At 62.9% G+C, this 66,968-nt stretch overlaps 3 protein-coding genes across 4 annotated transcripts in view; 2 read left to right on the top strand and 1 right to left on the bottom strand.

Moving 5' to 3' along the window:
* The window catches only part of MEX3D (mex-3 RNA binding family member D), a 10,918-nt gene extending 5,957 nt beyond the window's left edge, over positions 1–4,961 (top strand). The window contains exon 2 of the mRNA XM_086477613.1: positions 3,697–4,961. Within this exon, the coding sequence (XP_086333739.1) occupies positions 3,697–4,961 (1,265 nt within the window). The remainder of the gene's footprint in view (positions 1–3,696) is intronic.
* A 4,588-nt stretch (positions 4,962–9,549) lies between these two features.
* Positions 9,550–24,058, top strand: LOC104343212 (unconventional myosin-Vb-like). Its single transcript, XM_086477737.1, has 37 exons — positions 9,550–9,792; positions 10,729–10,839; positions 11,289–11,451; positions 11,550–11,694; positions 11,772–11,928; positions 12,115–12,255; positions 12,487–12,568; positions 12,768–12,875; positions 13,133–13,245; positions 13,351–13,616; positions 13,824–13,905; positions 14,211–14,351; positions 14,434–14,556; positions 14,982–15,065; positions 15,617–15,748; positions 15,919–16,016; positions 16,154–16,240; positions 16,331–16,442; positions 16,674–16,885; positions 17,101–17,257; positions 17,355–17,594; positions 18,369–18,578; positions 18,751–18,844; positions 18,977–19,122; positions 19,366–19,557; positions 19,653–19,886; positions 19,963–20,060; positions 20,677–20,863; positions 21,061–21,154; positions 21,355–21,510; positions 21,663–21,814; positions 22,153–22,242; positions 22,451–22,601; positions 23,026–23,296; positions 23,380–23,554; positions 23,725–23,805; positions 23,900–24,058. The coding sequence occupies exons 1-37, from the start codon at positions 9,550–9,552 to the stop codon at positions 24,056–24,058; spliced, it is 5,487 nt and encodes a 1,828-aa protein (XP_086333863.1).
* A 5,882-nt stretch (positions 24,059–29,940) lies between these two features.
* Positions 29,941–64,883, bottom strand: UNC13A (unc-13 homolog A). Of its 2 annotated transcripts, XM_086477655.1 has the most exons (43): positions 64,862–64,883; positions 60,612–60,641; positions 60,131–60,230; positions 59,808–59,925; positions 59,488–59,611; positions 59,262–59,335; positions 59,114–59,168; positions 58,250–58,285; positions 57,481–57,691; positions 54,735–55,352; positions 52,991–53,084; positions 51,857–51,906; positions 50,878–50,956; positions 49,163–49,234; positions 48,635–48,854; positions 48,168–48,395; positions 47,781–47,922; positions 47,223–47,392; positions 46,636–46,751; positions 46,369–46,532; positions 45,971–46,133; positions 43,883–43,951; positions 43,658–43,747; positions 43,365–43,499; positions 42,888–43,021; positions 42,597–42,682; positions 42,213–42,339; positions 42,029–42,125; positions 41,748–41,891; positions 41,107–41,190; positions 40,745–40,822; positions 40,367–40,455; positions 40,059–40,211; positions 39,786–39,909; positions 36,383–36,421; positions 35,280–35,309; positions 33,980–34,036; positions 33,733–33,813; positions 33,452–33,599; positions 32,446–32,502; positions 30,761–30,853; positions 30,524–30,683; positions 29,941–30,229 (listed from the first exon to the last, which is right to left on the bottom strand). In XM_086477655.1, the coding sequence occupies exons 1-43, from the start codon at positions 64,881–64,883 to the stop codon at positions 29,941–29,943; spliced, it is 5,250 nt and encodes a 1,749-aa protein (XP_086333781.1). The 2 variants fall into 2 exon arrangements, with proteins under 2 accessions (XP_086333781.1, XP_086333780.1); XM_086477654.1 differs by lacking the exons at positions 35,280–35,309; positions 36,383–36,421 and adding an exon at positions 56,818–56,943 and having other exon boundaries at positions 45,983–46,133.
* Positions 64,884–66,968: the final 2,085 nt, after the last annotated feature.

The raw sequence follows: 66,968 nt of genomic DNA, 5'->3' as shown, positions 1-66,968 counted from the left end.
ACCTCGCTGCACTGACTTCAGCGGGATGCAGCCACCCGGGATGGCGTTTTCACAGCGTGCTTGGGTGGGGGCTGGTGGAGACTCGTCTGAAAGATCTCATACTGGTGTGGATCGTTCCCCCAGTTGCAGGGTGCTGGTTAAACCGCTTGTCGTGCGGTTCGAGGACGTCTGGCTCTCGAGGGGCTGCGTAGGGTGTCGGCATCTCCCCGAGCGTAGGCAGGAGCAGCGTCGGCTCAGCCACCTCTGCAGAGCGGAGATGTGATGGAGGACAGGGGTCGTACCGCTGTGGGGTTGTGTCTCCTCACCAGTCGCTGGTGGCGCAGACCTGCAGCTCGCTGTGCCCTGTGGGTTGAAATCTTTTGCTGAATCCCAGCACGGGGAGGGCGCCCATCCTCCCTGGTCAGGGCGTTTAGGACTTGCTGCCTGGGAGTCCCCGTGGCCAAGGGGTGGCTTAGGTGGAGTTTGGGAACGGGGGCAGCGGCAGGACAGCTTGGTCCCCAGGTGGGGCCGTGGGGTTGTCCCAGCTCTGCTCCTACCACGTCCCCGATGTGCCCGTCCGGGAGCACTCACCGGTGTGTCACGGTGACAGAGGCGCCAAGTGGTGCCGGCACGTGGCCTCCGGCAAGCGGCTCCCCCGGCCGATGCCTCCTTTTCTGCAAGGTTTCCCCACACAGCTCTGCCAGCGCCCCCGCTGCCCCAGACCTGCTGCCGTCCTCTTTTATGCCAGGATTGGAAAAACCAGCTCCGATCCGTGGGGCATTCGTTTTGCTGTGCCGTGGATGGCCCTGGCACGGCGTGGGCATGGTGGCCCCGGCAGTGTTCGGTAGCCACGGGTCGTGTGTGTTTTTCCTGCCCTGCTTGTTTGAGGAGGGTGGAGCTGGACAAGCCAGGCACCCCTTTAAATTTTAACCCAGGTTTCTGGCTTTGCCCCTAGGAAGGGCTGGCAAGCAGCAGCTGGATAATCTCTTCCTCCATTTTGTGCTGCCGTAGCCTCAGTTCGGTCCCACTGGTGCAGCCGGCGCGGTGGAGCGGGATGAGGCAGAGCCTCGCTGGGCCGTGCCCCCGGCGGGACGTGGCTCCTGAGCAGCTCCTGTTTGCAGCTCCTGGCAGCTGCCGATGCCTTTGGATCCTGAAATTGCCAATTCCTGCTGCGAAGGGCAAATTTTGGACCTTGGGGGTGAGGCTGGTGTCCGTGGGAGGCGTCAGCAGAGGCCCGTGGTGGCTCCCAGCCGCCTTGCCCGCTGCCACCGTGCTCGGCCCAGTTTGCTGAGCAGAGGGAGAGCTTATAGCAGGTACCAGAATAAATCAGGGAGGGAAACAGGGGAGTTGCAGGCACCTTGCTCTGGACAGCCTTGCAGAAGCTGGCACATGCTTAATAAAACTTCACCTTTGATGGTTGCTGGTTCTGCGCTGCCCCAGTGACTGGGCCGTTGCTTTCCCCACCATATGCCCTCAGCCATAAATACACCTTCCAGTTGTTGTCCTAAATTAGGAAAAGCCTGGACAAACCCTTCTCCACCCACATTCCTCCTCCGCTTGTCCCCGCAGCCGCTCAGCAGCCTCCCTGGCTCGGGGGAACGGGTCCCCAGCCCTGCCTCTGCCCAGCTGAGCCTGGCTGGTCGCACAAAGGGTTGAATTTGGGCTTGTCCTGCTGCTCTGGGATGAATCCCTGGGGTGATGCAAGGCAGGAGGAGCACTTGCTTAATTCCAACAAGTGCTTGGAGGTGGCCTTCGAATGCTTTCAGCCTGGTTTGTGTGAAATCCAGGGGGTTTCCCCCCTTAGGAGGGAGTTCTCGGCAGGTTTCCTGCCTTCCCAGCTCCATCTGGCTGCTGATCTGCCTGCTCCCTTCCCAAACTCTCCTCCTGTTGCCATCCTGGGACCTTTGCAGGCAGCAGGTAGGGCATGTGTAGAGCTGCCAGCACCCCAAGGCAGCCTGGAGCTGGGCAGGGGCTGCGCTGGCTGGTGCAAGCAGCTTTTGAAGTCGAAAGTGTCCAGAGAGGCCGGTGCCATCACCCATCAGCTCCCTGAAGGTAGCTATTAGGGGGGTTAGTGCTGCCAAAAAGCCTGACTGTGACGCCCAGGACAGCTGCTGCTCACTTATTTTGACAGGTTTTGGGGTTTTTTTTACTTGTTATCTGCGATGCTTAATGCCCCGGTAAATGCACCACACTCAGGTCTCCGTGAATAGCAGGTTGATTTGCCTGAACTTCCTGCGCCAGCCCCGGCTGAGTCCCTTCAACCTTCCAGGGCTTCTCCCTTCTCCAGCCTTGGAGCTGAAAGAGCAGCCCTGCCCTTCCTCAGGGAGCGTCTGGGAAGAGGAGGAGGAGGAGGAGGAGTGCCCCGAGCGAGCCGTTTGCGGAGGAGCCAGCCAGGCGCTTGCGGCTGCCTTGGCCGTGTCTGCGAGAGTCGAGCTCTCCCCGCCAGCGCGCGGCTCTTTGGCGATGCGGAGCTGCAGCAGCAGCGTTTGCCGTGGCCGGGGACAGTCTCGGGGCTCTGAGCGGGCAACTTGCATCCCTGCGGGCTCCCGGCTTCGCTTTGGGCGCCCTGCAGAGCTCAGGGCTTGCGTTGGAGGTGGGAGACGGGTGGTCACTTGCCCCTCATGTGCCGGGAGTGGAGGGTGGCCAGTTGGGCTGAGCTCCCGGTGCGCCTGGCTCATGTGAATTTAATTAAGCGCGTGCACTGGAGCGCAGGCAGAGCGGATGCAATTAGCAGGGCCGGGGTTGCAGGGAGCGGTGCTGCGCTTGCGGCCGCAGGCGGCTCCTCGGCGAGAGCAGCAGCCGCCGGTCCCGCAGGAGAGCGGGAGCTTTGCGCCGGACAAGTGCTGCGGGGACCCGCAGCCGCGAAGCCCAGCTCGCCCACGGGAGGAAAGGGGCAGGGATTTGCCCTCGGGGTTGTGCGAGGCGAAGGCAGAGCTGGCAGCAAAGCCCCGGTCTCCTGCCTCCCAGCCTGGGCTCTGCCTGCTGAATCATGTTCCTCGTGCGGGGGAAGCAGGTCTTTCCAGAACGGGGAGAGCCGGTGCCCCGGGAGCACCCCTGCCTCCCAGCCTGCGAGGGTGCAGCCCTCCTGCCCTGGGCTTTCCTCCCATAGGGCAGGCAGAGGGAAGCGGGGGGTCCCTCTGCCACTTGTCCCTTTGGGGCCTTTGCTGCTGTCATTGGGGTGCGGCTGGGGCTGTGTTGGTTTAGCTGCAGGAGCCAAACAAGCCTTTTCCTTCCCTTCCATCTTTGGTATCTTCTTTTTTTTTTTTTTTCCTTGCACCTTCTTAAACACCTTTTGGGTAACCCCAGCTTCCCAGCCCCTCATCAGCCCAGAAAGTGCCGCCGTGGCTGCCTGCCCCGGCCCCTCTCTGCCCACACCTTGTCCCAGCCCTCGGGAGCCGGGCTGTGGGCTGCGTCCCGCGGGTCCTCGATCCCCACTGCAGCTCAGAGGAGGTGGTGGCAGAGAGTCAGGCCAGTGCCAGGAGCCTGGTGTGTCTCGCAGCCCCCCCCCAGCACCAAGCCGTGAGCCCCTGGCTGCCTTTGAGGCAGGAGGGACCCCTCTCTCCAAGGGTGTCTGTGCTGCTGCAGGTGCAGAACCAAAGGGACCTGCTGGTTCCTGCTGCTCCTGCATCTCCCCATCCTGGGTGGGCAGAGCGTCCCTGCGAGGTCTCAGCTTTGATGTGTTTTTCTTTTTTTCCTCCCCTTCTCCTTGCCCTGCAGGCTGCAAAATCAAAGCCCTACGCGCCAAGACCAACACGTACATCAAGACGCCGGTCAGGGGCGAGGAGCCCGTTTTCATCGTGACTGGGAGGAAGGAGGACGTGGAGATGGCGAAAAGGGAGATCCTCTCAGCCGCCGAGCACTTCTCCATGATCCGGGCGACACGCAACAAAGTGAACGGGCTGACGGGAGCGATGCAGGGGCCTCCCAACCTGCCGGGACAGACCACCATCCAGGTGAGGGTCCCGTACCGTGTGGTGGGGCTGGTGGTGGGACCCAAGGGAGCCACCATCAAGCGGATCCAGCAGCAGACGCACACCTACATCGTGACGCCCAGCCGGGACAAGGAGCCCGTCTTCGAGGTGACGGGCATGCCCGAGAACGTGGACCGGGCTCGGGAGGAGATCGAGGCGCACATCACCATGCGGACAGGCTCCTTCATCGACGTCAATGCCGACAACGACTTCCACTCCAACGGCACCGACGTCTGCCTCGACCTGCAGGGCAGCACGGCCAGCCTGTGGGCCAAGGCCCCCCACCCCACCCGCCGCCCCTCGGCCGCCCTCCGCAACGACAGCCTCAGCTCCCTGGGCAGCGCCTCCACCGAGTCCTACTACAGCGCGCGGGTGGCCGACGCCAGCCCCACCAGCCCCTACAGCACCAGCAGCGGCTTCACCTTCAGCGAGCCCCCGGCCCCGCTGGGCTCCGAGGAGTGCGACTTCGGCTTCGACTTCTTGGCCCTCGACCTCACGACGCCCACCACCATCTGGTCGCCCTTCGAGCGCTCGGGCAACCCCTTGCAAGCCTTCAGCAGCTGCTCCTCCATCAACGGCTCGCAGAGACGCAACAGCGGCACGGCCACGCCGCGCCACTCGCCCACCCTCCCCGAGAGCGGCGGCGTGGCCCTGGACCACCCCTTAGCGCGCCGCATCCAGAGCGACCCCGTCAGCACCTTGTCCTGGCTGCCCACTCAAGGCTCGCTGTCCTCCTTCTCCAACAGCACCGGCTACTCCTCCTCCTCCTCCCTGCCCGGCAGCATCTCCGCCGCCTCGGGCTCGCCCACCGACTCCAGCAGCTCCGACGGGCACCGCAAGAGCTCCCGCGAGTGCATGGTGTGTTTCGAGAGCGAGGTGATCGCTGCCTTGGTGCCCTGCGGCCACAACCTCTTCTGCATGGAGTGTGCCATGCGCATCTGCGGCAAAGCCGAGCCCGAGTGTCCCGCTTGCCACACTCCCGCCACGCAAGCCATCCACATCTTCTCCTAGCCGGGTCCGGCTCGCTGGGGCGGCCAGCCCTCCCCTCCACCCCCACACAGCTTTTTAAGGACTTTAAACTGTTTAAAATCAACCTTTTATTTAATAACGGATCCGATGGGCGCACGGGGTAGGGGGGGGAGGAGAAGCTGCTGCTTTCTGGCTGGCGAGGCGGAGAGGGCAGGACGGCGGGGCGGGAGGGTGGCCGAAATCCAGGGGGTCGGGAGGGGTGGGGAAGAAGGGGCCGACGAAGAAGACAACGCGAGGAAGAAGGGTGTGAAACTGCAGAGAGGAGGCAACTCCGATGTTTACAGAATAGCTTTAACTCTTCACCCGGCTGTGGCGGCTGGGAGGAGGAAGCCCAGCTGTTCTTCAACAGTCCTTCCCAAATAACAGTATTCAGTTTGCAAAGTGAAATAAACAGAAAGAAAAGGTCCGGTTGCACTTTTTATTTTAGGACACGCAAGGGTTGTCTTTTATTTTTTTAAAATCATTCTATTATTATTATAATTTTTTTGTCGTCGTTCTTTTTGTATGTAGTTATTTTTTTGGATGATTCTTGACGGTTCTATAAATGTATATATATATAATTTTTTTTTTTTGTAACGCAGGTCTATCTTCTATTTTGCCAATGTGAAAACTGCCCAAAAACGTGTGACGAGAGGTCAGGGGCCGTGGCTGGAGGGGCCAGGCCGGGCGGGGGAGCTCGCGGGACAGAGGGGAGAACAGTTAACACGCCATGTCACAGAAACCAGACAGATTTCTATCTCCTTTTTATTTTGTGGTTGGTTTGGTTTTTTTTTTTAGTTTTATTTTTTTATTTTTTACCTCTTTATGTATATGTAGGGAATTTATAGGAAAATATGTACTTTATTGAATAAATTTTAAAAACTAAAATATATTTTATTTTAAAAAGAAAATAACGGACCTTTAACCTTACATGGCTAAAGTACTGATTATATATTTGCTGAGCTGACTTGACGGTTATGAAAATTGTATCAAGAGTTTTATTTTTTGACTTCAAAGCCTTCTTAATAAAGACTTTTTACTATATATGAATTCACGTGCTACCTACGGTGTCTCACTGCCTGCCGCCTCTCGGCGCCCATCCCAGGCCCTCGGGGGTGGCCGCCCCGCTCTGGTTTTGGCTTCCACGTCCCAGTCCGTACGTCTGCCGGGGGTTTGCTTTTCGGTAGCGTTTACCCTCCGCTTCCCACGTGCCAGGGGCACGGACCCTCCTGCGAGCCCCGCGGCCGAGCCGTGACTCCCTGGGGCCGCCAGGGCTCGATGTTGGGGTGACGGGGACCACGCAGCCCTCCAGCACCCCGGGGCCTCGCTGCTGCCCTGGGTGCCAACCAGCACCGGGCGACGGCAGCGTGGTTTTGCCGCCTCGCCGCGCTGGGGCTGCCGCAGCTCTCCCCGGCCGTGCTGGGGCTCTCGGAAAGTGCCCTCGGCCCCTTTGGGGAGCGGTAGCTGCCGAAAGGCTGCCTGGGTACCTCTTTTCTCCCCGGCTGAAAGCTCAGCTATTAATGGAGCTCCAGTCTGTGTCTGCCCGCCTACGTGATTCGTTAATGAGCCACATGCTGCTGACAGCCCTCGGGCAATTAGGGGTTCGTTACTTTTTTCATCAGAAAATGGCTTTGTGTGTTCCCTAGTGCAGAATGTGCTCGCTTTTTTTTTTTTTTTTGGGGGGGGGGGAGTGGAGGAAGGGCAATTTTCATCGCCCCGCTTGCCGTGTTGTGCTAATCCGCTCAAGTGCGCTGGGTCAGCGGAGCTGGCACCCTCTGGGGTGGCTTTGGCACCTGCACCAGCTCCGGGGTGGCACGGCAGGGCTGCTGAGGCTCGACAGAGCCAGCTGGGAAAAAAATCGGGTGCCAGCTTGGGTGCTTGGGGCAGGAGCAGGAACTGACGGGGACATCTGCCTCCTCTCGACAGCTGGATTTGTCCTGTCCAGGCCAGGTGACCCTGCTCTGGATCTGGCCTTCTCCTTGTCCCCACGGGGGCTCCTGCTCCCGGCAAGGCGGCGCTGCTCGCTGTCCCCCACTCCTCGCTCTGCTTGGGGGTCCCCTTGTCGCTCTGTCCCCTACTGCCCCCACCAGCAGCCACCTCTGCAGGACTCTATCCTGGCTCTGCGGGGCTGGCCGGGCCACCGCGGGCATGCAGGGACAGCAGGGACCCACAGGCAGCAACACCCGTGGGCAGTGGGGAGCCGTGGGCAGTGGGGAGCCACAGGCAACAGGGACCCCCAGGCAGCAGCACCCATGGAGAGTGGCACCTACAGCCTAGGGACCCACAGACGGTGGCACTCGTGGGCCATGGGGACCCAGAAACAGTGGCACCCGTGGGCAGTGGCACCCACAGATGGTGGCACCCATGGGGACCCGTGGGCAGCAGCACCCACAGGCAGCTGTCGGCACAGTGCCGGTGCCATGGCCACAGGTTTTTATCGTCACCGGGGTTTCTCTGTAACGAGGGGACTGGGGGCCTGTGCCGGGGGGGGGGCGTGGTGGCATGGGGGTGCTTGGAGTGCCCTGTGGTGGCATGGGGGAGCTGGGGTGCGTGTGATCAGGGCCCAGGGTGGCCCAGGGTGCCCTGGATGAGGGCAGTTTTGGGGTGTCCTAGATAGGAGGTGTCTTTGGGTGCCCTCGATGGGCTCTTGGGGTGTCCCAGGCAGGGGGGGGGGAGTTTGGGGTGTCCTGGGCAGGGCGAGGATTCCCAGATAAGGCTTCTCAGGATGTCCCAAGTGGGGTCCTGGGGATTCTCGGGGTGTCCCAAATGAGTTGGTCTAGAGGTGCGCCACACAGAGGGCCCTCGGGGTGCCCAAGCTGGGAGGGATCTTGGGGTGCCGCAGTCCCAGCGCCCCCCCAGGAGCTCCTCTGGCCCAGGGAGGGGCTGTGGGGCGGAACGGGAGGCGGAGCCGGGCGGGGTCCCGTAATCCCCCCCCCCCCCCCCCCTCCAATTAGAGGCAATTAGCGGCCATAAAGGGGCTGCGGGCGGCGGGGGGGGAGTGCTGCCAGCAGCGGGGGGGGGGCGCCATGGCCGCGGGGGACCCCTACGCGCAGGTGAGGCGGCCCGGGGTGCTGCGGGGGGGGAGTCTGGGGGTCCCTGCCCGCGGGTCTGGGGGTCCCTGCCCGCGGGTCTGGGGTGCTCGTTGCAGACCTGGGTGGGGGCTCTGTGCCTCCCCCCGGGGCTCAGCGCCTCCCCCCGGGGCTCAGCACACCGGGTGGCTGCAGGTGCTGTGGCCTGGGTGTCACCCGGGGTCACCTCCCCACCAGCGCCCGCCTTGGTGGTACCTCGTGGGGTGCGGGGTGCCTGGTGGTGCGTCACCCGTGGGTCCAGCCAAGGGGCTGCCCGCCCTGCCTGGGCGCTGCCCCCCAGCCAGGCTGCTCATGGGGCTCCCTGACACGCAGGGGCCCGTGGCCCGGCAAGCCCAGCACCTCGCAGGGGTGCTCGTTGGAGGTGAGAAGGGTTTGGGGCTGCCTGGGCACCCGTCGGTCCTGCTTCTTGCCCAACCAGCCTGGCTGCTTTCACCTCCTGCACCCCCCCTTGGTCCAGCTCTGCCCATCGAGGGCTCTGCTGCTGTGAGCAGGCAGCAGGACAGGCTCTTGCTTCTTACTTTTGCTGCTCCGTATCAAAAATGATCACTGTGGCTGCAGGGCAGACCTAAAATGCGGTCCTTTCTCCCTGGGTGTACGACATGAGGCTGTGGGGCTGGAGGGCACTGATATTTCTGCAGGGGTCAGAGGTGCAGCCTCCACCATCGTGGCGTGTTTGAGGCGCCACCGCGGGCGAAGCGAGGAGGGTTTCTGTGCTTAAGGCCTCTTGTGTTGCCTTGTCCCAAACTGCCAACCGGGTTGGGACCAAAGCGACTGCGCGACCGACTTGGCCAAGTGCCCCGGGGGGGGGAGGGGGGAGGCCCTGAGGTTCCGTCCCAGCTTTCCCAGCTTGTGCCTGCTCCAGCACCGCCCTGGTGTTCCTTGGGAGGCGAGCTGGGCGCGCTAGCAGGGATGCTCTTTTGTCCGGCTGTGATTTCACACTAAAATCCGTTAGTGCCTTGCCGGGAAACTGTGTATCGTGCAATTTTTGCTCCCCCCAGCGGTTACTGCTCATAAAAGATAATGGCTTCCTGCTGCTGCTCCTCTGCTGAGCAGCCCCAGCAACCCGGTCCCCTTCCTTCCCTCTTCACTTCAGCTGTGAAGTCAGACGCTCAGTCTTCTGAGGACTCCTTGGATGTGAACCCGAAGTTCAGCCCCTTCCTGCCCCCCTCCCCAGACTTCCAGCCTGTCCAGCGCTTGTTTGATCAACTTTCGTGATGCATCAACACATGTGCTTTGCACACGGCAGACCTGGAAACCCTCGCTGCAAGCCAAGTTCGCTGGATTTGCAAAATCAGCGAGACCGGGATGGTTTTTCAGGCCCTGGTTTCTAGCAAGAGGCTGGCCCCAGCCCGCTGGGGTGGGAGCGTGATGTGTTCGAGCCCTGTGGCTGCTCTGCAATAGCTCCCGGAGCCGCTGGTGGAAACGGAGACACTCTCCCATCTCAGCCTGAGAGCGAAGCTGCAACCAGTACAGCCCCCCTGCCCCCTTATTGAGCTCGCAATATGGCCTCACCTCTGCCTGCTCAGAGCAGCCAGAAGGCACCGGCCCCCTGGAAGCAGCCCCTGTTCCCCGCAGTCTGGCAGAAGCTGCTGAGACAATGTCTGACAGCTCGGGGCTGCAGGCACCCATGCCAGGAGCGGGGGCAGCAGGAGCTGCTGTTCCCCGGCCTGGAAGCACAGGTCACCCTGTGCCAGCTTGGGGCTGAGTATTCACCCTCTTGCCAGTTGATGGAGTGCCTGCAGCAGGTTTTGAGGGGGTTTTAGCCCAGTTTTTAGATCTTTACTCCCATGATGTTGTGCTGCTTCGCTTGTGCTGAGTGTGGGATCCTGCTCCTTGCAGGGTGGCTCCAAAGAGGCTTTTTCCGAGGCATGAGGGAGGTGTTAACGCTTGGGTCTGGCTGCAGGGGGAAGCCAGGGCTCACCATGCTGCAGAACTGTGCCTTCATCAGCACCTGCTGTCTGCAGAGGGGAAACTGAGGCTGGCAGCAGCCTCCAGCAGAGAGAGAGCACTGGTCCCATGGGTGCCAGCTGGTCCCTTGCACAAATCTGCCTGCTGCAGCCAGGGAGCTGTAAATTTGGGGGGATGAAAAGGGCATGGGGTGATTTTTTTCTTATCTCTTTTCCTGTGCTCTGGCCTGTAGCTGGGTCTGCAGAGCTGGTGACGGCGTCTGGATCCGCTCAGCAGTTAGTGAAGGGTCTGTGCTGCACGTGTCTGCTCTCCAGCCTGGTATCTCTGCCCAGCCAAACCAGCATCATACTGGTGTATGCTGGTGCTCAGCACCTTCTGTAGTTCCAGAAACCTTCCCTGCAGCAGCAGGCGTGATTGCAGCCTCTGGGTGGGGCAGAGACAGGCCCCCTGCCCCATGCCAGGGCAGGACGGGTGCTGACCTTCCTGGGGTGGGCAGAGCTGGGGAGAAGCGGGGCTCCAGCGAAGGCACCTTCCTGCACATCTGGAGAGCAGCTGGGTAGAACCCTGCCTGCAGGAGCCAAGGGGCTGTGGGGGCACCTAGCAGGGTGCTGGGTCCCATGGCTTGCCCCACTACAGTGATGCTGAGCACTGGGGTGACTGTCTGAAGTGAGAGCCATGGGGAGGGCTTTGTTTGGAGGCTGGTGGCCAAGTGCTTTCCCTGTCTCTTGGCCATGGCTCTCTGCAGGGCTCCTCACCCTCCTGTGTCCCCGTAGGGTGCCCGGGTGTGGATCCCTGACTGTGTTGAAGTCTGGAGGGTGGCAGAAATAACCAGAAGCTACAAGGAAGGAGACTCCATTCTCCACCTCCGCCTGGAAAATGGCTCGGTAAGGCTGGAGCTGGGCAGCCCAGCAGGTCCCTCCTGTGCTTGCCACATGGTCGGGCATCCCCAGATGGGAGAGTTCACCTCTGCACCCCCAAACCAGCCTGGGCCTCCTCAGCAGGGTGTGGAGAGGCACAAACATTGCCTGGGTGTGTCCCATCTGGTGTCTGAGCAGGAGCCCAGACCACTCTTGCCGTGTCTGGCTCACCGTGCCCTGTGTCCCCTGACTGCCTGGTGAACTGGTCCTTGCTGCCTGCTCCTGCCTGACTTCCCAGAAGGCCTCCAGCTCAGCTCACTGTGCTGACTGGGCTGTGATTCCTGGTGGCTAACAGCCCGAGCATGGCCTGCAGACAGCATCCCTCTTGCAGCGCTGCTCCCCCCAGACCCATCCCACCTTTGTGGGGCCAGCTGACCCCGCTCAGCACTTGCCCAGCTCCATCTCCATCCCCGCAGGCGCTGGCCTACCCCATCGAGTTGCAGCTGCCGCCTCCCTGCAATCCTGACTGCCTCTCGGGTGCCGATGACCTGGTGGCCCTGAGCTACCTGCACGAGCCGGCTGTGCTGCATTCGCTCCGCCGGCGCTTCCTGGAGGCCAACGCCATCTACACCTACTGCGGTGAGCCCCGCGCACCCCTCCTGCTCCCCAGCCCCTGCCCTGTCCCTGGGACAGGTGCCCCTCCTGCCCCTGCCCTTTGCACAGCCTTCTTCCGCCAGGTATCGTCCTCGTCGCTATCAACCCCTACAAGCCGTTGCCCATCTATGAGGAGGAGGTGATTTACGCCTACAGAGGCCGTGAAATGGGGGACATGGATCCCCACATCTTTGCTCTGGCGGAGGAGGCATACAAGCAGATGGGGAGGTGAGAACATCGCATGGGAGCATCCCCGGGGATGCAGTGGGGAAGGGCTGTCCCCAGCTCACATCCTTCTCCGGCAGGTTTGGGAAGAACCAGTCCCTCATCATCAGTGGTGAGTCAGGCGCGGGGAAGACTGCGTCGGCCAAGTATGCCATGAGATACTTCACCACCGTCGGGGGCTGCCTGTGTGACTCCAGCATGGAGGAGAAGGTGCTGGCCTCCAGCCCCCTCATGGAGGTGGGTCCCCAGGGGGATAGCTGGGGTGTCCTTCCAGGCTCTCTCTCTGCTCCTCATGGCCTGTATCCCTCATGCGATGCCGTGTCTGTTTCCCCGCCCTGTAAAATGGGTGGCAGGGACTGAACTTGTCCATAGCACCTGGAGATCTGGGTGCAGCTGAAACCTCCTGCCCTCCTTCCTCACCAGGCCTTTGGGAATGCAAAGACAACGAGGAATGACAATAGCAGCCGCTTTGGGAAGTACATCGAGATTGGCTTCAGCCAAGTGCATGTCACAGGGGCCACCATCAAAACCTACCTGCTGGAGAAGTCCCGTGTCACCTTCCAGGTGGGTCTCTGGGGTGCCATGGGGATAGGGCTGAGTGGGAGCCCCAGTCTTTGGTGCAGGAGGGTGTTTCTCCTGGGCATCCCCTACAGAAGCAACACCGGTGCTGCAGGGTTGAGCTGGGAGAGGGGAAGGTGTCCCTCATGCCCAAATCTGGGGCTGCAGCACTGCTGCCGGGGAGCAGGGTGGCTCAAGCTGACCTGGCTTCTCGGTGATTTCCTTGCTCACCTACAGGCAAAAGCAGAGAGGAACTACCACATCTTCTACCAGCTCTGTGCCTCTGCCACCCTGCCCGAGCTCCAGGGCTTGGGTCTCTGTGAGTGTCCCCATGTCCCCCCCAGGGCACAGCTTGCTGCCAGCCTGTCCCACGCTGGGCAGTGCCAGGTCTTCCAGCTCTCCCCAGCTGGGTGCTGGGGGGAGGCTCTGCTGCTGCCGGGTTCCCCAGGGGGTGGGAGAAGGGTGGTCCCTGTGGGGCGAGTGGTGCTGGTTCACAGCCTGACACATCTCGCCCACAGGTGGGGCAGAGTCCTTCCACTACACCTGCCAGGGCCAGTGCACTGCTGGCCAGAGCACCGACGATGCAGCCGACTTGGACAGCACGCGCCATGCCTTCTCGCTCCTGGGTACCGTCCTGGGTGGGGAGAGGGTGGGCAGGGCTGGTCCCCAGGGCTGGTTGTCCCACTGCCCTCACCCTGATGCTGGTGTAGGAGTGCTGGTGCCAGACATCCCAGTGCTGGGGAGCTCAGCTGTCTACTGGCTCTTCCCACCCTTCTGGTTTGTGCAATGCTGGGGCGGGGGGGGGGGGGGGGACACGGACACACAGACCAGCATGGTGTGGGGGGAGCCTGCGGAGTCCCTCATGCCTGTGCTGTGCCCGTAGGCATCCCTGAGGCTGAGCAGCTGGAGCTATTCAGCACCCTGGCTGCCATCCTGCACCTGGGCAACATCGTGGTGAGAGGGAGGGACCGCCGTGGGGATGGCTGCTTCGTGGAGGTGGGCGAGAGCTCGCACCCTGCATCCCAAACCGAGCCCTGAGCTGCGCTGGCTGCAGGAGCCACACCTCAGCCACACCAGGTGACAGGGTCTGTCCCTTTGCAGCCTGCTGACCAGGCCCTGGGGCTGTTCTGCGCCCTGCTGGGTGTTGAGGCATCGCAGGTGGCGCGCTGGCTCTGCCACCGCAAGTTGGTCACTGCTGGGGAGACCTACCTGAAGCCCCTCTCCAGGCAGCAGGCGCTTGACTCCCGGGATGCCCTGGCCAAGTATATGTACGGGCAGGTCTTCAGGTGGATGGTGAGCAGGGTCAACCGTGCTCTGAGGTCAGCGGAGGGCCACCGTACCTCCATTGGCATCCTGGACATTTACGGGTAAGAGCAGCTCCCCTTTCCCAGGCTTCCTGGAAGAGCATGGTCCTGCTCCTGCATCAGCTGTGGCTGCGGGTCTGCAGCCACCAACTGCTCCAGCTGGGACAGTTCCCTGCACTGGGGCCAGTTGGGTGGCTGTGCCTGGAGCTGGTGGCTGGCTGGGGTGGCTCTGCCCAGCAGTTCCCTCAGACAGGTCTCTGCTGCCCTCAGGTTTGAGATGTTTGAGCTCAACAGCTTTGAGCAGTTCTGCATCAACTATGCCAATGAGAAGCTGCAGCAGCTCTTCAACCTGGTGGGTATTGCCCAGATGTGTCTCCTTGCTGGGAGCTAGTGAGCGTGGGCCCTGCAGGTCCCTGCTGCGCTGTTGCTTTTGGTGCTCTCCACCTTGCATGTGGCTGGTGCTTCAGTGCCTGCGAACACGGGGCTCTGGGGGGCTGCTGGAGCTGGGCACAGTCCTCTCGTTTCTCCTAAAGTGCTCCTGCTCCTGGAGAAGGGCGGCTTGGGTGTCTTTATGGAAACTGTCTGCAGCCTGCCTGGTGGCTTGGCCACCTTTGTCCTCTCCTGGTTCAGCGCTGCTCTGTTCTCCCTGCCCTTCAGCACGTCTTCAAGCTGGAGCAGGAGGAGTATGTGACCGAGGAGATCCCTTGGGTCTTTGTTGACTTCTGTGACAACCAGCCATGCATTGAGCTCATCGAGGGCCGGCTTGGCATCCTGGACCTACTGAATGAGGAGTGCAAGGTGGGCAAAAGGGGTGCTGGTATCGGCCTGCCATGGCTACCCAGAGCCCCCCTGCTGCCCTTCTGACCCATTTGCCTTTCAGATGCCCCAAGGCAATGATGGGAGCTGGGCCCAGAAGCTTTACCAGACCCACCTCAGCAGCTCTCACTTCCAGAAGCCCAAGAGGCCTGCGGATGCTTTTGTTATCTGCCACTTTGCTGGCAAGGTAGGGAAAGCTGTGGCAGTACAGCCCTGGGCAGGGAGGGCTCAGCAGTGGCTCTGCACCGATGGGCACCCAGCCTGCTGCGTCTAGAGCTGGTGGTGGCAGCTCCTGCAGCCTCCCACTGTCCCCAGTGGCTGTGGCAGCTGTCTGCACCTCCCAGGCTGGGAATTGGGTCCTGCTGGCTCTGCTGCTGCAAAGTGCTGGGCTGCAACTCTTTAACTGAGGGTAAAAATATGGAAACTCTGGCTGTGATGGTTCCCATCAGTAGCCTTGCAGCAGGGCAGGAGCTAGAGCTGGTGGTGGCCACGCTGCCTGACTCCTGCAAGGACTTCTTCCAAAAGCCTTGGACTCTGTCCAAGCAGAGCCCCACACCAAACTGGTCTGGGAAGCTGCAGGCTAATGCCAGTGCTTGCCTTGTCTCCTGCCAGGTGGAATACCAGTGCGATGGCTTTGTGGAGAAGAACAGGGATGCTGTCCCTGAGGAGCTGGTGGGGCTGCTGAGAGCCAGCAAGGTGAGAGCCACCCTGAGCAGGGGCTGTGTAAGGCAGAGCCTGGCCGGCTTGTGGCCCTGGGAGCCTGGGGCTGGGGAGGACTGACAGTGTAAGCTGTAAATCCCTGCCAGCCTGCTGGCACAGCCCTGAGATGTGGGTGTTCTCCACCTCGTTCCCCTGCCTTGGCCTTCCCCATCTTGGGGGACACCTTGGCCATGCCCTGCTGAGAGGGCTGGAGGGTCCTGCTGCTTCCAGGTCTGTAACGCTGTTTCTTCTCTCTTCCACCCTGCATGGCCCTGGCAGAAGGTAAGGGACATCTTGAAGGGCTCTTGAGCACCCCTGGGCAGGTGCCTGTGGCTTGCACCTAGCTTTTCCTGGGGGAAGCAGCAGGCAGGGACACAGCTGGATCTGGCAGATCTGGGCTGTAGCAGGGCAGAGGACCATGCACTGGGCTGGCCTCTGTGGAGCCTGTGGTCTCTTGGGGCTGTGTCTCCTGGTGGTGGTGGCTCTCTGGGTATTGGGTGATGCCCGCTGCAGGGTCTGCCTGGCTCTCACAGCTCTGCTCTCTGCAGTCTGCCCTGCTCGCTGAGCTCTTCCTGGAGGAAGGGGATGGCCGCAGGTCCAGCGGGCCCAGGGTGGCTGGTCGCCTCAGCCGCAGATCGCTGCCCAGTGGCCAAAAGAGCAAGAAGTCCATCTCGAGCCAGGTATGGGGGGTGTGTGTGTGGGGGGGGGGGGGTGGGGAGATGTGTGCTGGCCCTGAACAAGTGGGGTCCAGGTAGCCCCAATGGGGCTGATGTGTGTCCTGGCCTGGGGACTTCCACAAGCCCCAGGATGTGCTTTCTGGCCCTGACCACGCTTGCCTTGTCCTCTGCAGTTCAAAGCCTCCCTGAAGCGGCTGATGGAGGTGCTGAGCAGCACCACACCGCACTACATCCGCTGCATCAAACCCAACGATGACAAGCAGCCCTTTGTGTGAGTGCCTGGCCAGGGAGGCTGGAGGGGCTGGGGACACTGTGGGGCACTACTGTCCCTCTTGCCCTGGCCCCGCATAGCTTGGGGTGTGCTGGTCTGGCTGGGACCCACCCTAGATCAGCCCCTCTTTGCCCCAGGTTTGACTCCAGGCGAGCAGTGGAGCAGCTACGAGCATGCGGGGTCCTGGAGACCATCCGAATCAGTGCTTCAGGCTACCCCTCCAGGTAACCCCCTGTTTCAGCAGCACCCTGGGTGCTCCCCCCCGCCTTCTCCAGCCACAGCACCTCTGATGGGATGGGCTCTGTCCCCCACAGGTGGACATACCAGGAGTTCTTAGAGAGGTACAGGGCTCTGGTGAGCAGAGAGGAGCTGATGGTCACCGATGAGAAGCAGATCTGCAGCCTGGCCCTTGAGAGACTGCTCCAAGTAAGGGTCCTGCTGGGGCTGGGGGTGCAGCTGCGGTACCAGAGTATCCCTCGCAGAGGCTTCTCCCTCTGTGTGGGTGCCCAGTGGGGTACAGAAATGGGTGAGCTGGGGAGGAAGTCGGCCTCTAGGGAGGCTGGATGGGGAGATTGGTGGCATGAGGAGCATCGCTCTTGGGGGAAGCCTGGCTGGGGTGTGCCTTGTCCTTGGGACTGACTCCACCCTTGCACGCAGGACTCCAGCAACTACAAGTGTGGGAAGAGCAAGGTGTTTTTCCGGGCTGGCCAAGTGGCTCACCTGGAGGAGCTGCGGTACCAGCGGCTGCGAGCAGCCTGCACCCTGCTGCAGAGGCACCTGCGGGGCTGGCTGGCACGGAGGCGCTTTGGACGGGCACGTGCTGCGGCAGTCTGCCTGCAGCGCCATGCCCGGGGCATGCTGGCCCGGAGGTGAGCAGGGCGTGGGGCTTGGAGGGGGCTGCGATGAGCTGAGACAGAGCTCAGCCTTTGGCGTGAGCTGGCAGTTGTACGGGCTCTTGCCTGGGCTTTGACCTGGGTGTCCCCGTGGCATGGGCTGGGCTGCCGGCTTTGCCACCCCCTGCCCAGCGCTCTGCTGTCCCCGCCGGCTTTGCCACCCCCTGCCCAGCGCTCTGCCCTCCCCGCAGGTTTGCCAGGATGCTGCGAAGGACCAGGGCTGCTGTGCTGCTGCAGAAGACCCTGAGGATGGTTCTGGCCCGGCGCTCCTACCTCCGCACACGCCAGGCAGCCATCACCATCCAAGCCTTTGCCCGGGGCATGTTTGCCCGGCGTCTTTACCAACAGGTAGGACCCTGGCAGGGCAGCGGGTGTCCTGATCCCACCTCGGGGGAGGGGGGCTGGTGCTGCTGATGGTGCCACTGCCCCCTCTCTCCTTCTGCAGATGGTGTGGCACCAGAAAGCCGTGGTGATCCAGGCTGCTGTCAGGGGTTGGCTGGCCCGGACCCGCTACACCCGCCTGCGTAGGGCCGTCGTCTACCTGCAGTGCTGCCGCCGGCGGGTGCGGGCACGCCGGGAGCTGCGGCGGCTGCGTGTCGAGGCACGCTCGGTGGAGCACTACAAGCAGCTGCACAAGGGCATGGAGATCAAGGTGATCCAGCTGCAGTGCAGGCTGGATGAGCAGGTGGGTGCTGGCTTCAGCCCTCCATGTGTCCCCGGGCACCTGCTTGTTGCTGACCACTTGTCTCCAGTCCCTGTGCAGCCAAAACCGTGCCTGCCCTTGTCTCCAGTCCTCTCCTGGCCCTGGGAGGGGGGAGCTGAACCCTGCCTGACGCGTGTCCCCAGGCAGGAGTCATGCATCTGGGTGTCATTCCTGGATTTTCGATGCTCCCTATGGATGTGGGGCTGGTGGCCCTGGGGACGGGCTTGGCACCCCCTTGGGTGCTTGGTTGGGTGCAGCCTTGCGGCACAGTCGTGTGCTGGGAACAGTTCTGGCATGGCGTGTTGTCCCACCACGCTCCTGCTGGCTGCGTCTGCTGTCACCATCTGGGTGAGTGTCTCTGCTTTGGCTGCCACCACTCCGTTTCTGGGGGTGTCTGTGGAGGGGGAGGGAGGGCTCGTGTGGTGTGATCCCGTCTCTGGAGGTTGGGGGAAGCAGGGCTTGGAAAATCCTGCTGTTGGGGCTGGTCTGGAGGTGAGTAATGGGCTGTAAAGCCGTGGCCAAGCTTGTGCGTGGGTCCATGTGGGATGGCAAGTCACAGAGAGCTGCTCTCCCAGGCCTGAGCTCTGCTTGAGGTGAATGCCGGAGGCTCAGGGCCCCAAAGAGGTGGGTGGAAAATGGGGTATCCAGGTTCACTGCAGAAGGGCAGCCTGAGTATGCACAGGCTTTTACTGATGGGAGACATGTGGGGAATGTGCCTTTTGTTTCTGGCCACCTGTCTGACGTGCTCCAACCAAGGCCCAGGAGAAGCAGCGGCTGGAGGAGCAGCTCTTGGGGCTGAACAGTGCCCACGCTGAAGAGGTGCAGCGGCTGCGGGCTGAGATGCAGCGGCTGCGGGAGGATGCAGCCCGCGATGCCCAGGTCCAGCAGCTGCAGAAACGGCTGGCTGAGCTGGAAAGGCACAGCATGAAGAGCTGCCTGGACCGGGAGGTTGAGGAGCTCAGGCAGGTCAGTTTGTCCGGGGGATGTTCTTGCTCTGCTGGGGCTCCACGGGGCTCTCCAGGGACCTGGCAGCGTGCTGAGCTTCATGCTGTGGGGTAGTCCCTGGAGAAGACCTCTGGCAGCCAGGAGTGGCCTCAGGCAGGGCTGTGGCTGTACCTGCTCCTCTGCTTTCCCACAGCGCTTGGCAGAGGTGGAAGCCATGAAGCTGCAGCTGGGTGAGGAGAGGGATGCACTGGTCCAGCGCATAGTGGAGCAGTCACAGGATCTGGAAGGTAAAAGGGGCCCTCTGAGCCCCTCATCCCATTCCCCTGGGTCCTGCAGGCTTGGTGCGCTCCTGCACGACCCCTCGCAGAGGGGTCCTGGCTTTGTCTGTCCCCCAATCCCTGCTGTGTCTGTCCCCACAGAGCAGCACAAGCGTGCGGCACGGGAGAGCCAGGGGCTTCTGCAGGAGCTGGAGGAGGAGCGGGCCCGCTACCAGAGCCTGGTGCAGGAGTATGCCCGCCTGGAGCAGGGCTATGAGAACCTACAGGATGAAGTGGCCTTCCACAGGGTGAGGGGCTGGCAGGGACACAGGGAGGCTCAGGGCAACCCCTCCTTTGGCTCCTTGTGGGGAGCAGCAGTGCTGGCTGGTCCAGGGCACCCTTTGTGGGAGAACTGGGCTTCCCAGCTCACATGCGTGGGGGATCCCCAAGTCAAGGCATCCTCCTGAGGCTATTGCTGCTCTGCCCCTCCTGATGTGCCAGCAGGTGCTTGGGGTGCAGGGGAACAACTTTGTCCTTCTCTCCCCATCCAGCAAAGCACCTTGAGACGGTCCCCTTCGTCAGAGAGCTTCTTGGGCTCCGAGAGCAGCTACTTGTCCTCCATGTCCACAGCTCCCTCACGAGATGGGTCTGACCAGCAAGCTGAGGCTAGTGGTGACACTGGTGGGGACAGTGGGGTGGGGGTGATGAGTGGATTGTCCCTTCCCCTGGCTGTGGGGACAGCTGTACGCTGGGGCTCCTGGCTGGGAGCTGGTCCCATCGGGGAGGGGTGTCTGCAGGTGTTCCAGTGCTGGTGCCCGAACCTTGTCTCTGCACCCAGGGGCTGGAGGAGCACTGGCAGCCAGTGCCGGAGGGGCCACAGCCCCAGCCCAGCCGTGAGGTGCCACTGAACAGCGGTGTGGGCCAGGATCCCTTCGAGAAGGCATACCTTCTCCTCCTGGGGCGGCTCAAGGCTGTTAACGAGGAGCTGGCCCGGACGAGAGAAGAGCTGCGAAGGTCCAAGGCCCCCGTGGAGCTGGAGGAGAGGAAACCATTGGACTTCCTCAAGTGCAGGGTGAGTCCCACTGCCGTGAGCAGGGCCAGATCCAGGCTGGGGGGGCTGGCCTCACCCTGCTCTCCTCTCCCTGCAGAACATAGCTGAGTTGCTGGGGCTGGGCAGGAGCCCCGAGAAGGTGGCGGTGGATGATGACTTGAAGCATGCGTATGATGCAGTGCAGGTTGCCAATAGGTGAGTGTGATCCCATGGGAGATGGTTCCCAGCTGAGGACAGATTTCCCTGCAATGGGCTGCTGGATCCATGCTGCTCATGGGGCTTTCCCTGGTGTGGTAGCCAGCCATGGCTTGGATTGCAGCTGCCTGGCCTCTGCAGGGTGTGGTGCTAGGCAGCAGCAAATCCTCTTTGAAGCAGCCACCTCCTCGCGTGCTATGGACACTGTAGCCCCAGCTGGGCTGGGAGAGCAAGGGCACTCTGCCCCTCGCTGCCCAGCTGCGTGTGGGGTGGCCCTGGCTCTGCTTCCCTTCTCCCCAGCCCACCCAGCTGTGTTTTCCTAGGGGGACTGGAGCATCCCACCTTGCTCTGAAAACAGGCACCCCCACTGGATGTCCTAGGCTCAACAGGAGCCTCCGAAGAGGGCAGGGCTGGTGCAGCCTGTTCCCCATGTGCAGTTCAAGGGGAGATGCTCTGCCAGCCCAGCTGCTCCGTGCTGGGTGCCGGGACAGGGGGCAAAGGGTTCCCAGCGCTGAGGCTTCAGGGGAGAAATACCTCCTCAGCAGCCTCCCCAGCGGATGGGGTGTGGCAGCTGAAGGAGGTTGGTGCCTCAGTTTCCCCGGGCGTATGTGTGCAGGCTGCTGGCGAGTCAGCTGCGGGAGGAGAAGCAGCAGCATGAGGAGGAGGTAGAAGGGCTGCACCTCAACATCTGCTCACTCAAGCAGCTGAGCCAGCAGCAGGCAGCCCTCATCCAGGACCTGCAGCGGCACCAGGGGCAGGAGGGGCTGCAGCACCATGTCCTGCAGCTCAAGGAGGAGAACTGGGTAAGGCAGGGGGAGAGGGTGGGCAAGCAGGACTGGGCTTGGGGCTGGTTTCCACCCCTTTTGTCCTGCGGCAAGCTGCAGCAATGTGGGATACCTTGCTGCATCCCCCCGCAGCTCTCTTCCCACTTAGTGGGTGCTGGTGGGGGTGTCCAGCTGAGCGAGGCTGGCTGAGCCCTACTGGGGCTGTCCCTGCCCAGGAGCTGGCCCAGAAGCTGGAGAAACAGGAGAGGACCACACTGAAGCTCCAGAAGCAGCTGAGAGCCTATGCAAAGCAGATCCAGGAGCTCACAGGTAAGTGCCTCCTCAGGAGGGAGGCATGGGGCTGGCTGGAGGGTCACCAGCCTGGAGCATCGCCCAGTCCAAACAAGGGGAGCAGAGTCTCCCCAAACAGAGATACTGGGGATCATTGGCTTGGGCTGAGCTGAGGGGACCTGATCTGTGTCCCACAGCCCAGGACACAGCAGGATGTGACCTGTGCTCTTCTCCCCCAGTGACAAGAGAGACTACTGGGCCAGCGCAGGAGTTGGCAGCATCCGCTGTGGTCCTGTCCTGGTCCCCCATGGTCCCATCCCCGGCTGGGTTGTCCCAGGCCATGCTAGCGTGGAGGATGGAGGATGAAGGGCGCATTATCAAGGCCATTATCACAGGTAGGGTTTGGAGAGATGGGGCTCTTTACCCCAGCTTGGTCCCTGCTAGGGTTTCTTGCCAACCTCTGTGTGAGATCATCCTTTCAGTGTTGCTGGCTCAGGACCAGCTTTCCACAGCTGCCTGGAACCCAACTGTCCTGCTTTCCCTGCAGACTACAAACCACAGAGCAGCCCTGGGGCGCTCCCAGACCTGCCAGCCTACATCCTCTTCCTCTGCTTCCGGCATGCGGACCACTGCTGCGATGAGCCACGGGCCCGCTCACTTCTGGATGCAGCCATCAACGCTATCAAAAGGGTCATGAAGGTGCTGGGCTTGGGGGCGTGGGTTGGGCTGAGGAGCAGAAGCTTCACTGGCAAAGGTGAGGGTGGCACTGGGGCTGCAACCTGCCCCCCCACCCTGCCCAGGGCACAGCGTGTGCCCGACTGCAGCGTCCAGCCTGAGCATCTCCTGGGGTGGGGGGTGCCCCTGGGTGCTGCAGGGCTGCTGAGGGAGGGTCTGAGAGCTCGGACACCCCCCCCCCGCCCTCATCAGGCTGTAGCTAGCTCTGTGTGGCTGCCCTGCAGCTCCCGTGGGACGTGAGGGCTTGCCGTTGTCGCAGCCATAACCCTGCTGACCCCAGCGCTCTCTGTGCCCTCCTGCAGAAGCACAGTGGTGACTTTGACATGGTGGCACTCTGGCTTGCCAACACCTGCCGGCTCCTGAACTGCCTGCGCCAGTACAGCCAGGATGAGGTAGGGCTGGGCTGCGGGGGGGTCTGCCACCTCCCTCGGAAGGGTGGGAGCTTAGTGGGGATAGAGTTTGTCCCCACTGGGGCTGTGTCCTCGTTGCCCCCCCACCCAGATAGGTGGGGATGTGCTAGACTGACACTGCTCCATGCTTGCTTGGAGATGTAGCTGTGTCCCCTGGTACAACTGGTTCTGACCCAGCCTCTGCCTGCAGAGCTACTGCCAGGGGAACACGGCGCGGCAGAACGAGCATCGCCTGCAGAACCTGGACCCCCAGAACTCCTGCCGCAGTCTGGGTGCCCTGGCTGTCCAGCTCTACCAGCAGCTCATCCGCACGGCTGAGAAGCACCTCAAACCCATGATTGGTATGGCCTGGGCTTGGGGGGCTTGCAGGGCGCTCATGGGGTACTGGTTCAGGGAGGGAGCGCTGGGCTCAGCTGTGCCAATGGCCTGCTCTGTTACAGAGGCTGTACCCAGAGGGGGAAGGTAGGCTCTGAACTGGGGGGGGGGGGGGGGGGGGGTTGGCCTTCTATGAGAGACCATCTGCTCCTTGGGCATCCTGGCTTGGAGGAGGTGGCTGTAGGTTCAGCACCCTGGGGACTGTGGGGTGAGCTCTATTCCCCCATGCCCCACTTTGCAGCCTCCTGGAGCAGCGCCAGCCCCTGGGCCAGCTGTCCTGGAGGTGCCATCGGCCCAGCTGTGACGCAGGGCCAAGGAGCAGTGTGTTGGCTGCTTGAGGTACAACGCAGGGTCTCTGCCTCGTTATGACGAGCCTTTTCTACCCCTTAGTTGCCGCAATGCTGGAGAGCGAGCCCATACAGGGCTTGTCCTCCTCCTGCCCTCCTGGCCACCGCCGGTCCTCAGCAGCCCCTACCCACACCCTGCCTGAGCTGCTGCAGCAGTTGGGCTCCTTCCGTGCAGTGCTGGACCGTTATGGGCTGGCCCCCAGTGTGGGGCACCAGGCGCTGCGCCAGCTCCTCTTCCTCGTCAGTGGCACCACCCTCAACTACCTGCTGCTGAGAAAGGACACATGCTCCTGGAGCTGCGGCATCCAGCTCAGGTCAGTCCCTGGTGCAGGACTGGGTGGATCTGGGGGAGCTGGGGCATGGCCCGTGCCTCCCCCTGACCCGCTCTCCCTGGCAGGTACAACATCAGTCAGCTGGAGCAGTGGCTGCGGGCAGAAGGGCTGCAGCAGAGTGGGGCCCGCGAGGTGCTGGAGCCCCTGGTCCAGGCTGCCCAGCTGCTGCAGGTGAAGAAGGTGACGGAGGAGGATGCCAGAGCTCTCTGCAGTTTGTGCACGGTGCTCTCACCCCAACAGGTACTGCGGGCGGTTGGGGCTTGCTGCCTGCTGGGCACTCATCCAATCCTGGGGGTCCTTGGCTTCCCTGGGTGCACCAGGGATGCACTGGGGTGGGGACCACGCCATACCTAGAGGTGTCTGGATGTGCCCAGCCCTTCCCTCTTCATGGTCCCCACCGTCTCCTCCAGGTTGTGAAGATCCTCCGAGCTTACACCCCGGCTGTTGGGCTGGAGGAGCGCGTCAGCTCCAGCTTCATCAGCAGTGTTGAGGTAAGTGGGACCTGGCGTGTAGTGCTGGGGGGAACTGTCCCGCATGGGCCCCCTCAGTGGGGCAGCCCTGAATGTGAGCACTGTGTCCCCACAGAAGCAGCTGCAGGACCAGTATGGAGGGGGACCTAACCAGCTCCTGGTGGACACCAGCCACCTCTTCCCTGTGCACCTGCCCTTCACTGCCTCCCCCCTGCACCTGGATGAGCTCCACATCCCTGATGCCCTCAACCTGGCCTTTCTTGTCCGCCTCTGAGACCAGGTCCAACCCCACATCGAGGTGTGTCTGAACCTCCTGAGGTAGGGGAAGGCCAGGAAGGCTGGGGGCACAGCACTTGTGTGCCGTTCTGGGACGTTGCTTATTTATTGGAACTCTGGTGCCTTGTTTGTGGCACAGCCAGGGCCCACGGCAGTCATTGGCTGTGGGTTTTGACCACTTTTTAATCCTTTGAGGCTAATAAAAGTCTTTGCAGATAACTTTGGAGTCCTAGGCTGTCTGGGGTGGGTGTGCTGTTTGCAGAGTGGTGGGAGGGAGTCTGAGGGCTATCACTGGGGCAGTCCTGGGGCTTTTCATGAATTATGGAATGATTTGGGTTGGAGAGGGCTTTGAAAAAAATAATCTAGTTCCAAGCCTCTGCAATGGGAAAGGACATCTTTCACTAGATGGTGTTGTTCAAAGCCCCATCCAACATGACTTTGAACACTTCTAATGATGGGGTTCCCCAAGTTTTCTGGGCAACCTGTGCCAAAGTCTCACCACCTTCTTTAAGATATTTCTTCCTTAGGTCCAACCTAAATCTACTCTCTCTGATTGCTCTAGAAAGGCATCTGGTCCCAGCGAGGGCCCTGGAGTTCTTTGAGGGGTATCAGGGTCACTAATCTGGCAAAGCACTGATGAATTAATCAATTGACTTGGCCTTGCAGGGGCCTTGGTGCACTTTGGGACTAGCTGGCTCTGATTTGGGGCTCAGCAGGACATTTGCACCTCTTGGGTGCCATTTCCTCGTGCCCCCTGTGCTCCCTCCCCCTCCCACACAGGCAGGGAGCCGTTCTGGAGAAGCAGATTTTAATAGGATAAAACAAGACAATCTGTCCCATCAAAGCGACTGGGACCTTCTCAAATACACCCCGTCATCTTGATCACGCTGTGGCTCTAATGCCCCCTGTCCCATGCCTGTGCTGGCTGCCCGAGCCCTGCGCTTGCTGGGGGGCTCTGCTGAGCTGCTCCTCGTCCGCTTCTTCCCCCGCTTCTCTGCAGGGGGAATCTTCTGGGCAGGCTGGGACGGGGGCAGGTCCATCCCCACGTTCCCCCACAGCTCCTGGCTCTCCAGTCCCAGGATGAATTCTTCCAGCTTCAGGAAGTCCTCGCTGGTCTCAGGGATGCTGAGCATCTCATCAGGGCTGAGCAGCTCCTCCAGCAGCGCGAGCGAGGCCAAGTCCTGCTGGGGGCTGCCTGCGCCAGTGGCTTCAGGGTGCTGGGGCATGGAGCTGCTGCTGGCACCATCCTGGCTACATGCCACCATGTCCAGGGGGTAACTGAAGAGTGTTGGGGTGTCTTCGAGAGGCACCAGCTCAGGCACTGCAGTGTCATCGTCCGGGTCCCCAGGGCCTTTGTCGTTGGGGTCAGCAGAGGGGCTGAGAAGGACGTCACTGCCTGGGGGCGTCTTGCTTCCTGGGGATGGCCCCATGGCGGTGACCATGCCTGAGATGTTCACGTGTCCAGGGGGCCCCTCGATGTCCTCAGAGCCAGGCGTGGACTGGGGCAGCTCTTGGGAGGCTGGGGCCACCGCTCTCCCCTCCTTGCTGTTGTCACCAGGGTCCCCAGGCATGAGGCTGCTGCTGGGACCGTTCTGGCTGACCTCCAATGCATCCAGGGAGCAACCAAAGAGCCGTAGGGCCTCTTGGAGAAGCATCTCCTCAGACACTGAAACCTCCTCTGTCAAGTCCACAGGGGGGTCGTTTTTGGGGGCCACAGAGGGTTTGGGGGGGACGTCTCTGTGCCGTGGTGGGTTGTTGCTGCCCGAGGGTGCCGCTGCGGGCGTGGCCATGCTGGGGATGATGACCTGTGGAGGCTGCCCCATGATGAGCTGGTGGCCAGGGATGGATGTCAGCGGGGCTGGGGCCGCTGCTCTTCCCTGATGCTGGGAGGGTGTGAGGTAGAGCAGTTGGCCCTGGGGGGCGCCAGGGGCTGCCCAGGCCAGGGGGGTCCCCCAGCCAGTGGCACCCCACTGGGCACCAGCCTGCAGAGAAGCAGCGCCGTGGCCGAGCATGGCGGTGGCTGGCAGAGTCTGGAGGGTGCTGCTCTGCTGCATGGGGAAGAGCCGGGGGTCGAAGACGCAGCCGCCTGGGGCCATCTGCAGACCTGCAAGGGGGAGAAGGAGTCGCGTGGGCTGGAGGGACCCTCCAAGGCCACCTGCCCAGCCAGTGCCCATGGCCGATGTCCCCCGGCTCTGCGCCAGGCATGTGGGGAGTTGGTGGCCGGGGCGCTCCCCGTGGGCTGAGCTGCTGTGCCGGCGGGACGGGGTTGCAAATCGGGGAGGAGACTGGCTTCCAGGAGGTGAACCGGGAGAGATGGCCCCAGGTATTTGGGAAATTCTCTGGAGGTTGGCTTCCCTGGACACACCTCAGCCAGGCGAGGGCAGGGACGAATGCCCAGCCATGCCAAAACGGCCGGGGCTCGAGCGTGATGGGGACGCTGGGAGTGCCAGGGCGTCGGGGATGCCAAAGGGGCCGAAGGTGCTGAGGTGCCAGAGCAGACAGCAGCTGGTGGTGTCTGCAGGACCTGGGGTGCCCCCCACACCGGGGGTGCCCCCCACACCGGGGGTGCCCAGGCTGCTGCTGCCCGGGCAGTGGGCACAGGTTGGCTGCGCCTGGAAGAGAGACAGGAGCGATGGCCGCGGTCACCTCCGCTCTTGCCCCCAGAGCGTCCCCGGGCTGCAGGGGTTGGGGTCGGTCCCTACCTTGCGGATAGAAGGTTTGGGGTGCCACAAAAGTCTGAAGGTGTTGAGGTGCCACGGGGGCCCAGGAGCCACGCGCTGGGAGCCACTGTCGCATCCGTGCCATGGTCCCTTCTGCCTGTTGCCCGGGGGGTGGGAGCGTTAGACGGGGCTGCGTCCTGGTTCCCATTGTTACGTCATGACTGTCCAGCCACTCGCAGGACAGCACGTGGGGGCTCTGCGGTTCTGCCCCACCCCCGCCCACCTCCCCAGCTCCTCCTGGGCAGGGAATGGGTTAAGGGGGGCTGAGGGACCCCCAGCCCCTCCAGGCAGGTACCAGGGGCTGCAGGTGCCTTTGGCTGGAAGCCTTGATCCCTTCCCAGAGCTGGGCTGTCCTTGGGCTTGGGGGCACTTGGTGGGACGAGTCCCCAGCCTGCAGGGCTGGGATGGAGGCTACAGGCTGTTCAGGAGGGCTGGGCAGGGCAGGCGAGGGGGAGCTGGAGGTGTCGCACGAGATGTGAGGGAGAGGTTTGACGGTGCAGCCCTACCCTCAGCGGTGCTGTGGGGGAGAGCCTCCGGGGGACGACTGCGGGGATGGAGAACCAAGGAGATGCTGTAGTGGGTGTCTGCTTCCCCGTGGCCCGGCCGGGATGCCAGCACCAAGGAGTTGCTCTCCAGGCCATCAGGAGACATCTCTGGATCTATTGTCCGGCTCTTTTCTGGTGGAGTTCAACTTCCCAGGCACCAGCTGGGAAGGCCGCGCTGCTGGGACGAGCAGGTCTGGGAAATTCCTGAAGTGTGTGGGAGAGAACTTCTTGTCACAAGCACTCAGGGAGCCAGCTTGGCCAGATGCCCTCCTAGACTTGCTGGTCGTGAATGGAGAAGGAGTCACCGGTGATGGGAGGGTCTTGCCCACAGGGCTGACGAAACCCTTGAGTTGAAAATTGTTGGTGTAATGAGAAAAGGGGACAGCAGCTTTGCTCCCCTGGACTTGGAGAGAGCAAACGTTATGCTCTTCAGGGAGGCACTCAGCAGAGTCCCTTGTGAATCTGCTGTTGGGGGCTCAGGCGTTGGCGTGGGCTGGTCAGGCTTGAAGCAGCACCTTGAGAAGCTCAGGAGCAGGCAACTCCCCCTGTCAGGCATTGGCTGTGTTGGACCCAGGATGTGGGGCTCAGATGGGAAATGGGCAATAAAGAGAGAGGAGTTTTTGGGGGTCGAAGAAGACGCCACGTGGGGCCATCTGCAGAACTGTACAGGGGAGAGGGAGCTGCGCTGGTCTGCAGGGACCCTCCAGGGGCACCCGTCCAGCCGGCCCCGATGGCCTGGTGCCCCCCTGCTCTGCAGCCCCCCTGCTCTGCAGCCCCCCTGCTCTGCAGCAGGCCCGTGGGGAGCTTGTGTCCAGGACCGAGAAGGGAAGTGTCACTTCTCGGGACAGGTCTGTCCCAGCACCATTTCAGCCCTCTGCTGAAGCTCCTGGCTTTGCAACTGGGGGTGCACTGCCGAGCAGCCCTGGGGAGGCTTGAGTGCAGCGTTGCTGCTGCATCCCTGGTCTGTTTGTCCTTGGGGTTATCCTCAGAGGTGCAATATCTGCACTGGGGTGGGAGTGTGGATGAAGACCCCTTGGGTGCCTGCCCTCCCCCAGCCCCACAGCAGCCACAGTGAAGGGTGTGCTTTTTAATGTCAGTTATAATAAAATATTTTTACAGAGCCCAAAAAATTCAAAATAGTGCAAAACATCTCACTGTCATGCATCCATGGTAGCCGCCGCCGGCAGTGCCGCACGGGGTGGTACAGACACACAGGCATCGGTGACACATGTGCTACAGGAGCAGAATTGGTCGGTTCAATCACATGCCGAACAGGACAGTTTGGGGTGGGGGGCACGGGGCCAGGGGCACCACAGTCGGGGGGTGCGGGGCTGAGCCCCAGCCTGGCCGTGCAGGAGCAGCAGTTAGAAAAGGGGTGTAAACATTGAACAGAAACGAGAGAGGAAAGCTAAACCCTTTGGTCCCAGACAAACCCTATAGAAAAAGGACCATGGGGGCCAGACGGGGTACCCTGTTTTGGGATGGGGAGGGGGCTGAGAGAGCTGTATTGACTTGTGTGGTCATCAGGCCTCTGTTTTCCCCAATACTTCGGGCAAGCTGGCCAGCTGGGGTGGCCATCCCCGACACCGTGCACCCTGGCTTCCTGGGCACTCACACGAGACACGCACACCACTGATCACGCGGAAATGGTGGTTAACGGGAAATTTGGGGCGGGGGGGTTGTCCTCTGGGGTGGGAAGGGTCTTGCTTGCGCCAAGAAGTCCTCATGGGCGCTGCTGCACTGCAGAGGGATGGCTGATCCTCACTGGCCAGAGCAAAGGCAGATGAGTCCCTCTGCCCCAGTGCCCCCAGCCCTCGACCCCAAGCCCTGGCACCCTGGGGGCGGCAGTGGGGCAGCCCACGGGGGCGGCAAGGCAGGGAAGACAGGATAGGGGCCGGGGGCTGCTCCCTGCCGCTCCCGGCCCCGGTGATGCCGCTGCCAGCCAGGGAGGGGACCCTGTGCAGGGCATGTGGGGGCTGCGCCCGCCGACCCACCAGCCCCAATAGCCCTTCCGGGTGCAGGACACAGCCGTTGTCCAGCTGCCCCGTGTATGTACAGCTATTTACATATGTACAGGGTGCTCAGCGGGTGGGAGCATCCCTGTCCCTCAGGCCGCCTGATGATGCTCCAGGGATGGGGACAAGGGGCCATCATGCCGTGCCAGCCACTCACCAACACCCCCAGGTGGGATGAGACACCACATCACCACCCCCAGCCCTTTCCTGGTGTCACTCAATGAGGTTTGGGGCTGGGTAGGACAGGATAGGGTCAGGGATGGGCTGTTGGGGTTTCCTTCATCTCAGGCTGGGAAGGGGCCAGATCTGTGCCCTTCTGGGGTCCAGCCCTTCCCTGCAGCCCCACCAGTCCCAGCACCTTCCCATCAGGGTGGGATGGGGGCATGGCTGTGCTCTGCGCCGCTGTCACCCAGCCAGTCTGGCCAAGGGAGGGACAAGGAGGGGTCTACCACTGCAGCCACATCCCCCCCTCACCCACACCAGCGCTGGGAAGGAGATTCCTCTTGCGGCCGCTCTTATGGCTTATACATGGCTGGAGGATGCTGTAGAAAAGGGGCCAGGAGTGGGGGAAGAGGGCTGGGCAGGGGGGGAGGAAGGGATTTAACTGCTGCCCTCCTCGGCCGAGCGTGTGTCCGACTTGAGCTTGACGAACTCCTTGGCCACCTCGTCGTTGTTGCGTTGGGAGAGGATGCGGAGGACGGTGAGGCCGGTGTCATCCATGTGGATGCGACGGCCCAGGGGCAGCCAGCAGGCGCAGCCGGGTCGCTGCAGGATGTCGCGGAGCTGCAGGACAGCGATGCCCACTGTCCGGTCCTCCCGGGCGAAGCAGTAATCCTTCACACACACCTGCAGCTCGTAGCACTCGGGGCCCGTCTCCATCCCCAGCGTGCTGCAGGGGGGCAAGGAACAGGCAGTGTTGGCATAGGGGGGGTCACTCTCCCAGGCCCCCTGCCTCTGCAACAGCACCCTATATGGGTGCTGCCTCCCCAGTGCCCCTAAAAAAGCCTTTTCTTCTTTCTTCTTTTTTCCCCAATCCCTGCTTTTACAAATGAGAAAACATGTAAAACATCCCCTGGAGGACGAGCAAACCCCAGGGGCAGACCCCAAAAGGAGAGGGTCCCCTCATCATGGAGACACATCCCCCAGCCTAGCCCCACATCCCCAGCCCCGTGGTGCCACTCACAACTGGAAGCTCTCGTTGTACTTGGGGGCCCAGCTGTTGTTCTTCGATTTGGTGGCAAATTTCCTCTTCTTGTCGCTGAGGTGGGGCCCAATGATGTTGACCTCGATGAAAGGACGGAAGATGCCTGACGTTTGCCACTTGAGGTCGTTCGCAGCCACCACTGCAAGGAGGAGGCACGTGAGGCTCGCGGGGCACTGCCACCTGCCAGACCCTGCCACCCCATCCAGCAGAACCCACCTTTGACGGTGACTTTGTGTTCGCCAGTGCCAGGGTGGGTGAAGAGCTCCACGTGGATGGACACCTCCCCAACAGGGTCATCCACACCAGAGCCTGCGCGGCAAAGAGAGGAGCCATGACTGCCCCTTCCCGCTGTGTCCCTGACGTCCCCTGCCCACCACCAACCCCACTGGAGGAGGCAGGTCACCCACCACAGGGCGGGAAGGGGTGGGCAGTAGGATTTGGCCCAATGTGGCCTCTGCCAAAGAATTCTGGGGATGGCAGCGTAGGTGCAGCAACTGTCAGGGATGGCTGGGGCTGGCACCAGGCTGGGCTGGGGCACGGCGGGACATCCCCAGCACCGAGCTGGCTCTCTGTCATCCCACCCCCACATCAGCAGGGCCCAGTGAGCCCCCCCCCCCCCCCCCCCCCCCCCCCCCCCCCCCCAGCTCAGGCAGAGGCTGAGGTGCCAGGGTGGGATGGGGCAGGGGACAGTGGCCCAGCTCCCCCTTCTATGGGCATGGGGTGGCAGGGATGACGGTGCTTCACACATGGCTGTGAGCATGGGGACAGCACTGGGTGGGAGAGACCCAGTCTGGCCCTTGTGCCACAGGGGCAGCCATGGCCCTGCCAGGGGCACGGGGCTGACCTGCCCCCTCTTGTATCCCCTCCATCTCAGGGACCACACTGAGCCCTGGGGTCGCTGAGCCTGGAAAACTCGGGTGACCTGCAACCAACAGCCCAGCCCCCCCCACCCCCCCACCCCCCCCAAGAGCCGTGCATGCACCCATGGGTGAAGGAGGGGGTGCAAGGCAGAGGGACAGGCTCCGCGGGTCAGAGGGGGAGACTAAACGGAGCTCAGCGGGAAAGCTCCCAGGGTGGAAGTAACAGTGCGAAGGAGGACACATCGCCATGTGCCACTGCATGGCCCCCAGCACAGGGGTGCCAGGCCGGGGGGGGGGGAGGCTGGTGATGGCACCCTCTCCTCTCCATCCACCTTCATCCTCCGCCCCACCCTCAGCGCCCCATCCCCCCAGGCACCCGCCACCCGGGCAGCGCCGCATGCTGAGCCAAAATGGAGGTGATGGTGGGAGAGGAGGGGGGTGTCTGGGTACAGGAGGTCAAGCATGGGGTGCAGTCCCGGCCCCTCTGGCAGGGTGCGATGGAGGCCAAGCGGGGCCCATGGAGCTGGGCTCATTCCTCACGCCCCCGGGGCAGGCGGACGGAGCTCACTGGAGCAAGGCTAGTAATGGTCCTTCTGGCAGCAGGGTGGATGGGAAGGGGGGACATGGACATGGTCACGGCCTCCCCTGGGGCCACATGTCCCAAGGGGAGCTGCCCGGCTTGCAGGAAGGTCATGGCAGGTGCCCACCCCCCCAGGCAGCAGCGCTGGGGACAACGCAGGGTGCCCAGAGCTTGCAAGAGAAGGTGGGCACCCCTATCCCCATGGGGCACAAGCCCCCTTCCCCAGTCTGGGGGGTGGTGATCAATACGTTTGAGCGTGGTTCCTTCAAATTCAGCCCAAAGCAGCCCTGGGAGTGCGAGTCTGTGAGTGGAGGGCTCCAGCTCTGCCCATGCTAGGGGTCCCCAAGGCCGGCAGTGCTGGAACGGGGCTCCTGGCCACCCCGGCCCGCAGTGCCGGGACTGTTACTAGCCCAGGCAGGTGGCGGCAGGCAGGTGCGGGGGCGGGCGAGCAGCACACGTACCCTTCTCAGGATAAATTTCTTCACTAAGGGTAAACCTAATACCTTTCCCACCATGAACTAGTGGGAAGGAGAGAGAAAGACACAGAGACACGGCACAGAGTAGACGAAGAGAGGAGGAAGGCGACGACGTGCGTGGGGGACGGGAACAGTGAAAGAGGGGGGAGAAAACAAAGAGAGAGAAAAAGAGATCAGATCTCGCAGACAGATGGACAGCCGAGCATCCGGACGACACTGCAGTGACACAGGAGTGCCGGGCACCACCCAGCTCTGAGCCCAGCGGGTCCTGAGGCCAGATTGCACCCACAGGACCCAACCCTGTGCCCCCAACATGGCTGGCACAGGAGGCACAGACAGACAGACGTTCCTTGCAGGAGATGCACAGACAGCAAACGCACGTCCCACTCCCCAAGGACGCAGACAAGCCTGGCTGGGGCACTACGCGATGGCCCGTGACCACCACTGAGCATCTCTGTCCCCTCCTCGAGCAGCCAAGGGATAAAATAAAGGGCAGCATTTAGAGCCGAGGAGTGTTGCTGCCCCGGAGGGTGGCCAGCACCCTGTGCCGCAGGGCTCTGGGATGGATCCCAAATCATGGGGTACGTGAGGCACCCAGCGTGCCCAGGACAGGCCCTGGCAGAGCATCCAGATCCAGCCCATCCTGCGGGAGGTCTGAGCCCTGGTGGGGCTGGCACCGCTCGGCCGAGACTGGCAGCTCCACGGCAGCACTGGACCAGAGGGGTCTGTGCTGGGTGACAGGGGCCATCCAGAGGGGACAAAACACTGTGACCTGTGGGGTGCCAGGCTGCCTCTGGGCACCCATGGCCCCTCTGCACCTGCAAACCATGGGAGGAAAAAGCCTTTCCCTCCCCACCCATCCCTCCGCGAGCCTGGCTGGGACTCCCAACCCCACCGGGACGGAGGCAGGTTGGGGCCCTGGCCGTGGGGCAGCCAAGCCCATGTGTGGGGATAGGGGGCCCAGGTGGGGGGCCAGGGCAGTGCATCCTACCCTGCGAAGCCTGGGTCTGCACGAAGGTTTTGATGAGGAGGTCGGTGGCCTGGGTGTAGAGGGACAGGGCGTAGCGCAGCGACTGCAGGTCGGGGCTCTTCTCCAGGAACGTCTTCTTCAGCCCCACGCCACCGGCGTGGAAGTATTGCTGGAGAGGGGAGGGGGGAGACGGCCGAAGGTTCCTCATCAGCTCTGCTAGAGCCCACCCGGTGCCCCCTTGGGTCTCTGCCTCAAGGCTAGAGCCCCCAGGGGCGCCCCTTCGTACCCCAGAGTGCCCTCACCTTGATGGTGTCCAGCGCCAGCTCCACCACTGCACATTGCTTTGGGGTCAGGCTTTTGGCTTCCTCCCGCACCATGTGGTCCTGCAAGGCACCAATCCTGCTCTCGGCATGGGACCAGGGCCCCACTCCCCTTCCCCACCACTGGTAGGGTCCTTGCAACAGCGCCAGCTTGCAAAGCGTCCCCCCCACCTAGCACAGAGAGGAGCTCAGACCACCTCATCCCCCAGCGCAGCCTCCCAGCCCTCACCTTCAGCTTGGAGAGCTGCCCCAGCTCCTTGGCCGCGTTGAAAATCATCTGCGTGCCCTGCAGAGAGCAAAGAGACAGAAACGGCCCCGGTGAGCAGCCGGGCTGGGGGTGCCACGGCCGGGCTGGGGGTGCCATGCCCAGGCTGGGCACGCGGTGCCAGGAGCTCGCTGCAGCTCCTGGGGCTCCCACTGGACCCCCCAGGCTGGAGGGGGCCAGAGGGGTGCTCCTCGGAGAGCCCCAGGGGCCACGGGCCACACCAGGCGTGGTGGTGCAGTGCCCCTGAGTTCTCAGCACGGATGGGTGGCGGGGGGCTTGGGGACCCCAGGGCAGGACATTGCCCTGGCATCAGGGACCTGACACCCTGCTCAGCACAAGCAGCTTGGCCCAAGGGTCCCATCCTGCTCCCTGTGGTGCCCAAGCTCCCATTTCTGTATCCAACAGAGCCCGGCACGACACACCACTGGCACCGCACGGACAATCGGACGACATCAGGGCAGGGGGGAGCAGAGAGCGAGTGCAGGGGGACAGCGGGCACGGGGAGGATGTGGCGCGGTCCCCCTGCACCCCGTGGCGCTGGCAGCCAAGCCAAACACCCCCCCTGCCCCCCAGAACCCTGCCCAGCCCCAGGGAGGTTCCCGGCCCCTTTGCACCCTAGGGAACACCGCGGATGGGAGCCCCTGGGCACCTTCGCCTGCCCTGTGCTGTGCCACCCCCGTGGGCAGGGGCCATGAAGTCGTTCCACGGGGCCCACTGGCATGGCTCCTGGGGACACAGCCCCATGGCGCGGGCAGATCCCGCTCACCTCGCTGGTCTGGCATCCGCTTACTGGGCTGAGCACAAGCTCCCCTTCTCAAGCCCTCCAGTGTGCAACATGCAGCTGGGTAAACTGGGGCCCAGTGGGCCAGAGCCAGCGATTGCCACCTCCTTCCCCCTCCCAGCACCAGTAGCTCCAGTCCTTCCCAGCATCTATCCCGCTAACCATTACCTTCTGCAGGCTTCTGGCCCCCTCCATGCCCTCGTTTTGTATCCCCATTAACCCTTTGTGCCCGCCTGCCCCCCACCCTTCCACCCCCAAATTCTGTCCCATTAATTCCCCCAGCATCCTTCCCTTGCTGTCCCAGTTTCCCCCAGCTGGTGAAGAGGCTGGGAGCTGGGGACACTGGTGTCACCCAAACAGAGCACGATGGGACACTGGACTGAGCTGGGACCCCCCTACACACCACAGCGCATGGGACAAGGGACGGGGAGAGGCGAGAGGAGGGACCAGAGCCAAGTGGGAGCAGAAGAGCCATGTCCTTACTTCAGTGTGACTGGGCAGCTTCACCCTGCTCTGGAAGAGAACAGCAAGGGACAGTTACTGGTGGCCCCAGCAGCGGCAAGGCGCGGGTCCGGGCCCCCCACATCCCCCGGCCGTGTGGGCTCTGGCCCTGTACTCTCCTCTGGCTGCGCCCGGTTCTCCACTGGTGCCACTGGTTCAGCACCAGTTCACACCTGCAAAGGCTCGGTGCCGCGTGTTTGCTAGTGAACCTGTGATGAGCGTGCCAAGTCTCTTCCTAAGCAGGGGCAGGCTTGCTCCCCACCTTGTTTGGGGCTGGGGAATTATCAGCAGGTAGAGGAAAGCAGCTTGCCCAGTATGCTCAGCAAACTGGGGCAGGACCCAGTGTCCCCTGCGAGAGGAGGGGGGACCCGGGGAGAGCCACAGGCATTGCCCAGATGGATTCCAGCATGGCTCTCCCGGAGAGCTGGGGTTTGGGAGCAGGCAGCCTGGAGGGCTGTGCTGGGCTCCCAGCCCAGCGGTGGGGAGCACCCAGACAGAGGGAGAGTCCATGTGCCTGGAGAAAGCCACTTTGGGGCTCAGTGAGCTTTTTCCGAGGCCCCCCAAGTGGGCTCAGAGGTCCAGGGGATCTCAGCAGCCCCGTGGCCCCCAGTGTGCTCTGTGCAGCCCCAGCACAGCCCAGCATCCTGGGGGTCACCTCCTCCTGAGCCCCCAGTGGTGGGACAGGTTTGTGTCCGGGCTCTCCCCTGCTTGGGCACCCCGTCCCCGCGCTGTTCCAGCCAGGCAATCTGGAAGTGTGCTGAGCACCGTGGGGCAGTGTCCCCCATGCCTGGCTGGGGATGGGTAACCCCCCACGTACCCACCCACAGGGGCTAAACACGACACGACACCCGCTCCCTACTCCGGGCGACACACAGAAACAGGTCCGTGCCCCCATCCTGCACGCAGGCAGCACGTCCCAGACAACACGGCACACCTCCACACAACAACACGCCACGCAGGCAACGGCACATCCAGACAGCACGACAGAGGAAGCACAGACAAGCCTGGACCTCCACAGCAGGCGGGCGTGTGGCCACGAGCGTGGCCACGGGGCGATGACACACATGGAGCCCACGGCTATTTACCTTCTCTGTCCCCTTGCCATGTTTTCTCAAGAGCGTGCCCTGTAGAAGCAATGTCAGAGGTTGAGTGGTGGGGTGGGGGGACAGTGTGGGACGGGACACGGCGGGGGGGCAGGGCAAGGCTGGGCACATGGGGTGGCCGCAACCTGGCGGCAAAGACATCGCTGGGCTCCTAAAGGACAGCCAGGGCCAGTGGGGGACTGGTCCCCACAGAGACGCTGGGTTAGTGGGGGACTGGTATCTCCGGGATGCTGAGCCGACGGGTCCCCACTGGAATGCAGGATGTTGGGCTGATGGGGAACTGGTCCCCACACTGGGCTGTTGGTCCCTGCTGGGATACAGGGATGCTGAGCCTCTGGTGCCCGCACATTCCCCTCCGGCTCGGGCAGACGCTCACAGCACCAGGGAGGGGGCAGCTGAACTTGGGTTCTGCACGCAGAGTTCTGGTCTGTGCAGTGCTGGACCCAGCGACAACCCCACACTGACCCAAGCCCAGCGTAAAATGCGGCAGCAGTGCCCTGGGGGGGTCCTAACCAGCCACTCGGGGCGGGCTCTGGGGCACATCTGAATCAGGAGGGGGTAGCAGGGGGTGCAGCTGGCAGGGGAGCCTGCGGGAGGGACAAGCAGCACAGTTATGGCCAAGCAGGGCCACCAGAAGGGTTTCTTGCCCTGGGGGGAAACTGAGGCACGGAGTGAACAAGAGGACGTTGAACCCCAGTCCCCCAGCAGGCTCAGCAAGGCTGGGACATGCAGTCCCTGTGAGGCCTGAGGGGTGGCTCAGCCCCAGGCTGCCCCCAGGGTCTCTCCAAATGCCGTTGTCCAAAACTAGAGGTGTTGGGGGACACGGGGCAAGCGTTTGTCACCGCAGGGATCGTCACCCAGCACCCAACCACCGCGCGCCTGCACCACTGCTCCTCCTTGTGAAGGTGCCTGCAGGCAAAGCAGGGGTGGGGGCAGGATTGGGGGTGGCTGTGGCCTTTCCCTTGCCCCACAGGGCGTAAGCCCATGGCCACAGACTGAGCAGAAGAGGACAAAAGGAACCTGCTCAGTCAAAGCCACGCAAGGACCCAGCAGCAAGGTCACGAAGGGAACCCAGGAGTCTGGGCTCCCAGGGCCATACCCTGACCAGGGAAAAAGTCTCACAACTCGTGCCAGCAACCTGCCCCACCGCTGAGCAACCGGGCCAGGGACCATCCTGTCCCAGCGAGATGCTCCTCTCCACAGTCCGGGCAAGCCTCAGCCCCCACCGTAGCCCCACCCCAGTCAGGGTCTCAAGGGGAAACTGAGGCACAAGGGGTCAGGAAGAGCAGCCCTGACTGCCAGGCACACACCGCTCCCCCTGCTCCTGTCTCCGGTGGCCTCTCGCCCTCAGCACGGAGCAAGAAGATGGGATCGGCCCGGTTTGGCTGTCCCCAGTGACGTGGCACTGCCCCACCGCCGTACCCTCCCACCCCATCACTAACCCTTGCACCTCCCCACATCCAGGCACTGCGAAATCTGTCCAGGAGGTTTCCACCCCCCTGAACCCAGGTGGGGCCATGGGCAAATGCCCGCCAGCAGCCAGTGCCAAGCGGGCAGCACGAGGATGGGGACCACAGAGGTGGACCAAGTCGGGAGCTGGAGGAGGGCGTGGGCAGGGCGCGGGCAGCCACACAAGACAAAAACCGGCGAGGCCAGGACCGACACACAGCGGACAGACAGACAGACAGACAGGGAGCTGCCGTACTTACAATCATCTGCCATTGAGAGGCGAGCAGAGCAATTGGAGAAAACAACCATGACATGAGTGTCGGCCCCCTCCTCCATCCTCCCCAGCCCCAACTGCCCCACAGCTGGGTACCAGCCCCGGCCACCCCCTCCCACCCCAGCCAGCCAGGAGGGACGGCAGAGCCAGGGGTGTCCCCCCATCTGACGTGCCACAGCACTCGGCGGCAATGCCCTGCCACCGGCACCGCAGGTGTCCACAGCCCCGCAGCGGCCTCATCCCAACCTGCCCAGTCCTTCCTCCCTGTGGCAGGGGTCTCTGCCCCAGGGGGACTCAGTGCCAGGGAGCTGGTGAACCCCACTTGACATTTGGCTCTGACACGTAGCCCCATGCCGCCAGCCTGCCCAGTCCCCCCCAGGCTGGAGCCCAGAGCCACCCTGGGCGCGCTGTCCCTCGCCACAGGCACCAGCTCCAGCACGGCCCCCTCCAAGGACTGCCTCCCATCAGGAAAGTCACCCAACAGATCCACATGTCCATGCCACCTCCTCTGCCCTCAGCACAGGGTTCTCTGCCTCCAGAACATGGCATAGCCATACATGGTCAGGAAGGGACAGCGATAAGGACTGGGATGGCAACTGGGACCCAGTGGCACCAGCGTTCCTGCTACATTTGGCCACCTTTGGCCAAGGCTGTGCAAGCCTGGCCGGGAGTGATGCAGGGCTGACCTAAGCCAGGCTCTGGGCTGTGACAAGGTGCCAGTGAGGTGGCACCACTGAGGGCTGACAGGTCACCAATGCGCTGCCCCTTACAGACACAGCACAGGGAGCCCCACAGCCCCAGAAAGGTGACACAGCGGCCAGTGGCTCCAGGGACTCCAAGTGAGAGCCTGAGCCCAACTTTGTGACAGTGATAAAAGCCACCAAGAGTGACAGGGACAGACGTGTGGTTGGCTCAGGGTCCTTGGTGTCACCCTTCCCTGCCTGACCCCAAGGGAACAGCCACCTCGGGGAAGCTTTGGGGTGCACGGATCCGTGCAAGGAGGACAGAGACACAGCGATGCGATACGGAGCCTCGGAGCCTGTAAGCCACCTCCCTCTGAGGAGGGACCGTTCCCTGGGCTTTGCTCTGCTCCCCTAGAGCCTGTTCAGCCCACAAGCAAGGAGGGCTTCAGCCCTACTGCGGGGACATGCCCCCCATCCCCACATCACCCCCATCCCCGCAAAGTGAGTCCCTGCTCCCCAGGCAGCCCCAGCCCCACAGCAAGGCCGACGTGCAGTGGCTCTCCACACTCCGAGAGCCTCAAGCTTCACGTCCCGGCACAGGACAGTGCCCACAGCCGGTGCTGAGGAGCATGGCGTGGGATGCTGCCCCAGCTCAGAGGGAAGGATGGAGAGGAAAGGACCAGTTTCCCCCTCTTGGTGCCACAATGGAGATGGCAGGAAGGTCCTTTGGCAAAGCCAGCCAAGAGGGTGCTGGGCTGCACCAGGCATCTGGGTTAAGGATGACTTTTCTCTCCTCCATCCCTTCCCTGGCCATGAGCTGGAGCGGGAGGGGGGGGTTTGGGGAGGCTGCTGAAGTCCCCATCCCCCCAGCAGCCAGCGAGGGCACCTGGCACCAGCAAGGTCCCACACTGGCCCCAATAAGCCACCTGTGTCTCAGCTCCAGGGTCCCCCGTCCGTGGTCCCCCTCCCCATCACTCACCGTCTGGTCGGTGAGTGGGGGCAGGACGATGGTCTTCTCCATCGTGTTCATCACCAGCTTCCAGAGCTCCTTCAGCACCCGCTTCAGCACCGTCTTCTCGCAGATCTTGGCAAAGAGCGTCAGGCTGCAGAGAGGGGACGGGGCTGAATGTCCCAGCACAGCACCCCGGATGCCACCCCTTGCTCGGTCACCCTGAAGGTCCCCCACACTCCTGGGGAGGGTCAGGGGCATTGGGGAAGGGGGGGGGCGGTCCCTGTTGCCCCCCACACTCACTTGCTGTCCAGGAGGTCCATGATGGGCTGCAGGACATTGTCAGCGTCCTGTGCAACGCTGCTGCAGGTGCTGGCGGGGACGTTGCCGGTGCCCTTCACCTGGCCCAGGATGTCACCCATCTGCTTCACACACTCCTCGATGTGCGGCTGGAAACTGGGGACCGCAACACCCAGGCACCTCAGCATCCCCCACGGCTGCACCCAGGACCTGCTTGGCCAAGCAGAGCCCCCAGCCTGGCCCCAGCCACAGCTCCTGAACCCCCAAACCTCTCCTTGGCCCATGACCTGTGCCCTCTCACCCGGGCGTACCTGGTGGCAAAGACTCGGCTTAGCTCATCCAGGACATTGTTGAGTTTCACCTGCAGTTCCTTGAGGATATCACTGGCTTCTGTGTCCAGCTGGAGGAGGGACAGGTTGGAGAAGCTGTCAGGGTCCCTGGCCCAGCCCTGGGGAGGGTCTTTGCGCCCCAAATGCACCCCTGGGCAGAGTGAAGCCCATCTGTTCTCTGACATGGTGGGAGAGCAGGTTGCCATGGGGTGGGACAGTGTGATCCCACATGGGAGTGAGGAACTGGGGTCTGCTCCCAGCACTGCAGAGCCGGGGAAGGGGCTGCCTCTGGGGAGGTGGGATTGATCCAGCCCCTCCACAGGGCTCCCTCCTGGAGACCCCAAAGACCCCAGTATGCACCTCCTTGCCACCCATGGCTTCAAACATCTTCTCGAGCTGGACACGGAGCTGCTGGATGTTGTTCATCAGGATGCAGGGCTGAAAGGGTGGGATGGAGAGGGGTGTCAGCACCAACAAATGCAGCTGGAGCAGCTGCCCACCACCCCAGGTCCCTCCCACCCTGCACTGGGGGACACGAGAACAGTCATGGCACAGGGCCCTCCCTGGCAGCATTTCAGGGCCTGCCATCGAACAGAGACCGAGGGCAGGACCCACATCACAGGGACCAGCTCTGGAGCCGAGGTGATGGCTGGGGTCACCGTGTGTGGACAGTCCTGCCTGGCAGCACCAGGCAGGTGGCAAACAGAAGGGAGATACGTCACCACTTTCTCCTTCTCCTTGGAGCAGTACGAGGCAAAATCCTTGGAGATGATCTCGGCATACTGGAGTAGCACGTTGCTGATGGTCTGCAGGCAAACGAGGGCAGCCACAAAGACACCCAGACAGCAGCAAAGAGGAGGAAGGAGGGAGAGAAGGAGATGATGAGTCCCACAGCAGCGAAACATCCTGATGTCTGGGTGCACCCTGGGAGCCCCAGGCCCTCTGGCCACACAGATGCACTGGGCACAGCCACTGGAAGCCAGATCCAGCACATCTGGTCTCCATGGGCAGCTCCATCAGCAGCACAGCACAGCTGCGAAGGCATCAGCCATGAAGCCTGCACACAGCTACCTCCCACACTGCAGTGGTCTAGCATTTAATTAATCTAGATTAATTAACCAATTAACTCATTAATTAGCTAATCTCCTGAGCTAGGAAAGCTGGGAAAGCCACAGGGTCTGTTGGTGGCACGTTTGCATGAACCAACGTGGTGGTTCTTGCAATCTGTGTCCTACGCCGCTGCCTGCAGCTGGATGGGAGGCGGCAGAGGGAGCCCAGGAGCCCCGGATCAAGGCTGGGCCCAGGGGCCCAGGGGCCCAGGGGTGCTGCTCTCACAGCGGTGCCCGTCCCAGCAGCTGCCCACCTTGGCAAACCTTCGCATGTAGTGCCCAACAATCTGGGGGTCAGGGCACTCGAGCTTCTTGATGATCTCGAAGCTCTGGTTGAGCTGCGAGAAGACGTCCACCACAGAGCAAGAGAAGAGTGCGTGCTCCGACGTCTGCTGGAACTGGGGGAGGGAGAGGCAGTGTCAGCAGGAGGCAGGGAGGGGAGATTTTGGCTCCAATGGGGACACACTGAGCACACAAGCCCCCTGCCCACCCCCCTGGCTACAGCTCCTGTGCCCAACATCAGCCCCATTCGTACCCCATCCTTCTTGTCCCGCTCCAGCGCTCCATGGAGGAAATCCCGTGACACCTCTTCATTCTCATCCAGCCACTGGATAACAAAGGGCTCGAACCAGCTGGAAGAGAGACCTGTCCCCAGTGAGGCCACCCAGCCCACGGGGGCCCAAGCACCCCCTCCCCGGCCCCCCGAGGGCTGCACTCACGCGGGGTACTCGGGAACACGGCTCTTGAAGGAGGGCAGCTCGGTGACGTACTCGTTGTACAGCCACTTCACCTTGAAGTGCAGGTTCATGTAGTCCGCGCTCTTGCACAGGCGGTGCTTGTCGTGCTCTGCACGGGGAAGGCGAGTGCACATGGGGGTTGCTTCGAGCCCCAAATCCTGCGGGGCAGCTGCCCCGAGGGCAGCTCCGGGGGTGCCAGGGTAGTGGGGTGAAGATGGAAGTGCTTCTTGGGTGGGATTTAAGCTAGGCATCGTGTTGATGGGGGGGGGTGAAACGGGTTTGCCCAGGGAACAGGGGAGGTGGGAGCAGAGTGCGGCTCCTGCCCGGCTCGCCCACCCAGCTCGGGGCGGCGTTGGGGGGACTCACCCTCCATCGCGTACTTCATGTCCTGAGCAAAGAGGTTCCACATCACCTCAGCGCTGATCTTCCCCACGTTCAGTTCCTGGGGAAACCTGGGGCGAGGGGAAAGCACGGATACGGGGTGGACCAGCCCTCCGCTCGGAGTTACGTTCTCCCACACACCTCCCGCCTGCCTCAGTTTCCCCATCTGTAGAACAGATGTTACAACCCACATCCAAAGGACTAAAGCCACCATTGCCACCGTGTGGGCATCTCCCCGGGTGCAAAGCAGAATCCCCTTTCCCAGCACCTACTCACTGGTTCAGGCAGGGCGTGTAGGAGTTCTTGTCCTCCTCGATAATGGAGACGATCAGGGTGATGAGCTTGGACCAGAAGTCCAGGTTTTTGATGCTGGGGCCCTGCTCCTCGGGGGGCACTTCGCCTTTCTTTGTCTAGAGTGACAGGGACACAGTGGAGGCTCCGGTCACCCCATTGGCCGGGCTCAATTTTGTGGCAGGGCTAGTGAGGAGGCAGGAGGGCTTTGGGAACACCCTGGAGGCCCCCACACAGCCCCCCCCCGCCTTGTCTGGCCCTGGTGTCAACTCCGCAGCAGTGGATCTCAAGCCCTGCCCAAGGCTCGGGGCTCATTCTGCATGGGGCTGAGCGCTCCGGAGAGGCAGCGGGCACATTGTGCGAAGGAGAAGGGCAGGGGATGAGGAAGGTCAGCAGGGAGCAGCGAGGTGTGTGTGTCCCTGCAGTGCCTGGCATCCCAGTACAGCCCAGCTCCCCACGCACCGGGTCTGTCTGGTACTCGCGACTGTAGAGCTCGTGACAGTTGTTGAAGATGTACTCGTAGGTGGAGTTGAGGCAGGCTTTCACGCAGTCCTTCACCACCTGGCTGGCTCGGGGGGGGCTCTGCAGCTCCTGGACCTGGGTGTGTGAGGAGGGAGGGGTGCTGGAGGCAGACCCGCAGCCCCGGCAGCCACCCAGGAGCTACCACGGGGCCAGCGTGACCCCAACCTTGCAAAGAACCAAGGCTAGCAAGGGTCAAGCTCCCAACCAGAGGGACAGGGCGAGTGGGGCAATACCTTCATCCGAAAGAAGGTGATGCTGGTCAGCAAATCCACCGTGGACTTGAGATCCTGCAGCCGTTCAGGGCTGCTGGCAGGGAAGTTGTTCTGCCAAAGCGGAAGAAAAGAGCAGGGTTGCACACAAAACTCTCACAAGGGCGAGTGGAGGGGGAGAAAACAGGCTCCCATTGTTTCAGACCTCATTAGACAGGTGGGGAAACTGAGGCACGGCAGGCACCTTACCCGGTACATGGAGAGGTCGATCCGCAGGGAGTTGTGCAGCTGGTCAAGGAGTTTGACGAATCGCTCCTTCTGCGGAGAAACACCCCAAAGCCGGGTGAACGGGGGAAAGGCTGCAGGGACCGTCCCCCCCTCCCCGCTGCCCCTGGCTCTCTCTGCCCCCAGCTCAGCCATGCTGCCCCCAGCTCATCCCTCTCCTTCCTGCCGTCCTGTTGTCCTTCCTTCCCTCCTTCCTTCCTCAGAGCCCTGCGGGCAGGCACGGGATGCCTGCAGAGAAAAGCATGTCCTTACTGGGGGCCAGGGCTCACTGGAAGCCACCGGCAGCTCCCAGGGCACATGTGGCCACGCCGGGCACGGTACAGGGTCGAGAGGCAACACCACACGTCCCCTTTGCTCTTGCTGGCAGTTGGTGCCAGAGTGGGGACGGGCTGCTCTGTCTGCCCTGCCCACTTGAACACCTCCAAGCTCGAGGCAGAAGCAGGGAGAGGGTTGTACCCCTGGGCCATGTGGCCCCTGGATTGAAGCTTTCAAAGAGCTCAGGAAAAAAGGGAAGGGAGAGAGAAGCGGGCACCCATCTTCGGGGGTGAGCTGCTTCGAGACAAGGCCAGGATGGCCCCCGGGAGTTGGACGCCTCCATGGGCTCCTTGCTCGCCCAGCTGGGCTGCATTGAGGGACGTGGGCAGGGAACTACCCCAGGTAGCTGGTCTCCATTGGGGCTGAGTGACTTTAATTCAGCTCAGCCCAGTTCTCGTCCAGGGAGCGTGGGGCAGGAGGATCCAAATCCCACGTTGAGCTGCAGATCGGGCATCGGAGCTGAGGGCAAAGCACCCAATCTGCCCCAAAACTCTGTCGGGAGGCATTTCACCTGGCATCTCCGCCAGGGGAGAGGGAGCTTTGGACAACCCTGTGGGCCTCCCACAAGAGCCCTGGGTTCCCACCACAGCACCGGCTATACTGGGGTCAGAGCTGCCCCACAGCGCTCCGGAGAGTCCGGAGCAACTCCCCAAATCCTGAGGCAAAGGACAAGGGGACGGGGCAGCGAGTCCCACGCCCGCCTGGCCGCGGCTTGGCCAAGCCCGCAGCCTGCACTGGCGACCGCAAACCTTCGGCGCGCTCGCCCGCCGGAGACGGCAAAGCCAGGCTCTGGGCCAAGACCGTGCGTCCCCGCCACGAACGGCTGCAGCGCTTTAAAACTGGACACGACGGGTACTCGGGCTTAAAGCGAGACGGCCGGGCACTTTAGGACCCAACCTTAGGCTCTCTAAAAAAAGAGAAAGAAACAAGTTTTTAAAACCCTCCATGTTAGAGAAAAGGTGCTTTTCTTTTTCTTTTCTTTCCATACGGTTTCCTCCTCCGTGGTGGCCCGGAGGCACAGCTCGCTCGGCTCTAGCTACCCCCTGCAACGGGAACTGTGGGTGAGCTGCGCTCAGAGCCGCGCTCGGCCCTGGCTGCATCCCTGGCTACCCAGCACTCGGCCTGACCCAGGGCTGGGCGCTGGTCCTGGCTCGACCCGTCTGCACCCAGAGCAACCGACTGCTGCCTCTGGGATGACACGGGGGGAGCCGGGGCGAGAGCTCAGCCCCTCCTTGCCCCCATCCCCAAGGGCGCACCCGGCCCCCGGCACAAACTCGCCCCGCTCACTGCAAGCGAGGCACCCAGCGGGCACCCATGGGTGCTGGCACAGCCAGGCGAGTTTGCGGCGGTCCCAGGGTGCACCCGAAGCGCACAGGGCCGTGCAAAACTCCCGGCGAGCTGCAGGGATGGCTCCTTGCCACCTCCTTGTGATCTTGCCACCAAGGTTTCCCCCTCCTGCCACGCTGCCACCCAGCAGCCCAGCCCGCTCGGACTCCAGTCGTGGTTTTACCATAAAAATTTGAGGAACAAATTTAGACCTTCTCCCAGGAAGGCGGTGGCTCTTTTCCTTCCTAAAAAATGGGAGCAGGATGAATTTTGGGGCAAGCAGGGGCTGACCCCCCCTGCTGCCTGGCTGCAGTTTGGAGCGGGGTGTGTTGCACGGCCCTTGTTTTGCCCCCAGAGCCCCCCGCCCCCTCCCAAGAGAAGAGAGAGAAGAAGGAAGGAGTGTTTACGCACCATCGGACTTACCCCGAAATTGGAAGCGGCAAAGCGGTCGGAGGCTGAGACGTTGGTGGAGGCCGTGGTGTGGGCATAGTAGGCGTTGATGTTGGCTAGCAGGGTACTCATCACCGCCGGCACCCCCGGGCACATGTACTTGGAGGAAAGGCAGGCAAAATGCCTGCAGAGGGAGGTGGAAGGTGAGGACGTGGGGCCACGGGAGGGATTGCCTGGAGGAAGGGGCACGGGGTTTGGGGTGCATGCACGGAGAAGGGGAGGGAGGGGCGCACGGGTGTGGGGCGAGCTGGGAGAGCGTGTCCGCAGCTATGCGGAGGATGCGGCAGGGGAGGATGATGCCAGCCCACCCCCAGGGCTGGCGCAGCCCCTTCAAGCAGGGTGGAGGGTGAGGGACTCACGTCATGGCCTGGTAGATGGACTCCACCCCGTAGCGCATGGCAAACTCGTCCACGATCTCCTGCGCCGTCTCGTCGAAGTACACCTTCCAGGCGTCGTCCCCCTTGGCGTCAGGGATCTTCACCACCCCGTTGTTTTGCAAATCCGTCACGAAGTGGAACAGGTTCTGGAAGTACGGATGAGGCCCATCAGGTCCCCGGGGCCGGTGGTGGCACGGTGGCATCGCTGGGGTGGGGGCCATGCCCTCCGCGCCCGCCTGGGCTGCTCACCTCGTGCAGGCAGGTGTACTGGACGTGGTAGGGAGCCACCTTCTCCTCGCCTTTGATCTCCACGCTGATGTGTAGCCGGATGGCTCCCGACACGGCCGACTTGTCTGTCCGCTTGTCTGTAGGGGTACAGGGAGGGGGACGAGACGTGAGGCTTCCCCAGAGGCACTCCGCTCACTCCCGGCCCCAAAGAGGGGCAGATGGCTCTGGCACGGAGGGGCTCCTCGGACCAGGGCCAGGACCAGGGGGACGCCCAGCGCCAGGTGCAGCCAGGCCAGGGTAAAATGCAACCAAGGCTCTGGAGAGAGAGATTAGGCCATATCTCCAGGCACCACAGAGATGTGGCCTCCCTGCGCCTCAGTTTCCCCTCTGCAGAGGGCCAGTGCTCCAGAACTCCTGGGCAAAGGGTTTTGAGAATCACCCTGGGAAAACACTTGATCCCAATACCTTTTGATACCGTTTTTAACAGCAGACCCTGTACTAATATGCTAAAACAAACAGCCTGCGCGCCAGGGCCGGCGGCACATCCCCGCAGGAGCTCAGAGCCGGGGGTCCCAGCCCGAGTGGGCCACGCCGGGGCAGACGGTTACCGAGGTTGTACCAGACGTCCATCTCCCCACTCAGGGTCCGGACCTCGATGATCGTTTGGCCCAGGAAGTCGTCGGACTCCCTCTTGAAGCGCTGCTTGACGCGGGACTTGATGTCGTCGTCTTCGTCCCAGACACGGACCTTGATGCGGTCGGAGGAGTTATGGCACTCGCTGGGGAGGCGAGAAGGGACAAGCCCGGGATGAGCAGGGAAACCTTCCAGCCTCTCCCCAGCCTGTTTCCCTAAACAAGAGGGACCATCCCAGCACTGTGCAGGAACTGGGTAAGAAAGCAGATGGGGGGGGGCACTGATCCTCCCTGGTGGGCTCCCCAGGGCTCTGCCACAGTCTGGATCGACCCCCGTCACCGGGAGCCAAACCCTCCATGGCACAAAACCAGCACTCCCAGTGACCCCAATAGCCCCCCTCCACCCTCAACTGGGGCAGGATGAGACCCCAGTTGACTCCCCACCACCCCGTAGGGAGGTGCTGACAGCCAGCACAGCCCAGCATGACCACGAGGGGTCAGGAAGGGGGACGGAGGGACCAGGGGTGAACTTACAAATGGAAATTCTCCTCCCAGACCGGGTTGAGATTGCCATAGATAGTTTTAGTCCTTTTCTTTGTCTTTCCAACCTGGACAGTGACATAGGGGTCACTGGAACCCGTCTTATCCTTTGCTTGCAGGCCCTGGGCACAAACGACTGCGGCACAGCGTGGCACAGCACAGCACGCACACGTGGCAGAGAGAACAGAGAGGGAGAGGAGTCAGTGCCACAGCCGCACCCAGATCCCCCCAGCAGGCACCTTGTGTCCCCTGGCAGTGCCCCAGGGGCTGAAGGCGCTTTGCAGGAGGAGGGGCAGGAGCAGGGGGGGGGTCAAAGCCTGCAGCATCCTTCTGCAAGGGGACAGCCACGTGGTCCCCCACAGCGGTGCAACCGGTGCCTACCCGTGATGCTGATCTTGGCCGACCATTTGGAGGTGCCATCCAGGACACTCTGCTTCACTGCCTTCATCTGCTGCGTGTGCGTGGTCTTGGTGACCCCAAACACCTCTTGGATCAGCTCAAATATCTCCGGCTTGTTGCGCTCCCGGATCTTCATGCGGTCCTTGAGCACCATGATGATATTCTGGGTCCGGTCCTCCGCTCCGTGCTTGGAGCTCTTCTCTGCCGCCCCTGGAAGAAGAGAGCCGCGGGGGGTGGGGGCAAGCAGCATCCAGGAGAGCGCCGAGAGCATCCCAAGCCCACCATGCATGAATGAATCCAAACCTGGAGGGTTGTACACCCTGCCCAGGGCAGATCTGCCCTGCTCACCGCTGCCCCCCATGCACAAGTCCAGCTCTCCCCGAGGCTGCTCTCTCCTCCCTCTCCAAAGCGGGAAGGGAGGGATGAGGCTGCAGGCAACGGCTCCTTACTCTGCAGGCAGTCGGCGTTGAGCAGGTCCTGGCACTTCTCGTGACACTTGACGCCACACTCGGCGCAGCGCATGCCCTGCCGGGCGATGCCCCAGAGCAGCCCCTCACACTCATAGCAGTAGGTGGGGGTGGTGGCCGTCCACACCTCAAAGTTGTGGGGTGTCGTGCAGGAGATGGGGTACACTAAGGCTTGCAGGGTCTTCTTGTAAACATGGTTTTTCTGTGCAAGGACAGAAAAAAAGAGGGGGAGAAAAGCTCAGGCAACGTACAGCAGCTGAGCCGTGCAGCAGGGTGCAGGGACCCTGTCCCCGGGTGCTGGGCCAATGTCACCGCTGGGTGCAGACAAGCAGGGCAGAGGACAGCCGCCACCATCTGCAAGTGCAGCCCTGAGCATCCCGGCTGCTTTGGCATCGCCGGAGGAGGATGCCGGCGTGGCACAGAGCCCCGCATCGCCAATGCTGGCCTGGCCAGCTGGGGCTCAGCCCTCCCACCATGACACCCCGCACCCCAACGGACCCCAGCACCTACCAGCTCCTCATTGTTCAAGGTGCTCGAGGCCAGCGCGGACGTGATTCCTGCTTTCCTGGACTGGACCAGGGACTGTGGGAAAGAAACACAATTCCCAGCTCCGGCAGAGCATGGGGTGTCCCCCCCACACTCCTTTGGGGTCTCAGTGGCTGTAAAACACCTGGGACGGACCCCCACCCCAGAGAGGGGTGGGTGCTGGCTGCATGGGCCCAGCTCCCAGTGCTGCCAGTGCTCCAAAGCACCACCCCGCTGTGCGGTGGGACTGGAACCAGTTCAGCAGCCTGCAGCATTCCCAGTTCAACCCCAACAAGGCAGAGCCTCTCGATGTGCATCTGAGACCCCGGGGAGAAGGGAGTTGGGGGCACTTACCATTGCCTGCGGGCGATCAGGGCCAGCAAAGGGGGGGAATAAAAGGCCATTAGTGCAAGCCACCTCACAGCAGAGCAAGTCCTGGCCCCTTCCTTGCCAGAACGAGTAGAAATTGGGGCAACACCAACCCCTCACCAGTTTCCCACCCCAAACCATAGCACTGGCTGCAGCCTGCCAAATCCCAGCAGGGAAAGGCAGCGGCCCCGCCTGACGCCCGCGCTCTGCCCACCCCATCACCCTCCCACCCCCCAACACCCCAACACCGACACAGCATAGTGCAGAAGCATCAGCGGCTGCCCGAGCGGGCTGGGGGGGGTAGAGGGCACTGGGGTAAGGGCAGCAAGGGGAGGGGGCAGCGGGATGGGAGAGGGCAGGCAGGTTGGGGACAGGATGGTGGCACCCTGGGGAGGGCACAAAGTGCAGGCGGCGAGGTGTAAAGAGAGGGGGAAGGAGGGCGAAGGGCACCTAATTCTGGGTGCAAAAGGGTGTCTGGTTTCCAAAATTGCTGTATTTCGTCACCTGCAGGGGGGGTGGGGGGGTGACAGCAGAGTGACCTTGTGCATAACAGCCCAGGGGCTGGATGAGACCCCAGCATGGGGACTGGGCTGTAGTGGCACAGCGTGACAATGGTGGGGACAGGAGCACAGGGTCTGTGCAGCTGGGAGAAGCCAGCGCTACCCTCTGGCACATGGGTCCATCTGCCCAGCACCAGCACGGTCCAAGCTGCAGGGAGCCTATGGCAGGTGGGACAGGAAGGGACCAGGGACACACCACCAGTAAAAAACCTGGGAAACCAGACTTAGCCCCGGGAAGCCTTGGGCTGATGCTTGGTGTAGGGACAGGGCCCTGGAGCTCCGTTAAAGAGAAGCACCCTTGGGTGGGGAGAGCCCAGCTGTGCCATCCTCACAGCTCCCTACTGCGAGGTCCAGGGCCAGGAGACTCCCAAAACAGCCTGGGACACCCCCACACACACCCCCCTCGCCAGCAGGGCTGGAGGAGGCCGGGCAGGGCTGGCCAGCAGCACCCAAGGGTGCTCTCTCTTTAACCCCTCGGACCGCGCTCACCAGATCGCTGACTAGAGGGAGAGATTTGCGTCCAGGCTTAATGTCGGGCATGCTGTTAATGCAGCGCAGAAACCTTACTGCCGCCCCCCTGTCGCCGGGGACGGCCAAGCCAGGCCGGAGAAAAGAAAACAGAAAACACAAGCCATGTTAGAGGTAGCTGGGGAGCAGGGCACGGGTGCCCGGCAAGCGTCAGCCGGGGTGGGCACGCGGTGCAAGTCCGGTGGGGCGCAGCGGGAGCGAAGCTGGCAGCTGTGTGGTGCAAGGAGTTAGGAGGAACCTCACCAAATCGCTAACTAAAGGGATGGGTTTTCGCTTGCGTATGTCCGGCATGCTGTCTATAATGATCAGCCCGCCACCAGGCCTGCAAGAGAGAGGAGAGTCAGCGGGGAAGGGGAAACTGAGGCACGAAAGGGCCCCCTGCTGTTGCCCCATGTTCTATCAGGACTTGGTGGACTGGACTGCAGGGCAACCCGCGGGTGGCCTGGGACACACCCGAGGGACCCCCATCCCCATCACTGCCCAGGCTGGGATAGGGATCACTGGACTAAAAAGCGCGGGGCGGGAAGGCAATTCTGGCAGAAAAGTGTGATTTTTTTCTGTGTGAAAATGTTTGGCTTCAGTGATGTGACAGTGAAACGCAGGGAAAAAACCGGCCAGTTTGGCTCAGCTGTGGCTTTGCAGTGTGGAGCGGGAGAGCTGGGGTTTCCCTGCGGGACACAGAGCCATTCTGCTGTGAGAGAAACCGAGGCAGCGCAGCTCGGGCAGAAATGCTGCTTCACAACCTCCAGCCCTGTCCGCAAGAAAACCCCGGCAGGATCTGGCGGGTTCTCAAGGAAACCTGCCAGGGTCTGGGCCAGCGGCAGGGCCTCCTGTGAGGGCGAGACGGGGTTGAGACCCGTAGCCCATCCAGGTGAGAGGTTCGGGGTTCCCCACGGCACCACTCGAGCCCCAGACAGCAGGAGAGAAGTGGGAGCTGCCACGCCAGCTCGGTCCCGTCCCAACCCACTCACCTCCTCGCTCTCCCCCTCGGCAGCGGCTCTCGGGGACACGGAGCGGCGGCATCTCTGCTGGCTTCTCCAAAAGCACCGAGCGACCAGCATTCAGCCCAAAAACTCTGCCCACCCCCCGTCCCCACAGCGCAGCAATGTTTCCCCGCGCCAGCCCCCCAACGAGCTCATTTATCACATCCTAATGAGGAGGGGAGAGCAGCCCACAAGACCCCAGGGTGGGTCAGGAAGTATCGGCTTCCCCACATACTCACCCGCCTTTGAACCACAGGGATTTCGCTTCTCCATCACCTTCCCCACGGGCCTGCAAGACACGGGGTGGCCGTCACAAGTGCAGCACCGAGCCCCCGGCACGCGTGGCAGCTCTCCCCAGGGCTCGGCGCTGCTGGCACCTGAGCGCCCAGCCAGCACCCACAGCACTGGGGAAGTTAAGGGGTTTATGGGGTGAGCAGAGAAAAGCGTGTTCCTAAAACGATGGGGCTCTTTCCAGCAAAGAGCTTGCCCTGGGAATAAAACATCTTCGAGAGGCTGAGCTGGGCGAGCGGTGGACAGGTTTCGGCAGAGGGGCTCGGGCTGGCAAAGCAGTGGAGATGGCTGCATCGTGCGAAAATTCAGGGTTTTGGGGACGGGAGAAGCATCTTTGGGAAGGCTCAGCAGGTTCTGCCCGAACCCACAGCCGGCTGGAGAGAGGTGCAGGGGGGAAAGGCAGAGCACAGCGGGGATGGGGTGTGTGCAGGGACTGGCCCGTAGTGCCACCTCCATTGCAGGGAGGGGATTCTTTTAGGGGGAGAAGGGAGGAAAGAGCCAATTATTCCTCCCTCGTGAGGCGATCCCTGCACACACACACGCACACACACACACAAGGCACACACGTGTTGCTGGGTCATTCCCGTTGGACATGCTTACCTGCGGGCAGGCTACACCCCTTCCCTGCAGGAAGGGGAGACGCGGGTGCAAGGGCCATGGTGGTGGACAACTGAAAAGAGAAGCGGTGGGGAGGGGGATCGAAGCCCCGGGGGAGCGAATCCAGAGCCAAAACAAAAAGAAAAGATGGAGGATGGAGTCTAAAAACAGAACAAAAAATTGTCAACTCAATACAGGGGAGAGGGCGGAGGGGCTCGCACCAGCACACCGCATGCAGCACACACCGGGGGAAGGTCCTCAGCACTCCCTGCCCCTCGTGGGGGTCCCACTTGGCATGAATGGGGTTGCAGAGCCAGCACTGCTGGGGCCCCCCAGGTCCCCACTGCCCTCGGGGCGTGGGACATCCGTGGGATCGGGGAGCAGATATGTCTGGAAGACGCCCAGGCGCGGGAAGGGGCCATGTCCCCAGCCCAGCGCGCAGCCAGTGCTGGGACCCGGCGGCGGGCGGCCGTGGGGTTGCTCACCTCCTGCAGCTGCATGCAGACCTTGTTGAAGGCTCTCAGCCAGTTGGCTTTGGCTCGTGCTTTGGGGTCCTGCACCTCCACCTCTGCCTCCTCCCTGCAAGCATACACACGCATGCCTTGCTCATCTCCCAGCACGGCACTGGGGAGCAGGGAGTCAGCCCCCACACACCCCAGGCAGGACTGAGGCTGCAATTCAGGAATCCTGATGGGCCTTGAGCCGGGGTGGCCATGGAAAACCCCCCTCTTTCTACCAGGAAGGACTCTAAAAAGGTAGCAATTCCCGCTAAAAAAGGGGCAGCACAGTCAAAGGCAGCATGATGGGGAGAAGCCAGGACTTCCCCCCCGCCTTGGGAGATTCTGCCCTGGGCACCCAAGTGACACAGAGGGATCCCCTCCAGGTCAGGGGACTGCCAGTGACACAAATGCGTGGATTAAACATTCTTCACCCCTCATCTCCCCAGCAGGACATCCTCTGGCTGCTTCCCACCATGCTGGGACCTCCTGGGGTTGAGAGCTCCCAACACCCCAGTGGCTCCAAGCCCAGGAGGACTTGCCAGCCTGGACATCCTGGTTGTTGGGTGGGGTTTTTTTTTCTCCTCTCTTGCAAAATCAAGACATGAAGGAAAGCAAAATAAATCCTCCAAACATCCAAGCCTCCTGAAGAGCCTGGTATGAAGTGACACTGGAGATGGGTGACCCAAACTGGGCTGGGGGGAGCTCAGGAAACAAACCTGCCCAAATGGGCCCTGTGGGGCCTTGTCTGTGCTAATATATGGTCCCCAGCGCTAATCTGGGGTCCTCATCTGGGGTCTGTGCTAATCCATGGTCCCCAGTGCCCAGCATGGGACCCCCCCAAGCCCCCTGCCCAGAGAAGAGGCACCGCAGGCAGACATGAACTAAGGCCACCTTTGGGAGGACTTTAGCCAGCCCTTGGGCCTAAATATGGTTTTTTTAAAAAAAAACAGCTCATTACACATTCTTTTACATTAGAGATTCCCCAGCTCTGTCTTATAATTTAAACTAAATAAAAGACTGAAAAAGCCCATCATGTTTCCCCTCTGCGCAGAGCACTGGTGCTCGCCGAACCATGGAAAAATGGGCGTTTTCAATAATTAAAGGCAGAGACCTATATAGGAATTTTTAACGTGTTGTACCAGGGACCTGCCCACCAAATAATTCACCTGTACAGCACAGGAGGCCATAGATGAGCTTTTACCAGTGGCCTAGGGAGAGGATTGAGTCCTGTGAAGGAAATATCCTCCTCTGACTATGCCAAGCTCCGGGGTACCCCCTCCGTCCAGGGAGACAATAGCTTGAGCCAGAGGAGAGGAATCGCAGCCCCAAGTCCCCACTTCTCCCATCCCCACGTTTGTCCTAGGTTATAAACCTGCACCCCCAGTAGCCACAGCAGGATTTTGAAAGCCTTGAGCTCTGTCCCTGCTTAGCGTGGCACTGGTGGCACTGGTGGCTGGGCCAGGGCAGCGTGCCCGAGGGGGCTGAGCCTTGCCTGGGCAGCACAAGATGGGCTTCCCCTGCCTCGATGCCTCAGTCTCCTGGAACAGCCCCAGACACCACAGAAGGTCCCTGGTGCTGCCCCTTGGCACCACAGCACCAGCACCAGCCAAGGGCCACCTCCAGAGCATCCTCGGTGTCACCAGTGTCACAGGTCGGGGCTGGCTCACACCAGGACACACCAGGCACAGTGCCATCCCAAGGATGCTGCAGGTCACCATCTCCCTCCTACCTCTCAGCCGGTTTTGGGGGCTCGGTCTCGTGAGCCGCCTCTTGCAGCGGAGCTTCATCCGCTGCCTGCTGGGCCTGGAGGGTCTCTGGGGTTTCCTGCGGGGCAGAGGTATCCTTCTCCTCCTTCCTCTCCTCTTTCCTCTCCTCCTTCCTCTCCTGCTGCTGTGGCTTCAGCTGTGGGACCAGCTGGGGTTGCTGCGGTGGCTGCTGCTGCGGTGGGACCTGTTGCTGCTGCTGCTGCTGCTGCTGCTGCGCAGGGGGTTTCTGTGGTGGGGGGTAGGCATCATGCTCGGGGGTTTCATAGGTGCCCTGCTCCCGCAGGTCCTCTTCCTCCTCCTCCTCCTCTCTGGGGTAGCCTTCCTCGTTCTCGCTATAGTCCTCATTGAACTCTTCCTCCTCCTCTTCTTCCTCCTCCAAATAGAGGTCGTCGTCCTCCTCCTCTTCCCAGCGAGGCGAGTCCTTGCGGTAGCTGACGGAGCTGTGGCAGGAGTGGTAGGAGTCGCCGTCCCGCTCATCCAGCTCCGAGTCCCGCAGGCTCTCGTTCTCGAAGTCCTCGCTCAGCTGGGAGCTGCCCTGGCTCAGCTCGGCCGACGAGGCGTAGCGGCTGCTCCCTGTGGGGCTGCAGGGCCAAGAGGAGACAAGGACAGGGCTCCCATGGGTCCAGGCCACAGCCCTGCCTGCCCCGTGCCACCCCGGCCAGAGCCCCGGGGTCCCTGTGCTGGCGTGCGGCTCCCCGTGGGGCACAGCCCTCGGTGGGCACCAGGCTCCTTGTCCTGGGATGGACGGCACAGACCCAGGAGACTCTCAGGGGTCTGACCTTCCTGGCTGTGCCGGGGCTGAGCGTGGGGACACGGAGGATGGTGTCTGTCCCCTCGGCTCCCTGCTGCCAGCGGTGGGGGCAGAGCACAGCCAGGCAGCACCCCCAAGCCAGATCCTGCCTCCTGCTTCTGCCAGACACCCCGTCCCGCCTGCAACCCGCAGATCTGTCACCCAGCCTCTACCCTGACATCCCAGTGCTCCCTGTTAGACCTGCCCTCTCTCCAAGGACACCCCCCCTCAACCCCATCACTCCCCTTTAATCACATCATCCCTGCCCAGGGTGGGGTGTCTCCTCTCCGCTCTTTCTGCCAGGCCAGACCCCTTCCCACCACCCCATCTGCCCCACTGGCCCCCGGCCCTTCCAGCATCCCCCTCTCACAGCCACCTGCACCTGGGGGAGCAGCAGCACAGAGGGGCTCCCTGTGTCCCAGGAGGCTGCCGCAGACAAGGGTGGCCACGGGGCTCCGTGGGGAGAAGGTCACATAAGCAAACATGCAGACAGGACAGGGACATGCCTAGGAAGAGGCCGACACCACGTCTCCAGCACCGGCAGCCAGGGCTCAGAGGTGGGCAAGGGGGAAGGGGACAAGGGGACGGGATGGGCAGAGCCCTGGGCCCAGAGTGGCTGGGCCAGGCAGCGGGGAGCCAAGGGACACGGCAGGAGGAGGGTGCTGGGGGATGCCCAGGCTGGTCCCAGCAGGGACGGGGTACTGGCATCATCCAGGTACCTTGGGAAGGGGGACTTGGGGCACAAGGGGTGCAGGAGACACAGCTCATGCCTGGAAACCCCTCACCTCCCCGGCCTGACCCTGGCCAGAGCTGGGAGAAGGGCCCTTGGCACATCGCGAGGGTCCCAAATCACTGCGCGAGGCTTTTGCCCAGCCACGTGCTCCCTGGGAGGCGACCAGAAACGGAGGGTGGCATTTGAGTCCCCCGGGCTCCCACTCCCATACCCGCTGGCATGACGGGGAACGGGCAGCAGCGCTGCCGGACGGTCGCTGTGCCGGCGAGCGGGATGGGGATGCCGGGGCACCGCCCCCACGAAGTGGGGCGCAGCAGCCAGAAGGAACACCATGGAGTCAAGAGACACCCAGAGCACCCCAACTCCGCTCCTCTTGCAAGGCGGTCCGGGGCAGGGAGAGGGGGGAACCCTACGGCGGCACGAGGCCGCCCTTGCCGGGACTGGTGTTGGCCTCACCACGGCTGCAAGGACCGACCACAGCACTCTGCGACGGCACACGGCACGCGACGAGGTAGCGACCCACCTATCCGATAGGTCTAGGGACCGCCTGCTCTCAAGGGAAGGCTGGCGGCTGGTCCGCCTGCTCGACTCGGAAGCGGACTCAGCGTCGCTGCGTCCGTTTGCGGCAGAGTCTACGCTACCATAGCGTCTGCCGGGGAGGAGAGGAAGATGATCAGCAAGGTTCTGGGTGCCGCGCCACCGCCACCCGCCGCGCCCCGGCATCCCTGGTGGGGACATCGGTCGGGAGGCTCTGTCCTGGTTGGACGGGGCTGGCACCTTGGGCTGGATGCTGGCGAGGAACTGGGCCATGCTGCGACCGTGGGGACAAAGCGCCGGGCAGGCGTCCCTGCCTGCAGCTCTGCCTACAGCCGCGTCTGCGTCCCCAGCTGGGCCACAGCCCACCAGCTCGGCTCCCAGTAAGGACAGCCGGGGCTTGGGAGTCCCAAAGCCCAGCAAGGAGGGCAGTGACCCAACAGAGCTTGAAAACTTTGCAGTGAGAAGGAAAGGCTTGGAGCCAGCATCATCCCCATCTTCCTCGCCCCAGCATCCTTCCCTCTGTCACCCACCGCCCCGGGAGCGCCGTCCCTGGCATCACCCCGGGGTCCCACTGGCCTCTGCCACCTGTGGCGGGGGGGGGGAATTGAGAGAGCAGGTCCTGGGGACGAGCTGGCTGCGCCGCCACTACCTGATGGGACGCTGGTCCGAGTAGTCCATCTCGTAGCTCTGCATGGAGTCGGTGTAGGAGTCACGGGAGCTCTGCTGCTGGTGCCTCATGGGGTACTGGTGGACGGAGGCGTTGGGCTGGGAGGTGGTGTAGTACGGCGGCGGGATGCTGTTGCTGGTCTCGCTGCGGTAATCACTGTCCCGGTCGTCCACGGTGCTGTCAGGGTCATCGTCTGCAAGGGGTCACAGTGAGTGGGACAGGGGACGGCCCCATGGCTGTTATGGCCCAGAATGCCCCAAATCTGTCCCATGCCTGGCACAGCCCTGCTACTGCCACCACCGTGTCCCCACCGCTGTGGGACCGTGCTGGGGAGATGAACCCAGGAAGGGGTGAGGGGCAAGCTGCATGTGTTCCCCTCTGCAGAAAGGGGTTTGGGGGGATGAGGGGAGGGCAGAGGCAGGACATGGGATATACAGAAGGGGGGAAGAGGAGGACAGGGGGCGGGGACCCTCCCCCTGCCCCACCGGTGTCCCGACACAGAGGCAAAGCCCGACCTGCTCATTGCCACCAGGGCACCCCGAGGGCACGGAGCCTCACAGTGCCCGTGTCCCCGCCAGCCGGTGGGGACAGCCCTGCACAGGACAGGGCGCTCGGTGCCTCTGTCCTCACCCAGCACAGTCACAGCACGAGGCCACAGGTCCCCTGAGCCCCGGGCCAGGCTACGGCACGGCAAAAGGGGATGTGCTGGGGACTCCCAGGCTGGGAGGAGAGGAGGGGACAGGATACTTACTCTGCTGTTCTCCCCAGCCAAAATAATTCCAGTTGCCTACAAAAAAAAAGGGGCAGAGACAGTAAGGATGGAGTCAGCTCCAGGGCAGCAGCAGGAGCTGGCTGGGAGGAACCAGCATCTCCCAGGAACGGTGGCATGGAGCTGGGCTGGGGGCAGTGCCCTGAGCTGGGTTGGGGACAGTGCCCAGGATGGGGAACACTGGTACTGAGCTGTGCTGGGGACAGGGAGTGGGGCTGGGAAATGCAGTACCGAGACGGGACAGGGATGGGGCCTAGGGATGGGCACTGAAGTGCATTGGAGACAATGCCCGGGCCTGGGCATGGTGACACCAAGCCAGGCTGGGGACAGTGCTGTGGCTAGGCATGGTGGCACTGAACTGCACAGGGGCTGGGCACAGAGGCACTGAGCCGTGCCGGGCTGTGCATGGCCCTGGCGTGATGACAGAAGGGGAAAGTGGCATGGGTTGGGACAAACCAAGCTGCCACTCCAAATCCTCCAGACCCTTCTGCCAGTGTCCCCCACCAAGCAGCCCCCAAGCCTGCCTCGCTGCCCTTTGCCCAGGCTCTGCGGGGAACCATCCTTCCCAGCCCCACTGCCATGGCCTCCTCTCCCCTACGACTCAGCCCCATGGGAGGGCTCACGTACCATGGGGCAGGCAGACAGCAAAGAAACACCGGCAGACACAGGAGGGAGGATGGGACTGGGGATGGGGACAGAGTGTGGGGTGAGGTTGAGCCCCATTTGGGTTGGGGTGCAGTGCCCCAAGGCAGGCACAGACCTCGCTCCTGCGTATCCCCAGTGCGGGGAGCTGGGGGGTAAGATGGGGCAGTGGGGGGGGGGGTCCTGCAGAGGGGCAGCACTTACAGCACTGGGAGCTGTGGACGGGCAGAGGCTTCTCCTGCTCCTCCTGGAAGGCATACTGGGGAGAGACAGGCCGGTGAGGGCTGCCTGCTCGCAGCACTGCTGCTCCCTGCCCAGCCCTCGCCCCAGGCCTGGCTCTGCACTGACTTACATCGTCCTGGTCCCGCATGGCGTTGAGCTGCTCCAGCTTCTTGGCCCAGTACCTGGCCTCCTCCTCGGGGATATCTGCAAGGGCAATGACCACAATGGGTGCACAGACTCCCTCTCAAAACCAGGATCAGATCCCCATCCCCAGCCCTGAGGTCCATGAGCATCCCTGGGGCTGGGGGCAAGGAAGGAGGCACCCCGGTCCTGGGGTGTCTGGGGATGCTACCCACCCAGAGGCAGCTCAAAGCGGGTGTCGAGGAGGATACGGTGGAAAGTGGGGTCCTTGGTGCCTGAAATCTCGTTGTCGGTCATGATGACCTGGGAGTCGAGCGTGAGCCATTCTCCAGGGCCTTCCTGCAGGGTGGAAATGGGGGGGAGGAGAGCTGACCCCCCCCTTTCCCAGCCCCACAACCCCACGCACGCAGGGTCGGGGCCTGAGCAGGGTCCTCTCCAAGCAGGGATGGGGAAGGTTCTGCCCCCTCCAAAGGACAGCCAAGGGGGGGGCTACCTGTCCCTTAGGGTCTGGCAGGGGATGTGCCTGGCTCCCTACCTCGTTGGACTGCCGGATGGTCCGGAGGGGGATCCACACCGTCCCCACCATAGTGTCCCAGATAAGCCCCTTGTTCCACACCTCCACCGTCAGGCCCAGGTCGAGCCGGTTGATCTCACTGGGGAGAGGCACCAGGTCACCCCCTTCCCCATCAGCGCCCCCCTGGGGCCACCCCAGCCTCCGCCTGCCCCCTCGGCCCCAGGGCTCAGGTGAGCACCCAGGGCTGGGGGCGGTGGGGGACCTCCCCATGATGGGGGGGGGGGGGGGCAGTTAGAGGGGAGCAGCAGGGGTGGGGGACCTCGGGGGGACCCCTGGGCACTCACAACATGAAGTCCTGCTCCCAGGAGGGCAGGTTGCCCCGCACGGCGATGGTTGTGCTCTTGACATTTTGCACCTTCAGTGTCACGTAGGTGTTAAACTTCTCTGTGGGAGCAAGTGGAGGGTGAAGGGGGCCCCAGTGCACCCCCTGCACCCCAACCATACCCCCCAGACACCCCCCACTGCCACCCTCACATGGTGGGTGTGTGTCCCCCCAATGCCCTCAGCACCCATCAGCCATACAACACCCAGGGGCGGCTTGGCTGTGAGCCCCCCCCCCAGCCCATCCTGTCCAGGGCACCCCCACCTCTGTGTGTGCCCCCCACACACACACTTGCCAAATGACACTTCCAGAGCTGAGCCTGGGGTCCCGTCGGCACCCCCCACCCTTCTGCTGATCCTGACAAATCCAACCAGCCCAGGAGCCGAGTCCCAAGCCCCAGCACCCGCCCCCCGGGGGGGGCAGGTAGGTGGGGGGCCGCTTACCTTGGGGCCCGTCGAACTTGGCCTTTTTAACTGCGGGGACAGAGAAGGAGGGAAGAGATTCAGCCTGAGAGCCCCGTCCGGGGGGCTGGGGACCCCCACCAGGGTGCCAAGGGGGTAGGAGGACCCCAGACCCGGCTGCCCCCCCTCAACTGCTGGCTGCAAGGTGGGGAAAGGCGGTGGGATCCCTCCTGCTGGTGTAAATCAGGAGGCCTCAATGAACAAGGGAGGGGGAGCAGGCATGAGCTGGAGGTGGGCACCAGAGGGGAGCAAAGCCCCCCCCCAAAAAAAATACCAACAAAACCTGCTGCTTTGGGACAACTTGAAACATTTCAACCTCAAAGGACCAGCTGTCGAGGGGGTGTTTACACCACCACCCCCCTCGCCCCCCTCCACTTCTGAATTCAGATCCATTTGGGGAAAGTGGTGATGTTACCTCACCCGTCCTGGGGGGAAAGGGGGGGGGTTTGGGGGGAACCTTCGTCCCCAGTCCCCACTGTGGGGCACCAGCCCAGCAGCACCAGGGTTAAGGCTCTCGTTGTCTCCCAAACTGCTGACCCCGATTTCGGGAGCAGGGAGTGGGGGGTGGGGCTGCAGCAGGGAGCCCTTAAATGCCCCCCACTGCACCCCAGCCCTGTCTCCCTCCCTGGGGCCAACGAGGGGCTGGACCCCATCCTGCCCATTGGGGACCCCTCCCAACTGGCTGATTGCATGGAGGGGGGGGGATCAGTGGTTGTATCTGGGCCGAATCCTGCTCAGCACCACGGGAACAAACGCCCCCGATTCTGGCTGATCCCCCACCCAGCGTTACACCAGCGCTGCGAGCAGGAGGGGGGGGGGGACGGGGAGGGGTTGGTACCCAGGTTTTGCCCAAAATGAGGGGGCAAACAGGCAGCTGGGCAGAGCCCGGTACCAACGCCGCTGATGCCAGGGGGTGGCAGGGGCGAGGGGTGTCCTCGGGGTTCACAGGAGGGGACCAGGCGGGGAGGGAATGACACAGCACCCGGAGAATGCTTAAATGACGCGGGTGCCAGCGGGGGGAGGACCAACGTGACCGAGCAGGGATGAAAATAGCCTCGGCGATATCAAAAGTAATTGGATTTCAGAGGCGTGTTACTCGCCAGCCGCTTATCACCCACCGCCAGCGCTGGAGGGGCCGCGGGGCTGCCACCAACTCCCCGCTGGTGGGGTTCGGGGGAGGCAACGCAGCACGAGCAGCCCCCACCCGGGTACCCGTGGGGAAACTGAGGCAGGGCGAGGAATCATGGTCTCGGCCTCAGCACACCGCTCAGAAAATAACTGGGGATCCTTTGGCTCGGCTGCCTGTCCGGTGTTGCCAAGAGGGTCACCCGCTGTGCGGCTCTTTGCCCGAAGGAAGGTCGCCAGCCGCGTCACCGGGGGAATCGCAGGACTCTGGGAGCTGCGGCTTCACTCAGGGTTGGGCGGGGGTTCATGCGTGGGGTGTTGGTTCGAGGCCAGGGACAAGGCTCTGGGATCCCAAAGATCCTCCAGCATCACCAGGCTGGGAGCTGTGGGGATGGTGGGCATCACCGTGTAGTATGATATTATATCATATATTTTATTTTATATAATATTATGTATAATGTATTGTTTTATCCGTTATATAGAAGATATTATTATTATATTACGATGCAGTATTTGGTACCAGGACCTGCCCATGGTGCGTGCTCGGAGCCGCACAGGAACCCCCGGTGCAGGAGCTCGCCCTTGCCCTGGACCCAGATGCACCCGCCGGGGCCAACCGCTTTCCCCCAGCTGCTGCCTCCGAACCAGGAGAGGAGAAGAAGGAAAAGCTCCAAAAATACCCGAGCTGACAGGAACAAACAATTACCCAGGGAACACGTGGCTCTCCTGGCTGTCATCTACTGCCGGGGAGAAGTCCTGCTGCCACCATCTGCGGCTGACGGCCCCGAGCGGGCTGTGCCACCCTCCCGCCCACCAACAGGTCCCCAAAGCTGGCACAGGGGTGGCGGGTCCTGGGATGCCACCCTTGGGCTAAATTCAACCTGAGCCTCCAGACAAGGAGCTGGGGATGGCGGGACCACCCATGGGAGCTGGGTACCCCCCACAACAGGCTGGAAGATCCAAGGTGCTTCCCAGGCTGGAGCCATCGGCCTTCTCTCGGTGGGGGGATGTTGGGGAAACTGAGGCAGGAGGCAGCTGGTGGGGGGATTGGACTGGCAATGGTGTAAAAACCAGGCTGGGCTGTAGGCATCCTACAGCACGCCTGTCTGTCCATCTCTCTGTCCATCTGCCCATCCCTCTGTCCGTCCATCCCTCTGTCCATCCATCCATTTACCTGGCTGTCCATCCACCCATCCCTCTGTCCATCCATCCATTCACCTGTTTCACCATCTACCCCCTCCCTCTGTCCGTCCATCTATCCATCCATCCATCCATCCATCCACCCCTCTGTCCATCCATCCACCCACCCCTCTGTCTACCTGCTCAGCGCCTCCCCACCCCTCCATCCATCTGTCCTCCTGTCTGTCCATCTGTCCCTCCGGATGCCCACCCACCCGCCCGTCCATCTGTCCGTCTGCCTCGCACCACTCCAGACACCCCCCCCGGCCCACGCACCCCTGTCCCTTGCTCACCCCCCACCTCCCGTCACCCAGGTGCATCATATCCCCACCCCCCCCCAGCACGAAGCCCTTGGGGGCTACGCGTGACCCCGCTTCCCCACCAGGAGGGGCAGGGGAAGGCTGGGGGAGGCTCTGGGGTGGCACCTCCTCCCCCTGGGACCCCAAAAATAGGGTGACAAAGCCAGCTGCGGTGGCGGGGCGGCGGGGGAAGCCTGAACCTGCTGGGAGCTGTTTCTCACCATCCGCCCCCGGCTTCGCCGAGGGTGTCACCGCGTGTGACAGTCCCTTGAGAGGGAGTAAAGACGCAGCCCTCTCCCTGCCAGAGGGGGGGACCCCAAATTTGGAGGTCGTTGGTCGTCGGCTGGGGGGGGGGGGGGGAAGGGGCGTGGCTCCCTCATCCCACTGAGCTCAGCAGCACTGGGGGAGCCCCCCGTTTTCCTCCTGATTTCCTCCGGGGAGGGGACACTGAGGGGGGAGCCCCAGACACTCTGTGCCCCACCTTGTCCCCAGCCATGACTCTGCCACCTCCTTCCCGCGGGACCCACAGGTGCTGCCCCCTCCCCATCGGGGTGACATAGGGCCTGGGGAGGGGGGAAAAGGGACTCCCCCCAGACCAAGCACTCAATCCAGAGTAACCACCAGCAAGGCCGAGCCCGAGACTGCAGCACTCATCTGTGCCCCGAGTTGGGCAGGTCTCAGCGTGCTGGGGTGCAGGGATCCCCTACCTGTGCGCTCCTCCCTCCCAGTATGGGGTGACCAGCACCCCTAACTGTGCCCCCACCAGCACCAGACCACTACATTCCTGCCCTGACCCCCCCAGCTGCCTGCAACCCCCCCCCTCCACATCATTATTCCCGAGGTGGGGCAATGCCTGCAGGGGCACAGGGGGCTGGAGAGAGGGGGGGATTGGGGCTGGGGATGTAATTGGGGGGGGTATTTAGGTGTTTGGGGGGGGTGGGGAATGATAGGGGGATTTGGGGGTGTACAGGGTTTTTTTTGGGGGGTTGGGAATGTGGAGGTGCTTGGGGGAAGATGATACTTGGGAATGGGGGGGCTCTTTGGGATGGGGGTGCTTGGGGGGCTGGGAATCGGGAGGGCTTAAGGATAGATGTGGGGCGTTGGGGGGAGGCGCGTTAGGGTGGGGGGAGCTGTTTGGGAACGCGGGGGGGCTCTGTCTGCAGGGTGGGGGTGCCTGAGGAGGGACGTGAGGGGTGGGGGGTATTTGGGGGGCTGAGGGCGGAGGGGTGGGGGTGGGCACTTGGTGTCTGCGTTTTGGGGGAGGGGAGGGGAAGAAAGGCGAGCGGGAAGGCTGGGGTAGGAGCTTCGGGGGGAGCCCCCCACTCCCACCCAGCCCCCCACCCCCCACCCCCACCCTTCGCTTCCCCACCCCCACTCCCGGCTCCGGCGCCGCGCGCGCGCCCCCGCCGGTTCATTCATAAATCCACGCGCTGGGTTTTGTGAATGGAGCCGTTCTCACGACCCCCCCCCCCCCCCCTCCCCGCGCCTCCATCTCCGCCAGCCCTGGGCGCCCCCGTTATTCGCCGGGGGGCGGGGGGTCGACAGCGACCCCCCGCCCCCCGGCGAATAACGGGGGCGCCCGGGGCTGGCCCACCGCCCCCTCCCCCGTGTCCCTGTTTCCCCCGGTACCTCCGACGCAGAGCAGCGACATGGTCCCGGTGGCGGCGCCGGTGAGGGCTGGGGGGGGGGGGGGGACGGGACGGGGGGGGGACGGGGTGGGGGGGCCTCGCCGCCGCCGCCGCTCCCGCCGCCGCCCCGGTTGGCTAGCGGGCGGCCATCTTGCTTCAGCACCGGGGACAGCTCCTGACGTCAGCCCCGCCGCCCCCGCCTTAAAGGAGCCGTCGGGCACCGCCCCCCTCCCCCCCCCCCACCCCCCACCCCCCCCCCCAACCCTCCACCGCACCCAGGGGTGGGGAAGGGCGAGGGGCGGGGGGGGAGTCCCGGTTGTGTGCAGCCCCGAGGGGGGGGTCCTGTCTGTATAGCCCCCCGGGGGGAGGGGGTGTGTCTGTCACGTCAGCAATGCCGGGGGGGGGGAATGGGGGGCGATTCTGCCCCTAATTTGGCGGGGGGGGGGGGGGGGGTTGTGCTGTACATTGCCCCTGGGGGGGGGCGGGGAGGATCCGTCCCGCCCACATTGCACCGCGGCGGGGGGGGGGTGTCTGTCTGGGCTGTACAGCCCTGGGGGGTCTGTCGTGCCTTTGTTGCCCCTGGAAGGGGGGGGGGGGGGGGGCGGTCATCTGGCTTGTACAGCTCGGGGGGGGGGGGGGAGGGGGCTGTGTCCTGCCTGCCCAGCCCCAGAAAGGGGGTTGATTTCGGGGTGCAGTGTTTACCCCCCATCCCAGGAGCAGGCGTGGAGGGGGCTTGCGGTGCTGGGGGGCAGGAGGCAGCGACCTGCAAGGCTGTGCCGGGTCAGAGACGGGTCTAAGCAGGTAAATTGTCATCATCACCCCCCAAGAGGGGTCTCCTTTCTCCTCTCCACCTCCAAACAGTCGCATCGCAAAGAGATGCTCAGGTCCAGGCACGCTGATCCTGGCTCAGGAGCTGGAGAAGCTGCCATGGTCTCCCAGGGAGGGACCAGCACCCTGGACCAGACTCTGACCCTCACGGGAAGGGTCCCACACAGGGCGGTTAGAGCAGAGCCCCCCAACTCCATCAGCTGGGGACATGAGCTCAGTCAGGGTTTCATCCTAAGCCTGTCCCCGTCTGCCTCCCTTCTTGCTGTGGAGCCGTGTGATGGAGTCACTCTTCCATCCTACTGCTCCCTGTAGCGTGAGCAGGGGTGGCATCACGCCACCCCCACAGGATCATCGAGCCTTGCAGGGACCAGCCGAAGGGACACTGGGGACACAAAGACGCCGAGGGAAATTGAGGCATAGGCCAGCAAGGGAATATGTGCAGGGCCCTGCCTGAACTACTTGCCCTGGTCTGATGGCGTATCCTGGCTCCTGACCACTACTGCGTGGTCCCGGCAGGGCTTGGCCCCCCACCCCACCCCAAGCAGTAGTCGTGGGCCTGGAGCGGGTCAGCCCTCTGCCAGTGGAGGACTGGGGTCACTGGTGGCAGCAGCAGGAGGCACCAAGGACGGACATCGTTGTGTGCCAGCACACCCGCCCCAGCATGCACACGGAGCCCAAGCACGCGGGCGTGCCCACACACACCTGCAGCAGCACACGTGTGTGCACACCCGTGCCCTCAGCCACGCGCGTGTACCCTCGCACACGTCCCCCCGATGCGGCAGCACAGGCAGGGCTGTGGAGCACCACGGCTGCCAGCCCCCTCCCTCCCCTCCAGGGATGAGGCCCCAGGTATGGGCAAGGGGCAATGGGGGGACGCCCCAGGAGGTGATGGCGGGGGGGGGGGGGCTGCAGAGGCAGGCAGAGCCCTGCCTGCCAGGGAAACCGAGGCACGGAGTGCTGGGCTTTACTCCGACGGATCCGTGATGAGGCAGAGGGGACGGACTCATACTGGGCAATGTGGGGACATCGAGGCCGTCCTGCCCCAGGACCCCCGCCTGGAGCAACTGGCTCAGCCCCATCCCCTTCCCTGCCACGGCTGCTCCCCTGGGCTCTGCTTCCCGGCACCTCTGCCCCAGGGATGGCAGAGCCAGCCCAGGCCAGGGCGGGTGCCAATGCCTGGCGTGGCAGCCAGCACTGCAGTTATCTCCCCCTGCCTGCTCGGGGGGGGGGGGGGGTGTCACCCCCCTTCTGGCTCCCATTGGCACAGAAAAAGCACTTCC

The sequence above is a fragment of the Leptosomus discolor genome, chromosome 24, assembly GCF_034619465.1.
Source record: "Leptosomus discolor isolate bLepDis1 chromosome 24, bLepDis1.hap2, whole genome shotgun sequence".
Taxonomy (NCBI): domain Eukaryota; kingdom Metazoa; phylum Chordata; class Aves; order Leptosomiformes; family Leptosomidae; genus Leptosomus; species Leptosomus discolor.
Note: the sequence above shows the minus strand (reverse complement) of the source record. Positions and strands in the feature narration are given on the sequence as shown.

Bases quoted from the DNA above. Each gene is read 5' to 3' on its own strand.
- LOC104343212 (XM_086477737.1), top strand. From the start codon at position 9,550: ATGGCCTCACCTCTGCCTGCTCAGAGCAGCCAGAAGGCACCGGCCCCC. The intron at 13,906-14,210 runs GTGGGTATTGCC...CCTGCCCTTCAG, and splicing joins TGCAGCAGCTCTTCAACCTG to CACGTCTTCAAGCTGGAGCA. The intron at 23,806-23,899 runs GTAAGTGGGACC...GTGTCCCCACAG, and splicing joins GCTTCATCAGCAGTGTTGAG to AAGCAGCTGCAGGACCAGTA.
- UNC13A (XM_086477654.1), bottom strand. From the start codon at position 64,883: ATGTCGCTGCTCTGCGTCGGAG. The intron at 51,907-52,990 runs GTGAGCAACCCC...CGTGTCTTGCAG, and splicing joins TCTGCATGCAGCTGCAGGAG to GCCCGTGGGGAAGGTGATGG. The intron at 32,503-33,451 runs GTAGGATGCACT...CCTTCCCACTAG, and splicing joins GCAGACCCAGGCTTCGCAGG to TTCATGGTGGGAAAGGTATT.